Source organism: Miscanthus floridulus, chromosome 1 (genome assembly GCF_019320115.1).
Source record: "Miscanthus floridulus cultivar M001 chromosome 1, ASM1932011v1, whole genome shotgun sequence".
In the NCBI taxonomy this organism is placed as follows: domain Eukaryota; kingdom Viridiplantae; phylum Streptophyta; class Magnoliopsida; order Poales; family Poaceae; genus Miscanthus; species Miscanthus floridulus.
In genome coordinates, this window is record NC_089580.1 from 119,581,041 (window position 1) to 119,650,641 (window position 69,601).

Here is a 69,601-nt window from a genome sequence, read left to right on the forward strand (position 1 = left end):
ACAAAGCAATCTTTGAAACACCATTAGGAGTCAAATGTTGCAAAATTTCCAATCAAATCTTGTACAGGAAAATGAAGACCAACAGTAAAATAATCTTTGAACACAACACATTCATCATGCTCTGGTAGCGGAACTGTCTCATCTTTTGGAAACCTAGCAAGATCCTTCTCCAAGGTCCTCTTATTATCAATAAGTGACTGCAAAATCGCCTCAGTCACCAAAGTTTTACCAAATCTTAATGACTTGGTATCATCTTCAAGAAGCTCTGATTCAAAAGAGGGACCAACCAAACAAAAGCAAAATAAAACTTACTCTTAAAATAGACAAAGAGGCAAGAAGACTTTGCGAAAATCACTCCACTTAAAAAGGCTTCGCTTTAGTAAAAAAAAAACTAGTAGCACCTTCTGTCTTCAGCAAAGCGATAAAAATAGGGACAACAGGCATAGTATATATATATATATATATATATATATATATATATATATATATATATATATATATATATATATATATATATATATATATATATATGCAGTTTTGGTCAAACACGACCGTTCAGCTTCCGCCAGACAAATTAGACCCTTAAAATTCAAAAGACAATAAATGTTCACTTCCTAACGGTTATAAGGCCAACTCCGAAGTTCGGGGATAGCATTTTACCTTCGTTCTAAGTGAGAACTTCGCGGGATTTAGACCTTTGAAGTAGAACTTCGGCCACGATGTGCTACGGTTGGGGATTTATCCTCAGGTAAACACAGCCCCCCAAAACTTCAGAATTGATTAATAACGAAGCCAAACAGTCCATGTTGCCAAGGCAAAAAAAAAAAAAAAAAAAAAAAAAAAGAGGGCGAAGACATCTTACATACTTTGCCATCAAGGAAAAACGAGATGAAGTTGTCTTGTTCTGAAGGCACGAAGACAAACTATCGATGATAGACTTCAAGATCATTTCAGGATAGAAAGAGTATGAAGTCGAACATGTAATGACCAATTTGTCCCTGGTAATTATAGGTGTTGTATTCTTCATAGCATAGGTATTATAGTAAGTGTATAGGAACTATAAAGATTAGGACCTGTATAAATACACCATCTGACATACATTGTTCAATATGAAATGAATACTCAATTGAGTTGATTTATTCCTCTGGTGGTGTTTGGTTCAAATTTATCTTTGCCCAACAGTGGGATCAGGTTTCCCAAAATGGAACGTGCGGTCAGATGGTGGTGGTGGGTTTCCTGCATGCCATGCTATAGTAAAATTCTTCATATTTTTTTAGGTGTAACAGATAATTTGTATCTCAGCTTTTTGATAATGTATACATATACATCATTTATAGATTTCTCGCCAAAAAAACATCATTTGCAGATGCACGCTGTTCATTGACTTGCTGTCCGATTTTATGGGTCACTAGCAGGTGACCCCGCGCTTTGCGCGGGTAACAGTGGGGGAAAAAAGATCTGTATTGTGCCGATAAAAAAAAATTCATAAAAACCCGTTACTGTTCATAGTAGCCCGGTACTGTTCATAAAACCCGTCACTGTTCACAGAAACCCGTTACTGTTCATCACGAAAACGGGCGCGTGTTCGCTGTGCCGGTAACAGTGATCTGTGAGACGGACGGAAGGCCGGTAACAGTGATCTGTGAGACGGACGGAAGGCCGGCGGTTGCACGCTCTTTATATAGATGTATAGATGCCGTGCTGGGCTCCGTGGGCCGCGCGATTCGAGGTTTCCTATCGCACGGAGGACCGGACGGATATACGGATTCTTCTTCACTTCTCCCTCCTTTTTTTTTTTTTTGACGGAAAAAGGGAAAAGGAAACGAAACTGGCCAGGCGCTACGCCACAACGCGGCCGCGGCCGAGGCCACGCCTCGCCGCGCGCCGCCTCTCCGCCGCCGCGGCTCCATGCCCCCTCGAACCACCGCATCCTTCCGTGCCCCTGCCTCCTGCTCCACATGCGTCGTCGCCCTTCCACCCCCTCGCAACCCACCCGCACCCAGCCATCGCAGCGTTCCCGCACACCGGCTTCTCCCACCTCGCCAACCACCCGCTCCTCGCCCGCGCCGTCCACGCCCTCGCCATCCGCCGCGCTCTCCCGCTCAGTGCCTTCCACCGCAACACCCTTCTTGCCTTCTATTTCCGTCAAGGCTCCTCCCCTGCTGCGGCCCTCCACCTGTTCGATGAGATGCCGCACCGGACGTCTTCCTCCTGGTACACCGCTGTCTCCGGCTGCGTGCGCTGCGGCCTCGAATCCACGGCCTTCACCCTGCTGCGGGTCATGCGGGAGCGTGACGTCCCGCTCAGCGGCTTCGCGCTCGCCAGCCTCGTCACGGCCTGCGAGCACCGGGGCTGGCAGGAGGGCGCGGCGTGCGGCGCCGCCATCCACGCGCTCACTCACAAGGCGGGGCTCATGGGGAACGTCTACATCGGGACTGCGCTCCTACACCTCTATGGCTCCCGTGGGCTCGTCTCGAATGCCCAGAGACTGTTCTGGGAGATGCCTCAGCGGAACGTTGTTTCTTGGACAGCGCTCATGGTGGCATTGTCGTCAAACGGGTGCATGGAAGAGGCATTGGTAGCCTATCGTCGGATGAGGAAGGAAGGGGTTATGTGCAATGCGAATGCATTGGCTACGGTGGTCAGCTTGTGTGGGTCACTTGAGGATGAGGCGACTGGGCTTCAGGTCACAGCCCATGTCGTGGTCTCTGGCCTTCTGACCCATGTTTCAGTGGCAAATTCGCTTATCACCATGTTTGGGAACCTCAGGAGGGTGCAGGATGCGGAGAGGCTCTTTGATCGGACGGAGGAGCGTGACCGTATATCATGGAACGCGATGATATCCATGTACTCGCATGAAGAAGTCTACAGCAAATGCTTTATGGTACTTTCAGATATGCGTCATGGTGGAAGTGAGGCCTGATGTGACGACTCTGTGCAGCTTGGTATCTGTCTGTGCCTCATCGGATCTTGTTGCCCTGGGAAGTGGGATTCACTCCCTGTGTGTCACCAGTGGTCTGCATTCTTCTGTTCCACTTATTAATGCCCTGGTTAATATGTATTCTGCAGCTGGGAAATTGGATGAGGCAGAGTCTCTGTTCTGGAACATGAGCAGACGGGATGTAATATCATGGAACACTATGATTTCATCTTATGTGCAGAGTAATAGCTGTGTTGCAGCATTGGAAACATTGGATCAGTTACTCCAAACTGATGAAGGTCCACCAAACTACATGACATTTTCCAGTGCTCTAGGAGCATGTTCAAGTCCAGAAGCCTTGATGAATGGCAGAACAATTCATGCCATGATATTGCAGCGGAGTCTTCAGAACATCCTACTGATTGGTAATTCTCTTCTGACAATGTACAGTAAATGCAATTCTATGGAAGAAGCGGAGAGAGTATTTCAGTCAATGCCATGTTATGATGTTGTTAGTTGCAATGTGCTTACTGGGGGCTATGCAACACTGGAGGATGTTGCAAACGCAATGCGTGTGTTTTCTTGGATGAGGAGTACCAGGATAAAGCCAAATTATATCACAATGATAAATCTCCAGGGCACATTTAAATCTTCAGGTGATTTGCACAGTTATGGAATGCCACTGCATGCTTACATAACACAGACTGGATTATTATCAGATGAGTACATTACAAACTCATTGATCACAATGTATGCAACCTGTGGTGATTTAGAATCTAGTACTAATATATTCTGCAGAATCAACAATAAAAGTGCCATTTCCTGGAACGCCATCATAGCTGCCAATGTACGGCATGGCCGCGGAGAGGAAGCTCTAAAGCTCGTCATGGATTCACGGCATGCTGGAAATAAACTTGATCGTTTTTGTCTAGCTGAATGTTTGTCATCCAGTGCAAGCTTGGCATCATTAGAAGAAGGCATGCAGCTCCATGGCCTTAGTGTGAAAAGCGGGCTAGATTATGATAGTCACGTTGTTAATGCTGCAGTGGATATGTATGGGAAATGTGGAAAGATGGATTGTATGTTGAAAATGCTGCCTGATCCTGCCTGTCGGCCTACGCAATGCTGGAACACATTGATATCAGGTTATGCAAGATATGGCTGTTTCAAGGAAGCTGAGGATACAGTTCAAGCACATGGTCTCAATGGGGCAAAAGCCAGACTATGTGACATTTGTTGCTCTCCTCTCAGCTTGTAGTCATGCTGGTCTAATAGACAAGGGCATGCATTACTATAACTCTATGGTACCTACATTTGGTGTTTCTCCTGGAATTAAACATTGTGTTTGCATAGTGGATCTCCTTGGGCGTTTGGGACGATTTGCAGAGGCAGAAAAATTTATTGATGAAATGCCAGTCTTGCCAAATGACCTAATATGGAGGAGTTTGTTGTCATCAAGTAGAACCCACAAAAATCTGGATATTGGGAGGAAAGCTGGCGAAGAATCTCCTTGAATTGGACCCATTTGATGACTCAGCTTATGTTCTTTTGTCAAACTTATATGCTACAAATGCAAGATGGTTAGATGTTGACAAATTGAGAAGTCACATGAAGAGTATTAAGTTAAACAAAAGACCTGCCTGCAGCTGGCTTAAGTTGAAGAATGAGGTGAGCACCTTTGGTATAGGTGACCGGAGTCATATGTGCGCAGAACAGATCTATGCTAAGTTGGATGAAATCTTGCTAAAGCTCAGAGAAGTAGGTTATGTCGCTGATACCTCATCTGCACTACATGATACGGATGAAGAGCAAAAAGAGCAGAACCTTTGGAACCACAGCGAGAAGCTTGCATTGGCATATGGGCTTCTTGTTGTGCCAGAAGGATCTACAATAAGGATATTCAAGAATCTCAGGGTCTGTGCAGACTGCCATTTGGTATTTAAGCTGGTTAGCATGGTTTTTCACAGGGAAATTGTTCTGAGAGATCCTTACAGGTTCCACCAATTCAAACATGGGTCATGCTCATGTTCAGATTTTTGGTGAGATAGTCATACAACAATTACAAATCGATCCCTGCTTGTCAATTTCTCTACTAGTTCTTCTGGGTAACTATTTCTCCTCCTTCAATTTCTTTTAGCAATATATTGATTCCTGAATTAGGATTGTGATCGATCCATAATATTGTAGCAGTATCATGTGCAACTTCTTTTGGCTGTCGCCGGCCAACCAAGGTGACCTCTCGGACGTCGTCCAGGGCCTCACCACCATCAACTGCCAGCCACTCCTGCCCCAACCGTCTGCGCCCATGGGTCATGGACTCATGGACTCATGGTGCCCCCATCATCTGTCAGAGTAAGAGGAGCTGCTGATGTAAGGCCGATTGTACTTCGTTGACACGATCATGATGAAGCGCACTACAGTTGCAGCGGCAGCTGGTGCACGGCAATGGTGGCTGCGGCTCATGCTGGAAAGCAATAATGGCTGCGCTTGACACCGATAGTATCAGAATCCATGATGCATAGGTGCTTGAGATCATGCTGCCTTGTGTCCACAGAACATCCTGAGGCAAAGGGACTACCAATTCCTCAATGCTAAACCCATATCCGGTCCTCAGCCACAGCTGTGCGCTTCCAGCTTCGTCCAGAGGGAAGATGAGGTCCCATACTGGACGAGCAACCTGGACATGGCTATGGCTCCTCAGCCTCATTCCCCGGCAATAGTGCGAAGGTCTTTATCATTTTTTTTTGGAAAGAACCTGTATCATATTATTAGTACTTTGCATGATCATTTTTTAGTTTATTATACTTTGCATTAACATAATTGCACGTGCATGGTACGGTGTCATAAGAAGAGATCGCATGACATATAAGCTTGTCATATCCTATGGTGTCATAGGAAGAGCCAAATGCCGAAGGTGGTGTTCATCCCCGCGCTGATGGCCACACCGGTGGTGGGCGAGCGGCCGAGCAGGAGCGACGAGGTGGTGGTGCCCTCGGACAGGCGGAGGGCATGCTCGTCATCACATACACGACTACATGACTAGGGATGAAAGTGTGTGGATAGTTCTCCGCTCTGATCCTAATCCGAATATTAAAGATATGAAGAAAAACTTTTAATATCCATGCGAGATACCGATAATCCTAATCTAATTGTGTACTGATGCGAAGTAGGATATGGAATTGAAAAAATCTGGTGGATATGCAAATTCTGTGTAGCGATGTTTAAAATAGGATATCTGATAATTTCTATCACTAGTCTAATAACTAGATGAATTTAGGATTTAAAAAACGCTTGTTAATTGAGAACTCTTATTTTGTGATGGATTTGTTTTATGTTTTGAACTTTTGAATTGATAACTTGTTGTCTGTTATTACTTATCAGAAATGCTTAGGCTCGGACGTCAATTGCCTCCGTTGGTGGGCTGCGACGCCAACCTGAACCAACATAAACGGCCCAACACTCCACTGCGCTTGCTTAATTGAGAATTGTTCATTTCCTCAAAAAAAACTGAGAATCGTTCAGTCAATCCACTCCAGAAACAAAGACCAAACCATAGCATCCACTTGTCGAGTTCTAGCTGCCGTGGCATGGTCCACGGCAACCCCTCCGACGCGGCATTATTTGCTGTGATCGACCACCTGCCTACCTTCATCCTTCCTCTCCACCATACTTGAGCACCGCCGCATGGCTTCTTCCCTCTCCACCGTGCTCACCAACTGATGTGTGTGGTTTCCATTCTGCATCGCGCCCTCGCCTGCTTCCATCCCTCTCTGGCGGCAACTCACGCTAGGAGTGGTGACCAATCGGCCTTTCCCTCTCTCCGTCTCCATGGCGCCCGGTCCGCTGCCTCCCTCGATGACGGTCTCCAGCAGTGATGCGTACAAGATTGGGTAGGGGTGACTCCCCCAGTAGAGGCGAGTCCCCTAGCAGGGGTGACTCCCCTAGTATTGGCTACGATGACGGTGGTTAGGATGTAGATTTATGGAATCGGTCGTTCCCTCACTCTGTGTTGCGTCGTACGGAAGAAGGATGAAAACTGCATGTTGCAAGAGTATGTTTCGTGTTTCAGATGTTTCAGAGGTATGTTGTAAGTGTTGTATATCAATGTTGCAAAAATAGATCGGGATGTTGCACATGTTGTAATGGCTATACACGTATATTTTCAAGTGTATGTTCCAAATGTTTTATCTGTTCCAGACGTATGTTGCAAGTGTTTTATCTGGATGTTGCAAAAGTAGATCTGAATGTTGCATATACATGCATGTTGCAAGCATATGTTTCAAGTGTTTTAAGTGATTCATACGTATGTTTGCAAGTGTTTCATCTAGATGTTGCATATATTTGCAATGATTTTCAAATGTTTTTCAGGTGTTTTCGTAAATATTTCAGACACTTGTTTCAAGTGTTTCCATCTGTCTTCTTTTGTACTCCCTCTGTCTCGTTTTAATAGTCATTTTAGCTTTCAACCTGGTGCAACGAAGATTCTTTGGGCCTGGAGGACGTTGCGTGACAGTGAATGTAGACATTTTACTGCAGTGCTAGAACGACTATTAAAACGGGACTGAGGGAGTGTGTTGCTACTGTTGCATCTGGATGTTTCAAAAGTAAATTAGGTGTTGCACATGAGATTCGCGTGGGAAGCGGCTGGCGGTGTGGACGGCGTTTGGGGTGGCGCGAGCCCACTGCAGGTGCGCTCGCTCGTGAGCTCGACGCGCTAGGCGCTCGCGAGCTCCCTGTGCGGGCACCGTCCGGACGTTAGCAAGTCCGATTACTTATTGGTAATAAATTAACATGTGTGTCAATACATTGCTAATAAAGTGTCAATGACAAATTATTGTCTATCGCTTGCTGTTGGCTCTTTAAAATTAATTTTTGAGAAATATATAATTTTCTACATATGCACATATTACTCGACTATGATGCATGCGCCCGCCTCTATATAATTTTTGAGGAAAAAAAACATGCGCCCGCCTCTGATGCATGTGTCCAGCTACAAAAAAAGGCGCAGTTTTTTTTTCCTCTCAAATTTGCTTCGCCGTTTTTTTTCTAGGGGCAAAAACGTCTTTTTAACGACCAGTTAACACCGTTAGCTAACGGATTTGACGGCGGTGTCAAATTAGAAACGAAAGTTGAAGTGAGTGTCAAATAGGGAACGAAGAAAATTTCAGGGTCAAGAAAGGAACGACTCATTTTCCCAGTATCAAATAAGGAATTCTCTCCTATAAATACTATAGTTTCACGCTACCTTTTTTTCCCAAGTGCAAGCTGAGTCATACACAAAGTTGCACAATTATACATAGGGCAATAAAGAATTAGTCATACATATACACATAGCAACATACTTACATAAACAATTAGATCTTAAATATATAGCTCTCACATGAATAAATGCCATTGCATATTATAATTGACGAAGACACTCATTTCTTATATTAAAATCCTCCTCATCTGCTCCACGCCAAAGCACAGATCTAAGGCTAGCCTAGCTCACGGGGGCTACGGTGCCGCTGTGTATGGGTGGGATAAATGTTCGGAGGTTTTCTCGACCTGTATGAGAAGATCTTCTTCTTAAGCACAATGCCCAGAGCTGTCTTATCCCGTAGGTTGAGTTTTTTTTTTTTTAACCTATCACCAATCCGGGCTGCTGCTGAATCATGGTGTTGTCTTCTGAGCCTATCCTGGCCTCCTGGACATGTTTGCACCCTAACATCTCGCGTGCCTCCGACTTGCACCTACAAATCCTATCCTGATTTTTTTATTTACAGTTTCATTAGGGGGTGTTCGGTTACTATTGGAAAATTTTAGTCCCTGTCCCATCGGATGTTTGGACACATGTATGAAGTATTAAATATAGACGAAAAAAATAACTAATTGCACAGATTGTGGCTAATTTGCGAGACGAATTTTTTAAGCCTAATTAATCCATGATTTGACAATGTGGTGCTACAGTAAATATGTGCTAATGACAGATTAATTAGGCTTAATAAATTCGTCTCGTAAATTAGTCTCCATCTATGTAATTAGTTTTATAATTAACTCATATTTAGTTCTCCTAAATAACATCCGAACGTCCAATGTGACATGGACTAAAATTTAGTGCATGAAACCAAACACCCCCTTACTCTCTTGTGTATGCAGCATCTAGTACTGCCTATTTCACTCTACAGGTAGCCTTTATTTTGCCTTTTCATTTTTAAATTGAAGGATCCCTGACCTGTTAATGTAGTTACCAAGAGGGGAAAAGGCCGCCGTAGTCAGATTTCTTCTACTGTGGATGATTGTTAGATACGTGCTCAAAATCAAAACAACTGGAGCTGAAGAAACACTCTCAAAATTAACTTGTCTAGGATGACTAAACATATTAATTTGCAAATTCATAAACTCAATCTGTCACTTCCATCTCACAGAATGCATTAGTCCCTCTTTAGATAGTCTTCCGCACCAATTCCATATCCAGAAATAACATTCATATCCCACCAGAAGGCTCCGTACCAAAAGGATTGCAGTAACATCACTGCAAAACCAACACAACCATAGTAACAAACTTTACTGGGCACAGCTTCAGAAAAGTAGCAAATTATCCACTAAATTCCCACATCAAAACTACCAACAAAAAAATATAGCCACTGGATGTTCCAGAGCTTTTTATTTGCTGGCAGCTATTTACTCTGATGATGAGTTTCTCTCCGATTGTGTGCATAACAGAATGCAGTGCAAATTTATATCAGCTACATTTGCAGAAAACAAACGGCTTCTTATCAGTGTCTGAACAGATGAGATAATGAGAGCACAGCATCTGAATACAATGCATCATATGACAAAAGCAAGTATTTAGTCCATGGAGACTCCAGCGTTTACAATCGAGATGCAGCGGTTGGCAGTCAGTATCAGTTAACTAGTTTTCCATGCCAAACTCTGCTATGTCTTTCTTCATTTCCTACCCACAGAAGTTGAGCTTCTTTATAACTTTTGCATAGGCCAAATGCACCAAGGCTGGTTTCCGAAGTCTTCGTTTGGCCGCCTTAGACTGAAACACCACGATTCACAAATTAAAACGTTTAACCAACTTTATGATGTATAAATGCATTAGTGGTGAATGCAATTATGAGCAATGCCAACTATCTTTATAAGACAGAGTGTGAATGTGCTCTGACAGTTTTCACAATTGCAAAGAAGAATCAAAATAGACTGGAAATGAGTATGCTTCTACTTTACAGGTCTACAACAGAAAATGCAGCCTAAGTAGATTCAGTGTACTTTGTTAACAATTAGACAAGTTACTGCTTCAAGTTGCAGGGCAAGGAATAGATATTCTATGAAGTGCTCAACTTGATTTGTGCTGGAGATCAATTACACTATATCACATAATAGGAGAAACTAGTAGATATATATTCCATGATTCCATCAAATACAGGTATTTTCCAATTATGCTGTACTGAATACCTATTCGAAAGCATGTTTTGTTTAACTAAATAGTATAGTAAATGAAAATCATTCCTGCCAATACAATTATCAAGGCACTCAATATGCTAGATTTGAAAATCTGTGCCACTCACTCCAATGTTCTACTTTAGTGAACTGTACAGACAAGTCAATTTAGTTTCATGGTGCAAATAATAAGGATTGCTGAACGCAGTGTTCAGTTTGGTGTGGTTCACAGTGCATGGCAATCAATACCAGTCAATACGTCAAGCTAGTAGCATTGCTGTCATTGGTAAAGAAAAACATGGTCACTAAAATAGTCTGAAAATGTACCTTGAGGTGTGCATTGTGGCGCTTGCCGGCCCTCCACCTGCGGACCTGTCCGTCTTTCATGGTTCTGAATCTAAACTTCATGGACCTAGCAATAAAAGCATAAAATTAGCTGCCTGAGGTGCCCGCCGAGAAGGTAAGGAAGGCACAAGGGAAAAGAATGGGGCGATTACGAGGGGGCCTTGATCTTGTATTTCTTGACTTTGGATTTGGTGGGCGTGAGCGGCGCGCGCGATCTCTCCTTGGCGTAGTGCCGCACCTGCTGATGATGCGCCGACTACGCGACACCGTCCACGCAGGCAATCAGCATTATAAGGCGGTAGAAAATCAAACCAAATGAGATGAGCCGAGACGAAAGCTCACCGGAGGGCCGAAGGAAGAAGCGATGGCCGGGTGAAAGAACCCCTGGAGAGAGTGGTGCCTGCGACAGGACAAGGAGAAAGGGACGGTGAAGGAGGGAGATTTAGGTATCAGGAGTAGCGGCAGCGGACGGGCATGGGAGGCGACGGCGGAGGTGGACGACGAGACGACGCGGCGGCCGAAGCCGCCGGCGGCGCACCACCACCGCCGCATCGATCTGCACCTCTCTGTCTCAGGTTTCTGTGTGTGTGTTTGGCGGGCCTAGGGTTCCTCCATTTCGTTATGCCATGTTGATCCATTCTTTGCTTTGGAGCCCATCGAACTTTGAGCACAAGGGCCTGTTTCATTTGGTTTGGCCCGATTTTTCTCACCTCAGCCTAGACCCGCCACCGCAAAAGGGTGTTGTTATCTTTGCTTAACTGTTGAAACTGTTTTTTTTTTCTTTAATCCTTCGTTGATACATGTTGCAGTAGATTTTGCCTGTTTATTCTACATCGATTGTAGTAATTGTTTTACATTTTATCTTCTACTACAAGGCCACCTTTCGTTAACATAGTTGGATTTCATGTTATTTATGGTGAGTTGAAGCTAAGGAGACTACATCCTACTAGCCTTATAGACTTATCAGTACAATCTCAACCAACCGGATGACTATCAACTGAAAAACAAAATGCTTAGAAAAGTTGCTTTTCTCCCTTTGGCCATGATAACGATACTCCCTCAGTTCAAAATTATAAGTCATTCCAACTTTCTTGGAGAGTCAAAGCATCACGAGTTTGACCAAAACTTCACTAGTTTGACCAATACTTTTACTAGATTAGAGGGAGAGCAAACAAAAAAGCACTAACTACATTTAACAAAACTAATTAGAGAGCATAATGTGAGGACAAACTAGATGTTTGATAGGCAAATAATAAAATAAAAGAAACAAAGGAGGTGGAGAAAATAACAAAAGACCAATTTTTAATTATGTTAAATGCTATTAGAGAAAAAAATTAAGTACAAATATCATCATTAACTAGCTAATTGGAACGTTAAGTAGCAAACTAAGGAGTGTATTATGGGGGGCATAGAAATGTTGGGGTTGCCTAGCCCCCCTCGGCCCCCTTTCCCTCCACCACTGGTAGTGATAGTGAGGATAAGGAGCCCTTCAAAGGAGGAATTCATAGAGCTATTACAACAGACCCATTCCCTCATAAACAAGAAGAGGGAGGAGTTCAAGTAATTGTGCAAGAAGCACGAGGCCCTTGATCAATCCCTTGAGGAGCACTTGGCTACTCTTAAAACTCATGAAAAGTTGAAGGAGGCTCACTCTTTTCTTCTTGCACAAAAGAAGGAGCCTATTAAAATAGCAAGTGTAGGAGTAACTTGTGATATTTTTGATGAATCTATTTGTGCTCCTATTCTTGTTGTCGCTAACTCTTCTTGTAGCACTACCAAGAAGGGTTGATATTGTTTCTATAAATTTAATTAACCTTAAGAAGATTTGGCTTAGTTTAAATATAGAATTTACAATTTTTTAGGATAGAGGAAAATGTATTCTAAAATGCAAGATACCTTTACTAGTTTTATTTTATAAGTAAAAAACTAGGTTTTATCAAGTTTACCAAAGATACATTAACACATTTGATAAAAAAAAGATAAATTAACACCTAACAATAAATAAATATATAAAAAAAATTACAGTTACATTATTATATAGCAAAAAGAGTGAAATGCATGGTGCATACTATCTTTTTTCATATTCTTATTGAGATACATGTGATCATTTGCCACCTGTATTGTTTGTAGTTCATTTGAAGAGCAAACTTTGAATGAATCACTCGAAAAAGTTGAAGAACCTACCCCGATCGTTTAGACCCAAATAAAAGATATAGAAAATGTTTAAAACCCACGTGCATTTTTTACTCTAAGGCCTTGTTTAGTTCCTCCCCAAAACTTTACACCATATCACATCGAATATTTAAACACATGCATGGAGTATTAAATATAGACTAAAAATAACTAATTATACAGATTGCGACTACTTTGCGAGACGAATCATTTAAGCCTAATTAGTTCCTGATTTGACAACAACACATGTGCTAGTGATAGATTAATTAGGTTTAATAAATTCATCTCATGGTTTACTGATTGATTCTGTAATTTATTTTTTTTATTAGTATCCAAACACCTAACGCGACACCCCATGTAAAATATCCGATGTGATACCCCCACTTTACCTTGAACCTAAACACCACCTAAAAACACGTTTCATGGGAAGGAGTACGAATGCTTTGCCTGTGTCGCAGTTAGTATGGTTTGTGGTCTGAAGAGCTCCTTCGTCGTCGCATCATGCCAATGATGTCATGTCAGCAGTGATGGGGGGAGGCCGCGAATTGATGGTAGAGCAAGCTGTTGGGGGACACCGACGGGGGAAGACGACGACGGAATAAGAGATTGAGAGTCCAGCCGGCGGGTGCGATGTCCCTTTTTGTCAGCCTCTCAGCTGTCAACCCCCGCGTGCAGTGCATGTTCCTCCTCTGCCACAGGGGTGGGGGTGGGGGTGGGGCTGGGTGAGGTGGACGACTAATTCGTCCGATTCAGCCCCCGCGGGCAATCGGCTGGTCAGGCTCGGTGGAAGAACTAGAGTGCTGGAGGTCATGCTCGTGCTCGGCGAGGCCAATTAATCATGCTCGTGCTCGGCGAGGCCAATTATTATATTAATTATAGTTGGGGCTCCATACGTGCTTGGCCTCCTTCCCTTCTTCTGCCCTCTGACAAAATGCTTAGAAAAGTTGCTTTTCTCCCTTTGGCCATGATAATGATACTCTCTCAGTTCTAAATTATAAGTCATTCGAACTTTCTTGGAGAGTCAAAGCATCACGAGTTTGACCAAAACTTTACTAGTTTGACCAATACTTTTACTAGATTAGAGGGAGAGCAAACAAAAAAGCACTAACTACATTTAACAAAACTAATTAGAGAGCATACTGTGAGGGCAAACTAGATGTTTGATAGGCAAATAATAAAATAAAAGAAACAAAGGAGGTGGAGAAAATAACAAAAGACCAATTTTTAATTATGTTAAATGCTATTAGAGAAAATAATTTAAGTACAAATATCATCATTAACTAGCTAATTGGAACGTTAAGTAGTAAACTAAGGAGTGTATTATGGGGGGCATAGAAATGTTGGGGTTGCCTAGCCCCCTCAGCCCCCTTCCCTCCACCACTGGTAGTGATAGTGAGGATGAAGAGCCCTTCAAAGGAGGAATTCATAGAGCTATTACAACAGATCCATTCCCTCATGAACAAGAAGAGGGAGGAGTTCAAGTAACTGTGCAAGAGGCACAAGGCTCTTGATCAATCCCTTGAGGAGCACTTGGCTACTCTTAAAACTCATGAAAAGTTGAAGGAGGCTCACTCTTTTCTTCTTGCACAAAAGAAGGAGCCTATTAAAATAGCAAGTGTAGGAGTAACTTGTAATCTTTTTGATGAATCTATTTGTGCTCCTATTCTTGTTGCCGCTAACTCTTCTTGTAGCACTACCAAGAAGGGTTGATATTGTTTCTATAAATTTAATTAACCTTAAGAAAATTTGGCTTAGTTTAAATATAGAATTTATATGTTTTTAGGATAGAGGAAAATATATTCTAAAATGCAAGATACCTTTACTAGTTTTATTTTATAAGTAAAAAACTATGTTTTATCAAGTTTACCAAAGATACATTAACACCTTTGATAAAAAAAAGATACATTAACATCTACAAATAAATAAATGTATAAAAAATTTACAGTTACATTATTATATAGCAAAAAGAGTGAAATGCATGGTGCATACTATCTTTTTTTTTTCATATTCTTATTGAGATACATGTGATCATTTGCCACCTGTATTGTTTGTAGTTCATTTGAAGAGTAAACTTTGAACGAATCACTCTAAAAAGTTGAAGAACCTACCCCGATCGTTTAGACCCAAATAAAAGATATAGAAAATGTTTAAAAACCACGTGCATGTTTTGCTATTAGGCCTTGTTTAGTTTTTTCCCAAAACTTTACACCCTATTACATTGAATGTTTAGACAGAGTATTAAATATAAACTAAAAATAATTAATTGTACAGATTACGACTACTTTGCGAGACGAATCATTGAAGCCTGATTAGTCCATAATTTGATAATAAAATGCTACAGTACACATGTGTCAGCGACAGATTAATTATGCTTAATAAATTTATCTCATGGTTTTCTGATGAATTCTATAATTTATTTTTTTATTAGTATCAAACACCTCACCCAAGTAAATATCCAATGCGATTCCTCCACTCTACCCACTGAATCTAAGGGCCCGTTTAGATGGCGAAATTTTTTGCAAAATGACAATGTAGCGCTTTTCGTTGTTATTTGGCAATTAGTGTCCAATCATAGTCTAATTAGGCTTAAAAGATTAGTTTCGTGAATTTCGTCTAAACTGTGTAATTAGTTTTATTTTTTATTTATATTTAATGCTTTATGCATGCGTCCAAAGATTTGATGTGACGAGGAATCTTGAAAAATTTGGCATTTTGGAACCGAACTAAACTGGACCTAAACACACCTAAAAACGCGTTTCATGGGAAGGAGTACGAATGGTTTGCCAGTATCGCAGTTAGGTATGGTTTGTGGTCTGAAGAGCTCCTTCGTCGTCGCATCATGCCAATGATGTCATGTCAGCAGTGACGGGGGAGGCCGCGAATTGATGGTAGAGCAAGCTGTTGGGGGACACCGACGGGGGGAAGACGACGACGGTACGAGAGATTGAGTCCAGCCGGCGGGGGTGCGATGTCCCTTTTTGTCAGCCTCTCAGCCGTCAGCCCCCGTGTGCGGTGCCTGTTCCTCCTCTGCCACAGGGGTGGGGGTGGGGGTGGGTGAGGTGGACGACTAATAATTCGTCTTCCGATTCACCCCCCGCGGGCAATCGACTGGTCGGGTTCGGTGGAAGAACTAGGGCCATGTTTAGTGATGCCGGATTCGGCGCCGCCCGATTCGACGTTACTGTAGCTAACTGTTCAATCGTTCATTAATTAGGTTTAAAATATTCGTCTCGTAAAGTATAACTAAACTGAACAATTAGTTTTTGATTTCATCAATATTTAATATTCCATACATATACCACAAATTTGATGTGACGGAGAATCTTCTTTTTGTATAGTGTCAAATTCAGGAAATACGGGGAACTAGACATGGCCTAGAGTGCTGGAGGTCACCCTCATGCTCGGCGAGGCCAATTATTATATTAATTATAGTTGGGGCTCCATACGTGCTTGGGCCATTGTTTAGATTGAAGAAAATTTTAACCCGATAAATAGTAGTATTTTCGTCTTATTTGGTAAATATTGTCTAATCGTAGACCAACTAAGCTCAAAAGATTCATATCGTGATTTCCAACTAAACTGTGCAATTAGTTATTTTTTTTATCTATATTTAATGCTCCATGCAAACGTCTAAAAATTGATATAATGGAGAGAGAGTGAAAAAACAAAAACTTTGAAGGGAACTAAACAAGGCCCTGGCCTCCTTCCCTTCTTCTGCCCTTGCTTGGACCTACACCTGGAGTAGCAACCTCCCTTCTCCGTGGAAGAAGAGGAGGTAGCTCGCTCAGGCGCCACCGGCCGCCGCGATGGATGCGGAGACCGGAGATACCCGGTCTCCCCTGCTGCCGCACCACCTTCCCAGCCAGACGCAGGTAACTGAATCCCCCAATCCCCTCCGCCCTCCTCCTTGTTCGCGTCTCCCGGTTCGATTCATCCTTGCTACAGTTCTACTGCTGCTCTGCTTCTTCACTGGAGTACATGTATTTGTTCATCTACCACGGCTTAATTTGTAGTGTCCGAAACTCCGAATGAATTGGATCTTATGTTTAACCAAACCATGCTTGCTGATATTTACTCTTCTTAATATTGCTATGTATGGTTCATTGGTTCAGAAAGAAAGAAAGAAAGAAAAAACAAACACGACTTGTTGTTTTCTTTCACCAATACTCTCCATGCTTTGTTTCCTCGTTTCAGTCCCACAACATGGTGATTTCTTTTTCTCCCTGCAGGTTTCCTCAGCGAATCAGCACTATAACAAGCCCTTCAGCTGGAAGGCCCCAGCCATTATTTTGGGTATGTCTCATCTCATCTTAACACAACCATACGTTAAGCACTAAGCAGTGTACTCACATGCCTGTCATGTCCTTGCATTATGTTCAGTTCACTATCGTAAATGTTATCTACCAAGCTGTTTGTCTAACCACTCGTGCTACTTTGTGATCCCAGGCTTCGAATTCTTGGAGAGCGTTGCTTACTCTGGTATAGCACTCAACTTGGTCGTATATCTTGGAACCGTCCTCCATGGAACCACTGCCTCCAATGCTGCAACCGTTGATGCGTGGAATGGTGCCACGTTTCTTACACCGGTCCTTGGAGCCTTTCTAGCTGATACATACTGGGGAAAGTACAAGACCGCAGCTATCTCTATAATATTCTATGTCGTTGTAAGTGCAGGCACCATCTTCATACAGTACTAATCCTCTTCCGCTATGTGCCCCGTCTTATGTTCATAACAATTGTCTGCAAATAGGGCTTGCTCATAATTACTGCCTCTGCTCTCATACCATCCCTACGGCCTGCCTTATGTGAAGGCGGTTCTTGCCCTCCTGCAACAGGGTTTCAGTATTTTGTGCTCTTTGGTTCATTGTACCTCATTTCCATTGGTACGGGGGGCGTCAAGTCAGCTTTACTTCCCCTCGGAGCGGATCAATACAATGATGCAAACCCCGAAGAGAGTAAAAGCAAACAATTGTTCTTCAGTTGGTTCTTCATGGCTGTCAACCTCGGAGTGTTCATCTCTGGCACTGTTCTTGTCTGGATACAGCAGAATGTTGCCTGGTCTCTTGGATTTGGCATCTCCTCGATATGCCTTGTTATCGCCGCAGTTGCCTTTTTGGTTGGAACACCGTTTTACAGGGTTCAACTTCCAACTGGGAGCCCACTCAAGAGTATAGTAATGGTGTTTGTTGCCTCTTTTAAGAAGAGAAGAGTGGCGCTTCCTGCTGATAGCACGCTGTTGTTTGAAGGGGATGACGCTGAATCGAGCAGCATAGTGCCAAACAAATTAGAACACACTGATGAATTCAGGTATACCTATCACTTTGTCCCGATAATGGACTTCAGAGCTAGCATAGCAGGAAAAGTTGACTTAAATTTACACTTTAGTTTAATTGCTTCATTACCTATATACAAAGAGTAAAGAGGCATTTGAAAGATAGACAGGGTCTAATCTCGCTACTGCTCACCAGAACCTGCAATTATGCAGGACTGAAACTTTGTATGATGAAAGAAAGCATGTCTTGGCCAAAAATAAATACAAAATTATTGGAAGAAGTCAACAACTCTGAAATGCTCCTCTGAATTATGTGATTTGAGCAATAAAATGACTATTCTAGATGTGGACCCTAGACCTGAAAGTTTACACCATACCGCATATAGTTTTGAAATCCCATGAACAAAAGGTATCTTATGAACTGTTATGTTTGAAATACAGGTCTGGTGTTTTTTGGTGGGGTGGGGGGTACCCATGCTAGTCATCTTATTTTTCGAATCAACTCCTAAATGTACCTTGAGTTGAGAACAAAATATTTTTCTGGATCTCAAAAGTTTGCTTCACTGTACTGGAAATAGCTTCAAAATCATGTGAAGAAAGTAGCTGATAAAACTGTTATATGTTCTGAAAAGATGAACTCTAATATAGATGGGCCTGTTGGAGAAAGATAATACCCAGGCAACTCAATTGAAGATACAATGTAGCCCTGTTTGCATATGGGATTGAATTAATGTCTCTCTCCTAACTGTGGTGGACATTTCTTTGTCATATTAAATGCTCTCTCCTAACTGTGATTGACATATTTTTTGCCATCTTCTGTTAGATAAGGCCTATTCCTTTCTCATCCTAGAACTACATATTTTCTTGATCGGTTGAGGCATTTTCCTCTTGAAGATAAGATTTTGTTTAGCGCCATGTTATGGACTCTTTTTTGTAAATTGATTGATGTACTTTCTGTAATCCTTTGTTTGTAATTCTGCTAAGCATATCTGAACTCATCCATTCAGGTGCTTAGATAAGGCTGCTGTGGTTGTAGAGGACCAAGAGACGAAGGACAGACATCGCACATGGCTACTATGTACCGCAACCCAGGTGGAGGAAGTGAAGATTCTGATCCGGATGCTTCCAATATGGTTCACCTGTGTCTTCTATTCGGCTGCAATGAGCCAGACTGCTACTACTTTCGTTCAGCAGGGGAACGCGATGAACACTACGATTGGATCCTTCTCCGTGCCCGCTGCCTCTATGAACTCTGCCGAGGTGATCTTCATGCTTGTCTGGGTTGTGTTCCAGGACAGCATCGTCATCCCGATAGCCAGGAGGTACACCGGGAACCCGATGGGACTGACGCTGCTTCAGCGGATGGGCGTCGGGCGGTTGCTGGCGATCCCATCTCTGGCAGCAGCAGCACTGGTGGAGACTTGGAGACTGCGCAGTGTGAGGGCCGGGCATAACCTGAGCATCGGGTGGCAGCTCCCGCAGTTTGTGATCCTGGCCTGCTCCGACGTGTTCTGTGGCATCGCGCAGCTGGAGTTCTTCTATGCGGAGGCGCCTGCGTCGATGCGCAGCCTGTGCTCGGCGTTCCAGTTCCTGGCCATGTCGCTGGCGTACTACGTGAACACGCTGGTGGTCTCATTGGTGGCGGCCGTGACCACGGCCTGGGGCGGCCAGGGCTGGCTCCCCGCTGACCTCAACGACGGCCACCTGGACTACTACTTCTGGCTGTGGACAGGGATCAGTGTGGTGAACTATGTCGTATACACGGCATTTGCAAGGGGTTATACGGTCAAGAAGGTTGTCTGTCAGTAAGGTTCCAGACTCTCTGTACTGCATGTATCCTACTGTATTTTGCAGTGTACACTACTCCGGAACCAAGACTTTTGTTGTTTCATTTGAATGCATGGACCTCTGTACTAGCCTACTAGGATGATCCATCGTACTGTCTTGCCTTACGATTTGCATAAATATTTTTCATGGAAAAAGGAAGAGAATTGGTATGCATAATATGCTGATTTGGTTGTTGTGTTGGTACCAGGTGATTGGGTGTTTCTTTGCCTGATGTAACTTTGCAACTTCCTTTGCTCTGTTTAATCTGATGGAACTGGGCAGCTGAGATTGAGATCTCATGTCCCCTGACTGGTAGAAAAGGAGCGAGCATTACTTTATTTGTTGCTTTACTTGTGCAGCCCGTGGTGTTCATCTATCTTTTCATTAGTTCAATGAGCTGAACTTTTTTGGACAAGTGGATTTTTTTCATGCATTTGCTTCATCTTCTACGCAAGAGCTTAGGCATTGTTTTTGTGCACAGTTGCAGGCTTTCATCTGGTTGAGCCTTTGTTTTGCGCAAACACCATGCGCGCCCGAGGCAAGTTGGGCGATTGATTCCAGTTGACCTGAGGAGCTGCACACAGCTATGTGGTCAGCATTGACTTGGTGGCCGCCATGGCACAGTGGATGGCTAGTTGTAAGAGTGTTTGTAGATAAACTAACGGTGTGCAGTGTAGTGTATTCACGAGTTCAATGAAGTCACACGATGTGCCTGCCTGTCACCAGCATTTGCAGGCATTGATACCCCACACTCGGATTTGTTTAAGCAACTGAAGGCTCGGATCTTTCTTTAATCCCTTTCGAGAAGGGATCGAGTAGGAGTAGTAGGCCAGGCTGCAGTTGTTATCGCCGGAAGTGACAAGGTGGTTGCGCTAAGCAGCAGCAACTGGACATGTGACTGACAACGTGAGGTCGTTCGGTTCGGCCTGGGCTTTGCGAGCTGCCTGTCAGTGCCAGCCCAGCCGGTTTTTCAGATGATGGAGCGAGCCTACTGTATTTTGCTGCTGTCTGGTTTTATTTTGCGAGCTGCTGACGGGAGAGATGGCAGTCTTTATTCAGAGGAACTAAGGAAGCGCGGACTTTCTGCTGTCAGATGAGAGGGGCACGAGCTTCAACTGCCGTTGGTTGCGCTGTACCTAGCCACGTACTCTGCTTGCAAAGGAGGAGATGGACCGGTCGATAGATGGATGGTCACTTGTTCATATTCTTCTTTTTTGCCTTTCTTTCAGCTGATGAGCTAGCTATGCTGCCCCCGCTCCCCTTGAGTCACCTGTAAGGGATAGGATAGCCGAGGAGAGGGAAGCTGACCCTGACGTCGACGCGTCTCCAAGATTTCGTGTGCTGGGGTTGCTGGGCTCCCACAACTACCATTTCAGTCCCATGGGCGGCTGTAGCGGTGGCGGCAGGAGGAGCCGTGTGGGCGCGGGTGCGGCCGAGACCGGGGTCGGCGGCCCCCTGCTTCCGGAGACGCAGGTACTGACTGACTGACTACTCATGCCATTCTCCTCCTCCTCGCTGTTCTACTCTGGCTGGCAATTTGATGGCCACCCATCAATCCAGTTACTAGTTGCCTTGGTTGGTTAATTTGTTGCCTTGATTATTGCCACCAGTCCTTGCATGCACGCCTGGTTGGATCCATCTGCGCTCCTAGCTGGATGGTGGTTGGCAGATGAGATGAGACGAGAGTGAGCGATAAGAGAGATCCTAGCCAAATGTTGCAACCGCCGCCGCCGCCGCCGCTGGCTGTCAGGCTTCCAATTTCGACGTCCTTTTTTTCCGCCTGGTTTTCTCCTTCCTACCCTTCTCGTCTTGCGCGTACGTGCGCTGTCTCTCACTCTGCTCCGGGCCTCCGACCCTGATGAGAATGAGATGAGATCACGCAAGGCAATGCGAATAAGGAGGGGAGAGCGATCGAGACGGCGACGATGACGCACCGCATGCTATCCGATCCGTACTTTCCTTTGACTCCTCGGTGCTGAGCTGCCTACTATATATTTAAATGAAGATGAAGAATCGAGATCATCCATGATCCGTATTCCTCCTCATTCACTGCCGCTGTTCCGCAGCCAGCGATCTGGTCGTCATCAGTCCGTGCGTGTCGCGTCTGTGGCCAGCATTGCATCTCGTATTCTCGTTTACAAGTTTCTACTAGGAGCAGAGCCAGCCTGAGACAATCCTTCTCATTCTCGTTCCTGTCCCCGCAGAGCGGCATGTCTCCCCCTCCCCCTGGCGGCTCCAATGGCCGCCGCCACCAGCAGGCGGTTTCGTCCATGGAATCCGGCGGCGACGCGTCGGCGGCGGCGAGGAAGCGCTTCACCTGGAAGGGCCCGGTAATCGTCCTAGGTAAGGAATCTGATCCCGATCCATGGCCTTCGATTCCGGAGGGCAGCTGTTGGTGACTTTTTCCATCCAGTCTTCGAGCTGCTGGAGAGCATCGCCTTCTCTGGCGTGGCGCTCAACCTGGTGGTGTACCTGGCCACGGTGCTGCACGGGAGCACCGCCTTCAACGCCGCCCACGTCGACACCTGGAACGGCACCACCTTCATCGTCCCCGTCATCGGCGCCTTCCTCGCCGACAGCTACTGGGGCAAGTACAGGACCATCCTCGCCTCCATCGTCTTCTACCTCGTGGTGAGTGGGTACAAGTAATTTATTGTGCGATTCAGGAATGCCTGCCTGACACTCAGATCACTCACTGAAATACTGAATGTCTGAATGCAACCAATTGTTGCCGAATGGCAGGGCCTGGTGCTCCTCACCGTGTCCGCCGCGATCCCGTCGCTGCGGCCCGCCACGGCGTGCCAGATGGGGGCGTCGTGCGCGCCGGCGACCAAGACGCAGTTCTCCGTCTTCTTCGCCGCGCTCTACCTCACCTCCGTCGGCACGGGAGGGGTCAAGTCCGCGCTGCTCCCCTTCGGGGCCGAGCAGTACGACGACGACGCCGACCGGCCGGAGCGGAAGCAGGCCTTCTTCAGCTGGTTCTTCGCCGCCATCAACCTGGGCATCTTCGTCGCCGGCACGCTCGTGTCGTGGCTGGAGCAGAACGTGTCGTGGGCGCTCGGCTTCGGCATCGGCACGGCCTGCTTCTTCGTGGCCGCGCTCGCCTTCGTGGCGGGCACGCCCTGCTACAGGGTGCAGATGCCGACCGGCAGCCCGCTCAAGGACATCATCAGGGTGCTCGTCGCCGCCTTCAGGAAGCGCAACGTCAGGATGGAACAGGACGACGGCGCTGCGGAGCTGCTGCACGAAGACGACGCCAACGACGACGGCGAGCAGCAGCGGCTGGCGCGCACCAAGGGCCTGCGGTGCCTTGACAAGGCTGCCGCGATCGTCGGCAAGGCGCAGGAGGGCGAATGGTCTCTGTGCACGGTGAGCGAGGTGGAGGGCGTCAAGATCCTGGTGCGGATGCTGCCCATCTGGGTGACGTGCGTGCTGTACGCGGCGTCGCTGGGGCAGATGACCACCACCTTCATCCAGCAGGGGATGGCCATGGACACGCGGCTGGGCGGGCGGTTCAAGGTGCCCGTGGCGTCGCTGGTGTCCGTGGAGGTGGTGTTCATGCTCCTCTGGGTGGTGCTGCACGACGCCGCCATCATCCCGGCGGCGCGGCGGCTGACGGGGCGCCCCGGCGGGCTGACGCAGCTGCAGCGCATGGGCGTGGGGCGGTTCCTGGTGGTGCTGGCCCTGGGGACGGCCGCGCTCGTCGAGAGGCGTCGGCTCCGCGTCATCCACGGCGGGAGTGGGCCGATGACCATCGCGTGGCAGGTGCCGCAGTTCGTGCTGGTGGCGGGCTCCGACGTCTTCTGCGGGATCGCGCAGCTGGAGTTCTTCTACGGGGAGGCCCCCGCCGCGATGCGCAGCATCTGCTCGGCCTTCTCCTTCCTGGCGCTGTCGCTGGGGTTCTACGTCAACTCGCTGGTGGTGACGCTGGTGGCGGCCGTGACGAAGCGGCCCGGATGGCTGGCGCCGGACCTCAATGCCGGCCACCTGGACTACTACTTCTGGCTCTGGACCATCATCAGCGTCGCCAACCTGCTGCTCTACATGGTGCTCGCCGCCCGGTACACGCCCAAGCAGGTCGCCGCCGCCGTGGAGCCGATGCGTTCCAGCAGCAGCGACGAATGATTAATTGGGCACATCGATCGAGTGCAACTTGATCCGCTTACTATACAGTGAACGAGACAGCGAGTGAATGATATGGTCGAGTAGGATACACTACACTATACACCTACACTAGCAGAAACATGGATGCTCCCCAGTTAACATTTCTTTCAGATCGACCTGTTATTAGATTGCGTTTAGTTCAGCTTCTGTAAAGTGCTTTTGTCGCTAAAAATAGAACCCCAATCAAATGGATAAAATCAGAAGCTGCTTCTTCAGAAGCCGCTAATTTCACAGCATTTTAGATCTTTGATTTTGGCTTTATGCTTTCTTTTTTTTTTTCAAATTTGTAGAAATAGAAAGATGTTTCATACTCCCTCTGTTCCAAATTATAAGTTGTTTTGACTTTTTTTTTAAACATCAACTTTGTTATGCATTTAGATATAATATAATTCTAAATGCATAACAAAGTTGTTCCAAATTATACATCAACTTATAATTCTAAATGCATTTAGATATAATATAATTCTAAATGCATAACAATTTTTTTTTATACATCAACTTTGCTCCAAATTATATAGCAAAATAGATGAAAAAAAAGTCAAAGCGATTTATAACTTAAAACCGAGGGAGTAGTTGTTTCGAGATAAACAGAGAGGGTAGATTTCATAGTTATTTTAACCACGCTAGCAGTAATGTCGTCGTCATTTGTACAAGTGACATGACACTGCTTAGGCCAGCTGTGCTGACACGCTGTGTTTGTGATCTTATTAGCAACAGTAGTGCTACCGCGGCAGAAAAAATCAAGCAGGGCCGTTGTGGTTGCGTGCAACTGCAATTTACATCCACAAATAGGACCGCTTAGGTTAGCAGGAAAGCAAAAGCGTGCATGTGATCCGTGATCGGTCTAAGGTTGGTGAGGACGATGATCTGCCTAGGTTTGTTAGCGTGCAACTGCAATTTATAATTATAATATAAGCAAGTAAAATATACTAGTGGATCTTAAACTTGGGAGTGAGTGTCACCTAAATTCATCAACTCCTAAAATACTTATTGGAGTTTTTAAACTTACTAATTACCTCATGAGAGGTTCAAACCTCTATAACATGTGCTAAATTGCCGGTAAAATACATCGACGGACCTTAAACTTGATTGAAAGTGTCATCCAAGTATCTAAACTCTCAAAATGCACATCATGGTCCTTGAACAAGTATGAGTGTCATCCAGCTATAGGAACTAGGTCTGGAAGCTGTCACGTGTTCAAACGAGGCTCAGCTAGACCCGCTTGCGGACATGATGAGCACCTTGACGACGTAGCCAATGGACAAGGGTTCCGTGAGAGCCACAACGACCTTGCTATGGTTGCTCGTACATTGGAGCATCTTGTATAGGCTGTGTTTCTTGCACTCGTGGTGTGAGCAGTCGGAGATCAACTGCACCAACATCAGGACACATATTGAAAGGACCGGTTGATGACTAGAAGGGAGGAAGGGGGGGGGGGGGGGGGTTTGTTTAAATAGCCTATTAAAATTTTCTCAAGGCACAACACTAGCCAAATTAGTTAGACAAGATGGCCCTGACAAAAGCACTAAGCCTAACTAGCAAGCAAGCCAAAGCACTAGTGCTCCCATCCAAGTCTAGTAGCAAAGTTAGAAAGTAGCAGCTACTTGAACAAATCACAAGATGTGCAATATGTTTTAAATATTTAAGCCTATAATATTGATTTTGATTTATGTATTTGACTTTTTTTTACATTTAAGCACAATTCTTGGCATTATTTTTTAACACCGTTTGACTTTAAACAGTAGTTTTTTTTTTTACCGATGATTCATTTAAGAAATCATGTATATTAATTATTGTATAGAGTTATAGTATCATAATAGTATGAAATTTTATACAAAATCATATAGAACCTTATATAGAATCAGGATACTACAAAATATGGGATCCAGAATTCAATATTGTTTTGAATTAACAGGATCATAATATCGTAAGATTCTGGAGTTTGGATTGGCATACAGACAACTATGGAATGAACCAGGTAGAAAGTTAAGGACTTAGATGATCACTTTCAAAAAGCATGGATCCATATGACAACAAGGGAATAGTTCAGGAATATAGAGTGTATTCACTCATTTAATAAAAATCACCTCCCCCTACGCAAAAAAATATTTCATTTACAATTGCAATGTTCGTCCATCAATCATGCAGGACCAACCAACTTTCGGCGTGTTCGCTTGCTCGTAAACGATCGTAAATTTTCAGTCGGGAACATTGTTTTTCTCTCACACCAAACCAGCCAGCAGTAAATAATCCACGATACGATACGGCCTCCCGAACAGGCTGTTTAAAGTTGGCAAGAATTTGCGCGAAAGTTTGGCAAACACAGATTGGACGGCCGAGATCGATCGATCCGGCATCGCATCCAGTGGACGACGCCACTCTGGGGTCTGGGCAGGGGAGGCCAGTGCGAGTCCACCCTCTCCTGGCCTCCACGGCCGCACCGCACCCTACCTCTCGTCGTCTTGCCGCCGATCCTTCCTCCAAAACCTAGCCCGCCCGCCCTCCGACCTTCTAGAACCTTCCACCGAGGTGCCGCCCTCCCCGCCTCCGGCTGCGCCGCCTGTCTCGTCACCTCCCTCCCCGCCGCGGCCTCCCAGATCCGGTTGGATCGAGGGGCAAGGTCAGGAGATGGGGCAGGCCTTCCGAAAGCTCTTCGATGCCTTCTTCGGCAACAAGGAGATGCGGGTACGCTATCTCCTCCCCTCCTGTTTCCCCTCGCTCCCTTCCCATCTCGACAGGAGACTGCAATGATTCGGTCTCCTCGATACACCGATCCCTTCACAAGGGCGGCGGTGGTCTTGTCGCACTGTTATCTCCATGTCTCCTAGCATTGATTTCAGTTACCTACTGAATAGGTAGTGAATCATTTGTTCCGCCAACAATCTGCCAGCACTGTTTTGGCTACCAATCACTAACATCCAAGGGCAAGAAAAAAATGAGTCATGATGCTGGCCAGCCATACACAGCTATAGTGTCCTGTGCTAATCTTTCTTGTTCCTGACGGTTATAGATTTGATTTCTTGCACTCTATTAGTAGTGGATCATTTATACCGGCAATAAATCTCTGCGTCGAGCTGCCAGTCATCCTAGGAGAGTAGAATGATGTGTTGCCAGCCACAGCGTGCTGGATCTTTCATACGCCAGATCAAATTGTACCTGGGTCAAATGATATATTGATGGATTATTACTTCACTCGTTTTCCAGATTAGGTGTTTCCATAGTGTGTACAGCACCATGCCAATTCAAGTGCAGGGCATACTGTGTTTCAACCATGTATCATGTCTTCTTAACGACATGCCTCTAATATTTTGTATCATCGGAGATTAGTACCAATATCCTTTTTAAGCTGAACATGCCTCTAATAGAATGGCCTCTCGTGTTTTTTGTCCTCAGGTGGTGATGCTTGGGTTGGATGCAGCTGGGAAAACCACCATACTCTATAAGCTTCACATTGGTGAAGTTCTCTCCACTGTCCCTACCATAGGTACAATTGTACCAGCTGTCTGCTTGTGCATTTCATAACTTTTGGTTTCAACCATTGCTAATTACACCTGCCATGCTAATTGATTCGTTCATTCGTATGTTTAGTGATAGCATGCACTTTATCATGTTGTAGGTTTCAATGTTGAGAAGGTTCAGTACAAGAATGTAGTGTTCACTGTGTGGGATGTTGGTGGCCAGGAGAAGCTCAGGCCCTTGTGGAGGCACTACTTCAACAATACCGATGCTTTGGTCATTATTTACTCTCATTTCTGTTTCACAAGTGAAGCAGCATAAATTCTATTCAAAGTAGAAATTCTACATAGAAGTGTTTGTGCTGTAATGTTTCTTCCACTAAATCTGCCCATTTGGATTTAGTATTCGTAGCTCAGAGTGCAACTCCAGTAGACCAATACCACTCCCAAGCATATAGGTCCACTGATTTCTTTGTGGATGCTTGAGCCCATTTTTATTGGGCATCTTTTACTACTCTTTATAACTTAGCACATATAGATACCAGAAAACATAATATTATTATAGGAAATAGCTCATTCTTCGTAGCTGTTGATATACATATATATCCTAGTTCAAGATCTTCATTTATTATGCTAAAGCTCAACCTTGATTTATTTACATTTATTTGTAGTAAACATGGCTTTCTTGAAATGTAAGATGCTCCCCATTATTTGCTGAACTTGCAGATTTACGTGGTTGATTCACTGGATAGAGAGAGAATCGGGAGAGCCAGGGCAGAATTTCAGGTTTTTATTTCCTTTTTCTAATGGGTGCCTTTGTGCACTGAGATTCTATGTAATATCTACTGTAACTTGTTTTGATATCTTAAATCTATTTCAGGCTATAATCAATGACCCTTTTATGCTTAACAGTGTGCTATTGGTGTTTGCTAACAAGCAAGACATGGTATGTTCGGCTACGTTTACTCTGGAGCATTTATTTTATATTGTGATTCATTTTAGTAGGTGATTTGTGATTCCTGGACTTCTTGTTTTTTCAGTTCTGGCTTTTGATTCTGTCTGGTTGAGTCTGATTATTTTTTGTTCATATATAACGTTAACGAATATGTTTCGTTCATAAATATAAACTTGCAAATTATTGTTTCTTGCCTAAGTCTGTGGCCATCCCAATGCCTGTACGGGAAATAGCTGCTCCATCTTTTAGTTGTGTAAGCAGTTCTGTTCCATTGTTGACAGAATATGTCAATATGTTGGTTTACCATAAACGTAATACTGCAGGCGTTATGGGTTCTGTATTGTTGCCATATTGTGTGGTAGCATTAGATGTGTGTACTGCACTAACGAAGCTCAAATTTAGTTGTACTTTTGTGTCAGATAAATGGCCTGTCTTCTTTTTTTTTACCATATACTAATGTTCACTTTGGTAACACGCATGCTAATTCAGAGGGGAGCAATGACTCCGATGGAAGTGTGTGAGGGTCTTGGGCTGTATGACCTGACGAACCGCATCTGGCACATCCAGGGCACCTGCGCTCTGAAAGGTGATGGCCTGTATGAAGGGTTGGACTGGCTAGCGACCACTCTGGACGAAATGCGTGCTTCTGGACGGATAACCTCAGCATCATCATCGGCATCCTGAAAACCACGTGTAACAGGACGAACAGATGATTTGATCCTCCTGATTCGCCCATTGAAGGATCATCTTGCGATTCAGGCTTTGTACACTTTTGTTTTCTTCTTTTGTGTTTCCCCAATTGCTGTTGGCTATACCTGTGCTATGAACTGGGTGGTACATCTGGCAAGGCTCGGTAGGCAGAGTTACAGTCGCCGGTTTCCGTGGTGATGATGTAAGGGACGGTGGTGTTATCGTACTCGTCTGCTACTCGAAAGCAGGCATCGTCATCCATCGCGCCTGTGTGTGTGGAAGTGACTGTAAATACTACCACTGATGACATGGTTCTCTTGTGGTTTCGTCGTCTGAAACTGAAGAATGGAGTCCCATACGTACGCCGCCGCCTGCTAAGTCCTGACTCCTGAGCGGTGACATGACCATGCACTGATTGAAGTGCAAGAGAGCTACTCGTCTGGTGTCTGGTGTGATCTTTTTTTTTTTGATTCAAGGTCTGGTGTGATCTGATGAAACAGTTCACTGAAATCGCAGTCATTTGATTGGAGACGGAATGCAAAGTGCTAGTGTAATTTGTTGAGGGGTAGCGATTGTCCATGTAAGATCTCATGTAACCGTCAATCCTTGCATAGGGCCTGTTTGGTTCAGCGTCGACTTTTCAGCGGAGAACGCGAACAAATCCCGCCGAATGATCTGCATTCGACCCGCGTTGGACGACCACGTGCAACTGAAACGCGAAAAAATGAACCACACGCTCGAAAATCGCGAACGCATCGTCCGAGCCACATTCGCTTATCGCAGTCGCGCGACGGGCTGTCAAGGAACCAAACAGGCCCATAGTTGCATAGCAGACAGCCAGTTTCAACGCATCGTATTTGCCCATTGCCACCGCACAAAATAACATTCGCTCATTTCTTACTCTAATCAAAGTGGCAGTGTGTGTTTACAGTGTCAAACTGCCAAAAAATTTTTTTTGGGAGCATGTGACGACGGACCTCGCCACTTGAGAAACAGAGCAGTGCGGAGGACACAGGATAAGGCACCTGCCTGCCCCGTCCCTCCTCGCTTCTTGAGAGAGCGTTCACGCTGATTTTTACTGTTAATGTTGATTTTCTGACAGAGGAAAACACTGCTCCCGCTGAAAAAAAAAAAGCCAGCCAGCCATATATGGGCAGCCGAACACGCCGCCGCCAGCACCGGCGGGTTCCGTCTCGTGCTCCCCGCGGCGCACAGGCCTCCTCCTTGCGTTCCTAGCAGCAGTAGCCGAAGAGGAGTAAGAATACGAGCGGCGGAGGCAGCAGCGCCAGCAGGCGGCGGCGGCGCGCTGCTGGGACGTCCCCTGGAGGACGTGTACAAGGTGCGCGTGGAGCGCGGCGAGGTGGTGCGGGCGTGGGTGGAGGCGCTGCGGGTGATGGAGACGGGGTCGTCGTGGCGCACGGGCGCCCGGTGCCGGATGCCGTGGGACTGGCAGGTGGACAAGCTCGTGTACGTCGTGTCCGGGGAGGTGAAGGTCATCCCCGCCGGCGCCGTCCACGGCGACGACTACATGCACTTCGTGGCCCGGGATCTGGTCAGGTACCCGCGCTGGTTCGAGGCCGACCTCTACTTCGACGGCCCGTACGAGGAGCGCTACCGCTTCCTCGCCTACGGAGACGACAACTAGTCTAGAACAGGATAGGAGCTGCAAGTTACTACAGCATCTGCAATTTCAGGCAGCTTTGTCAGCGCTGCGCTTATTTGTTGCCTAGAGTATCCATCTATCGGCAAATGTATGCCGTTATAACTGATCCTCTGTAATGTATTGGTGTGGCGATTCAAGAACTGGTAATCAGGCACCGAAGTAAGACAATCATTCCAATGTTTGCGATTCTTATAATTTATTTCCTCCAATCTTCAGAATTGACTATGACATGCGTGCAAGAGAAATGAAGAGCGGGCCCAGTGCAAGCGGTAGGGTTCGAGTCGTGGTCTTCTCACATTGCACAAGTGAGGGTAAGGCTTGCCACTGACACCCTTCCCCAGAACCCGCACAGAGCGGGAGCTCTCTACACCAGGTATGCCCCCCTTTATGCGTGCAAGAGAAATCAACTGTTTCTTTGATTCCAAACATTGAACGACAAACAATTGAATACTCAGGCTTCTTTATGCAACTGCTCAGACAGTTTCAGCACTGCCGCCAGCAACAAATTTTTGCCTGCACCGCGTAGTTAAACAACTAAACAAGAGGGCCTTAGTTTTTCAGCTAGTCCAATGCCTTATTAACAGATATAGATGATGGTACTAAAAAGTGGTAAAATTAACCAAGCAAAGCATTTCAGGGTTAAAAGGAGAGAAGATGAAGAACATGTTTAACAAGGTGCGCATAGCCACGGAGAACAAAAGGATTAAGACAGAAACAAAGAAAAAAAAGGAAGATGACAGATTAAAAAGTTTGTTTATCTCATCAATGCTATTGCCAAGCATGTCCCAACATCACCATCAGATGTAGTGTGTCCTCTGTCTCCTGCGATCCTGCATCCCTCCTCTTCCACCACCTGAATTCGAGTTCCTGTTGCTTCTTCCTCTTCTCTCAGTCCAGCCACCGTTAGGCCGAAAGGCAGCGCCTGCACTAACATTAGAACTGCCGCCACCCGGCATCGGCAACGCCATCACCATTTCATCAGTGCTCAAAAAGTGATCTGCTGACAGCCTTGTGCGGTTACGACAACCACGCCGTCCCCTATTATTATTAGGTCTCGCGCCAGAGTAGCCAAACTCTTGATGATGATAACCACCAGTGGTAGTGCCAACGGTGTTGTCTCTAATACTGATCATATCAGCATGTGCCTGTGAAGAGCTGGGATTGCTGGCCTCAGTCCCAGCAGACCCAAACAACGGAACACCTCCAAAATGGTAGTCATATTCATAAACCTCATCATCCGGGTCACCATATCGATCCACCTCCATGTCAAATTCATTGACCCCTGGGTAGAATTCACCGTCGTCAAAATAGGTCATGGCATCAGAATTGTCCATCTCCGTGTCTTCAATGCTGGGAGACATGATGCTCAAGACAGCCTCTCTGAATGAGGTAGTTCTCATTCTCAAGTTCATAATGCTTGGGAAATCAAACAGCATGGGATGGGGGGAAGTCTGCTGCTGCTGCTGCCTGGAGCTCTCTACTCTGGCTCCAGTAGGGCCTTGGTGGCGCATGTCCACAGAGGCCGCGGAGCCACCACGCCCATAGATGGGTATGATAGCATCATCGGCTACCTGGCCCTTGCAGACAGGGCACTCACGGTGGTGAGAGTGGACATGGAGCCACTGATAGAGGCACTCCCAGCAGAAGAGATGGCCGCACTTGGTGACCACAGGGTCAGCGGCCATGTCAAAGCAGACGTTGCACTCGAAGTTGGCGGCATTGCGGATAGTCTTGTCGTCGGGCTCCCTGGTGCTTGGAGGAGCCGCGGTTCTAGAGGCGGAAGACTTGTCCGCGGTTGAGATGGGATGAGTTAGCCGCGCGTGGCGGCTGGAAGTGGAGGATGCCGCTTGCTGGTCAGATAGGGAGGCGGGCGGGGAGTCGCGATGAACGGCATCGACACGGCGGTAGCGATAGTGAGGCTGCTGGGGCGGCCTCCCCCTTGACCGACCTCCTATGAACCTGCCGCTACCTCCGCCGCCGCCGCCGCCGGTACCTCCATGGATCATGTCAATGGAATTATTAGCATAAAGGTGGTTCGTGTAGCCTCTTCCTCCTGATCCTCGACCGCCGCCGGTGCCGGTGCCGGTGGAATTGGTCCAGCCGGCCATGGAATCGAATCGATCGATCCGCTGAAATCGTTGAAGAAAGGCCTAGAGAGGAGGAAATCAAGATTCGTTAGAGCTGAGATAAGGTGAGGTGAACACCAAACGTTCAAGCATAAAAAGGAAATAACGCAGGCTGTGTAATCTGCGCGTATACCTATCCTCTATCCATCTGCCTGCTCTGTTCTACGGCGTGATCGAGGAGGAGGGATGCGGGGGGATTAGGGTTTGGAAATTGGGGATATTAGACTAGACTTTTTGAATCGAGAAGCATACAAGAAAAGGGGATCGAGGAACGTACCGGGGGACAGTCTACGATGGTCGGAGTCGGCGGCAATCCGTTGGTCGATGAAGACGGAGACGAGGAAGGAAAAGGATGGAGCAGCCGCTCGGCGGAAGAGGGAAGGCGTTAGGCGTCCGCCTCCGTCCTCGTTTGGTTCCCTTCCCCTTCCCACGGCCACACGGAGAGGACCGGAGTCCCGGAGGAGGCGGCGGCCGATCGAGACCCAGCAGGTAATAACAAGCCAAATTAGCTGGCAAAAATTGCCGGGCTTCGGCGGTGTTGGGCTGTTTCATTTCAGTTCAAGCCCATCCTAGCACACCCCAGCCTTTGCGTCTCAATATAACGATCAGGCCCAGCCTCCCTCAACGAGTGCGCAAGTCCGATTCTTAATAAAAAAAGTGGGCAAATCCGATTTACCCTCCTCCCCCCCCCCACACACACACACAATTAAAAAACAGAATGTTCCCCTAAAAAAATTTAAAAACAGAATGCTAGACTTCTCTAATTTTTAACATTATTCGATTTATTTTCGAAACCTATTTTAGCTGACATGACGCAGCGTCAGCCGTTCTATTTGGTGCCACATTAGTCATGAATTACGAGAAAGGTAAATCGAACTTTGGTGGTCGTCTGGAAAGATCAATTAAATTTTATCAAGAATTATAAAAACAGTTTTTCTAGAATAAACATGTATTTTAAAATACTAAAATATATTTTATTACTAAAAATCATAAAAAAGTTGTTTTAGCTCAGAAAAATATGTTTCATATCCAACCCACTGCTCAAATGCAAACAACATTTCCTCAACCGCAATGTCTTGCTTAACCATTGAGACATGTATGGAAAATTTCAAATAAAAAATAAAATTCAAGTTCTGATTGCACATTAAATAACATGCATCATGTTTTTTATAACTTTGTAGTAGCACTATCTTCTCCAATAGGACAGCGCATACGGTTTAAACTGACATTTTGATTTGGTTTATTTGGTTTTCAAATACTTCTGTTCTCAAGAATTAGTAACCAATCGGTTAATTTCATAACAGAGAACCAATATGTTCGGTTTTTGAATTTTTACATTGGTTTTTTTTGTTTAAACCGATAAAACTGAGCTGCCCTTTCATTGGAGAAGCGCGACACTCCTCGCGTCGTTCTTGGCTCGTGGTGCCGCCGCCAGCACCGCCACCAGGCATTGCTCGCAAGGACGCGATGTTGCTGGAACCACCACCATGCTGCCACCCGCCGTGAAGCTAGGGTTTGGATTTGGGGTGCGGGACTGACGACGGAGTGTAGGTACCGATCGGGAGTTGGAACTGGGAGACAATGATGGGGGTGGGGGAGGCCGGGAGGGGATGTCACTAGGGTAGTGGGCTTATGCCACGATCACGATTATTGGGCCGACTAGCTGAGATGGGTTGCTTGCCTGTTGTTTACGTTCACTCCTAGGTTGTCTTCGGTTGTTCGGCTGCTCGGTTCCATTTGAGTACAAAATGAAGCCATAGCCAAATACCGGCCTTCTAGAAAACAAAAATGGAAGCCGAAGCTAAAATTGGAGAAAAACAACATTTTAGTTTGGCTTGGTTCGGTTCTCGGTTTTTGGTGAAAAACTGTCCAGCCCTATGTCATGACCAAGATAAGGCCCATGAAGAAGACCAGGAGAAGCTCCAAGAGTGGCTAGGCTCTTCATTGTTATGTTGATAGCTTTGTAAGCTGTGCTTCGCCCGTGTAGGTGTAGAGGCTCGGCCCATGTAGTTGGTCGGTGGCTGCGATGGTATATGAGTCGCAGTAACAAACTCTGAAGGCTTATCGAATAATAGAACTCCATACTATTCCCCAACTACGTTTGATCTCCACCCCACCTCTCTGCTGTTCTTGCTACTCTTCCCTTGGTCTTGCTTCTCCAATCCCCAAATCTATCCGTTCCTGTATCTTGGTTACTCAGGATTGTTACAATTGGTATCTAGAGCCATGTATCCTCGGTGGACTTTTTTTCTATTCTTCCCATCGCATCCGGACTGGCGCCGAAGAAGAAACCTCCATCGTTGTAGGCGAAGATGGCGAGCAACGTTGAGAACATCACGGAGGAGATCAAGGGTTTCCAGCTAATGATGCAGCAGATGCTCGACAAGATGAATGGATTTGAGGAGTGGAGGACCACCACGGATGCATCGCTGGGGTCGCTGCTCACCAAGACGACGAGGCGGTGTCACACATCAACAGCCTAGAGAAGGCACCACCACCATCGCTGCCGCCCCTCCACCGGCGGGATGGATCCCAAGACGCGTCGACCTCAATGCGGCTCCATCCTCTTCTGCTTCCCCTGGGGAGCAGCCCGATGGGCACGGCGTGGGCAGAGGGATCCTCGGACCCATTCTGGGGTCAGGCCCTCCACCGGACAACCACCTGGGTATGAATCCTAACCCCCTCCCCAATCATTTAATGTTGCCCTCTGGTTACCATGCTCATACCTCTCGTGCTGGTTCTGTGCCTAAAATGAACATTCCAAAATTTGATGGAGTCAACCCGAGTGTTATGATCGGCATCCCCTATGCTAGGCGCAGGCCTAATGGTGGCTAGGGAGCAGGCTCTATTAAGGGGCTTAGAGGCCCAATTTATCGCTTATTTGGTATTTTCTTAGAGACAAATATAATTCCTTAATTATAGCATCTATAGGGAAAGATAAATACTTGTAATCTGGGATGATTGGAAGATAAGCAAGGCAAACATTATTTGCTCGGCCTCAAGGGCCAAGGGCTACATCAACGTGACTTCCTTGTCTCCCTGCCTCCTCTCATGCACAGCCCTAGGGCAACAGGAGCAAGCAACCATTGCCTCTTCCTCTTGTTGCCACGGCTCCATGTCGTCGCCGAGAGATCAGACCTCGCCCTACCCTCTTTCATCCCTATAACCTCTACAGCAACTCCGGTAGGACTCACGTCCTATCAACCTGATATCAGAGATGTCAGGCCCTAATCCCACCAACACCCTGCCGCCGCCACCGTTGATCACCTCCGCTGCCGCGGTGGTCACCACCTCGCTGCTGCCACCTGCCTCTGCGCCCGCTGCCCAGATGACGCCTGCTACACAGATGATGCCAGATCAGGTGGCTGTCGCCATCGGGGAGCTGACTCACTCGGTGGCTGCCATCTAGTTCTACCTGGCCGGTGTGCCACCACCGCCGCAATAAGCTACGACCACCCTGCTAGTGGTGCTATCGTATGGGATGCCCCACTCTAGCATGATAGGTGTTCCCATCCATCTCCTTCGGATGCCGCCTTCCCCTTCGCTGATTCTGTCATGGGCTTTAGCCTCGACGACCAGCCCGGTGTACACCATGGCGACCTCTCTGGCTGCGACTCTAGTAGTGCCACCGCCCACTACCGCCGCTGTGGTCTTCCATGGGGGACCCCAAGCTGATGGTTTTTTCTATGGGGGTTCTGATGGCCCCCTCTTCTATGGACCTAGGCACCTCGGTGTGAGTGCCTCCTTGTCCATAGGTAGTGTTCTAGAGCCCTTTGTCCATGGTGTGCATGGGGCCCCTCAGGGTGCTCACCCTCCGCATTTCTACAAGCTTATGTTTACGACCTACGATGGCTCCGTGGACCCCCTGAATTGGCTCAATCACTATGAGCAATTTTTCTGAGGGCAACATACCCTCGCCTTAGATTGCACCTGGCTCACGTCCTATCATCTGACTGGTGTGGCCCAGGCATGGTATTATGCCTTGGAGCAGGATGAGGGCATGCCCACCTAGGAGCGTTTCAAGGAACTGTGTAATCTGTAGTTCGAGCTAGCGGTTCGTAACACCCGTCTGTCCAAACTCGCTCGCCTTCCATTCACCTCCATAGTGTAGGACTACTCGGCTTGCTTCAACGCTGTGCTCTACCATGCCCACAATCTCTCAGCACTATAGAAGGCTAAGCTATTTGTGGGCGGCCTCTCGGAGCATATCAAAGTAGACGTGGAGCTTCGGGAGCCCTAGGACCTTCAGACGGCCATGCATTTGGCTAGGGTGTTTGAACACCGAGCTCATACCACTATGCCAGCCATAGGACAACGTGGCACCCGACCACCCCAGCGGCCAGGTCTTCCAACACCCCTCCAGTTGTTACCAGCGTGGCTGCTGTGCCAGCAATAGCAGGGTCGGCAGCCCCTGCTCGGCCTTTCCATCGTCTGTCTCTAGCCAAGCAATTGGAGCATCACCGCTAGGGTCTCTGCTATAACTACAACGAGCCGTATGTGTGCAATCATGTGTGTCCATGACTCTTTTATTTGGAGTCCACAGATTTCCTCGTCGACAAGGTTCCCATGGAGGTGGCTACGGTAGCAGCCTTTTAGGAGGATGCCGCACCTTAAGAGGTTGTTCCTGCTGTCGTCCAGGAGCTGGCAGCCTAGCCCACCATCTCCCTATATGCCATCGCTGGCATTCGGACTGAGAATGCCATGCTCCTCCTAGTCCATGTTCATGGCCATCGTCTCATGGCGCTCCTTGACTCGGGCTCAATGCACAACTTCATCAATGCCGACCTCATGAGTCGCCTATGCCTCTCCACCATGCCAAATCCTTCCATGTGGGTGCTGGTGGCTAACGGGGACCATGTGCCCTATGAAGGGGTCACCCGTGACGTCGCTCTCGCCATTGGTGGAGAGGAGTTTACCATTAGCTGCTTTGGCATCAACCTCGGGGTTTTGATCTCATCCTCGGCGTTGAGTACCTCCGCACCTTGGGTCCTATTCTCTAGGACTTCGAGGATCTGTGCATGCCATTCACCCGCGTTGGCTGGTGTATTCTATGGAAGGGCATTGGCTCTCCCCACGATGACATTCGAGAGCCAACCACGTGGGCGGTCGTGGCTACCCCATCACAACCCCTGCTGGACCACCTCCTCCACCAGTTCGGTCTAGTCTTCGATGAGCCACAGGGGCTGCCACCGGTGTGGCCTTATGATCATTGCATCCACCTGCTTTTGGGCACAGCACTAGTCGTGGTCCATCCCTATCGCTATCCACATCTATAGAAGGATGAGCTGGAACGACAGTGTGCAGCCATGCTCGCCCAAGGCATCATCAAACCGAGCACGTCCCTATTCTCCACCCCCGTGCTATTGGTGCGCATGGCGGATAACTCCTGGTGTTTCTACATCGACTATCGTGCTCTCAACGCCAAGACATCTAAAGACAAGTTCCCAATCTCGGTGGTTAATGAGCTCCTTAATGAACTGCATGGCGCCAAGTTTTTCACCAAGCTCAACTTGTGCTCGAGCTACCATCAGGTGCGGATGCATCCTGACGACATCGCGAAAATGGTGTTCCACACACATCATGGGCACTTTGAGTTTCTAGTGATGCCATTCGGCCTCTCCAACGCTCCGGCAATGTTCTAGGCCCTGATGAACGACGTGCTTCACCCCTTTCTCCACAAGTTTGTGCTAGTGTTCTTTGATGACATCCTCATTTTTAGCTCTTCATGGGCAGAGCACTTGTAGCACATCCGCATCATCCTCGACGTGTTACGGGCACACAGGCTCCACCTCAAGCGCTCCAAATGCTCATTTTGGGGCCTCCTCGGTGGCGTACCTCGGCCATGTGATTTTAGCAAGTGGTGTCACCATGGACACCGATAAGGTGGCCGCTGTGGCATCGTGGCTGACTCCATGGTCCGCCCATGGCCTGCGCGGCTTCCTAGGCCTCACCGGCTACTATCAGAAGTACATCCACGACTTTGGTGTCATCATAGCCCCGCTGACACGCCTCCTGCGCAAGGATGCATTCGCTTAGTCTAATGAGGCAGAGACGACGTTCTAGGCACTTAAGCGGGCTCTGTCTACAGGCCCCATACTCTAGATGCCCGACTTCGCAAAGCAGTTCACCGTGGACTGTGATGCGTTCGATGCTAGGTTCGGCGTGGTTCTCCACCAGAACGCTGGACCGCTCACCTTCTTCAGTCGGCCGTTCGCTGCACGCCATCTCAAGCTCGCGGCTTATGAATGTGAGTTGACCAGGCTCGTCCAGGCCGTCTGCCACTGGTGGCCATACCTATGGGGGGTCACTTTTTGGTCAACATGGATCATTATAGCCTCAAGTTCTTGCTGGACCAATGCCTCTCCACCGTGTCACAGCACCAATGGATCAGTAAGCTGTTTGGGTTTCACTTCGCCATGGAATATTGCCCCGGACGGCTTAATACTGTGGCGGATGCTTTGTCCCGCCGTGATGTCCGAGGATGGTGCTGCTTTAGGGGGCAGCTGTGCACTTCTATCCACGCCGACATTTGCCCTCATCGACGACATCCACGTGGCTACAGCTAGTAGCCAGGGGATGCTCAACTTCTCCTTCAGCGCCTCCTAGAAGGCACGCTGGCCAGCACCCTGGCGCATCAACGACTGGTCTCCTGCTCCACGGTGCTCGCATATTTGTGCCAGCTTATGATGACATGCACCACTAGGTGCTCCTCTTAGCTCACTTAGTGGGCCATGAGGGAGTCTAGAAGACTGCTCCATCGCCTACGCTCAGGACTTCTACATCCTGGGCGACCGCGCTCTTGTAAAGACTTCGTGCGGGCGTGCACCGTGTGTCAGTGGAATAAGACAGGAGTCCCTATAGCCCGCCGAATTATTGTAGCCCCTCGACGTTCCATCCCAGGTTTGGGCAGACATCTCGATGGATTTTATCGAGGGCCTACCCAAGGTCGGCGACAAATCCATCATTCTCATGGTGGTTGACAGATTCTCCAAGTGCGCGCACTTCATCACCCTCGACCATCCCTACTCTGCCGCCTCGGTTGCACATGCATTCTTCGACGATATTGTTCATTTGCATGGGTTCCCTTCTTCCATCATCTACGATAGGGACCCAGTTTTCACTGGTCATGTGTGGCGTGACCTCTATAAGATGGCCGACGTCATGCTCCGCATGAGCATGGCCTTCCACCCACAGACAGACGGTCAGTCTGAGGTGGTCAATAAGGTCATCGCAATGTATCTTCGGTATGTCATAGGTGACCGGCCGTGACCGTGGGTGGACTGGTTGCCCTAGGTAGAGTACTGCTACAATACCTCCTTCCACATAGCACTGTGCGCCACACCTTTTGAGGTGGTCTATGGCCGACCACCCCCAGCCATCTTGTCCTACACGGTCGGGTTGGCCAGAAAGGACACGGTGGACGACCTTCTTCGGGAGCGTGATGAGGTGCTCGTGGAGATTCGAAAAAGGCTTCTCCAAGCATAGCAGCTGTCTAAGAAATACTACAATGTGTCCCACCATGACCAAGAGTTTGCCATCGGGGATTAGGTATGGTTGTGCCTGCTCCATCGCGCTGCCTAGTCCCTCGAGCCCCGCACCAAAGGGAAGCTTAGCCCTCGCTATGCCAGTCTATTCCAAGTGCTAGAGTGCATCAGTCAGGTGGTGTACCACCTCCAGCTTCCGGAGGGCGCTCGTCTACATGATGTCTTCCATGTGGGGCTACTGTGTAACACCTCGGGTGTTTAAATGTTAAAATCTGACATGTCATCATATGCATTGCAAAGCATTTGGCATTTGGTGAAAACTTTGATGTGCATTTACTAAAACAAGTTTACATTTGTGTAATGAGTGTTGAATTGTATTGTTTGACTCAAGTTCAAAGTTTGCCTGGGTTTTGAATTTTTCGAGAAAACCCCGCGTTTCAACATGTAAACCCTACCCTGAAAATCCATTTCAAAATCTAAGCATATTTTGGGGTTGGGCCCAAAAGCAAAAGTGTAGAGCTTGGCAAGTTATACAAAGTTTGTTTTTGGAGTTTTTCAAGTTGTTTAGAAAATTTTTGAGTAAATCAAAAAGGCGTAATTCGGTAAATTTCCCTATTCAAATTCAAAAGTTCATTTCAAAATCTAGACCGAATTAGGAGATGGTTATAAAAGCAAAGTTGTAGAACTTTTGATTTTGAACAACTTTTATTTTTGGAGATTTTTGAGTTGTTATGAAAATTTGAGAGTAATTTGTGAAATTTGGCGAATGGCAAACTTGTAATTTCTGTGAACAGTACTCACCGCTCAGGCTACACCGGCGGCGATCTTCGGCTTGCTTCCAGTCGCGCGCGTGGCCGTCTGGGCGTCGCGTTGGCGCATTGAAGACTTCGTCATGGCTTCCTTGCGCTTCCTTGGCTTCCCTATAAAGCTCTGGAGCCGCCGTCGTTCTTCTCTCTTTGCTCTCTGTTTTTCCCGTCGCCGCTGCTCCATCTCCGGCGAGCCCGTGCCGTCGTTGTCGTGCTCCACCGTCGCTGTTAAGCTAGTCCCAGCTCCGCCTGAACCTTGCGCGTCCATCTGACCCACCAATTTGGCTTGTCTTCACCGGGAACTCGAGTTTCATCGCCTTCTTCCTCGCGGCCGGTAACCTCACCGTCGCATGCGCATCTTCGTGGCCAGAGTCCGTCGGTGAGCCGTTGCCTTTGATTGATGTCCCTTTAGCTTCGTCTTGATGCCGTAGTGCTCATTTCACTATTGTTTGGCCATTTTATCCACTGCAGTCGCTGGCACACCGTCACCGACGATCCTTGCTCCACCGTCGTTGCTGTTCACGTCGACCCGTGTCTACGTTGCTTCTCCGGCCTTAATTCTTGCTTGAACGTGTTCGTGGTGAGCTACTGGATCTTCCCATGCCCTCTGTTTCCCCGTTTTCGGCTTTGTTTCGCCGGCGTAATGTCGCCGAGCCACCGCATCCGCCATGGCCGACGCCAAGCTCGTAACTCGTAGTAATTCGTCTAGCTAGTGCCTTCAGTCGATGCGCCGGGATGATGTGGTCATTTTGGTACCTTGACCGTCGCCTTTGGACTCACCGTCGGTGAGTTTGCGCCGGTCAGCGCCGTCGTCGTCGTAGTCAACACGCGGGAGGTAGATGATGACAGGTGGGGTCCGATGTCAGTGACTCAACGTTCAAATGGATTTTTTCTATTTTCAGATTTGAATGAATAGTGTCTGTTTTTGTTATTTTTGTGTAGATTTATTTAGAGCTCCAAAAATTATGAAAATTTTTGTGTGACTTCTCTGAGATGTATAGTATTTAAGAAAAATATGAAATAGTGTTTTTCAGTAAGTTTTAAATGTGATAAAAATTGCTCAATTTATTCATAAATGGATTTCCAGGATTTTTCTAGGCTTATTTATTTATCCAAAAATTATGAAATTTGTTTTGCCACTTAGTTAACATGTAATGAACATGTACTAAATTTTTGGGCTCAATTAGAATAAGTTAATTTATTTCATAATTTTGAATTAAATAATTAATTCATAAAAGCAAATAGTAACCTTTAGTGATTTAGGTTTTGTTTGGAATTTTGGATTGAGTGATGACCTTGGGTCATTTGTTGTTAATGATCCTTGGCAGTTGATGTATGTGTTTACGAAAAAGAATTAGTTTGTTTGACTTGCAACTGTACCGCGAAGGAAAGTTGTATTCAAATTATTAATTTTTCATCCCTCATCGAGCATCAGGTTTCGAATTCCGCATCATGTTAAACATGGCATTGTTATTACGTGTAGTGAACGAAGGTGAAAACGTGGTAGTTAATCAAGCTGTTGAAGAGGTTATTCCGTCTGTTGAGGTCGGGTCGAATACTTGTGTAACGTCGCAGGAACCGGACTTTTCCGTCAACGAAGGCAAGCCCCGGATGCATACAACCCTACCTTATGTTTTATAAATTAATTTCGCTTTTGCTTTCCGTTACTGCATTAAGTGATTAGGAGTTAAGTAAAAGCCTAATTGTTGCATTACCACCCTGGTTATTCCATATTTACCATATTACCAGTTTTAAACTCGTATATGCCTAGTCTTGCTTAGCTATGCAGTAGAACGATGAAAGTCGGGTGACTACCTGCCACCCGCAAGTTACAAATGGAACACTGGTTAACTATGTTAACATGTGATATGGGAATGTGGAGTAATAAATCTAGACCGGGCAGGACTCGGTGAGTGTGAGCCACAAGACATGGAGGTCTTGTGAGCGGGTTCTTTCCGCCTGTGTCGATTAAGGCACGTCCGTTGTTGAATTGCATGAGGTGAGAATTTGTAGTACTAACCACATACTCCGGTAAGCCTGAACTTGGCAATTCTACTACGAGAATGGCTACTCGCGTACTGGGAGTGGAGAAGATGGAGGGAATAGCGTGTACCCACGTGGCCATGGGCTGGAATGGTGGAGTACTGTGTTCTCGGGTGGCGCGGACCCGTTCTTGTTTTAGAGGATCCGAGGGTAGGTTGGTATATGTAGGTCGGGGACCTGCATATGTCGTGTGGTCTAGAATTCCCAGCTGGGTGTTAATCGGTTCGAATCGTCGTTGCTCCTCGGTTATGGAGACTCAACTCACTGTTCATCATCGTAGAATTAATAACCAGAACTTAAATAAGGCTTGTGAAGATGTTGGATATGAAGTTTCATGATCTCAGTGCGGATCGTGTCAGCTTTGTATATAATTCTCGAGAAGTTTTCTATATAAAGAATGTTGTTAAAAGAGCTTTTACGCAAAAGAACTTTGATCATTGTTAAAGCTATACCTTGAATCCTTGAGCCTGCATTACTGAGTTTATCAGTTAAGATTTCGGATAAGTCTTGTTGAGTACCTTTGTACTCAGGGTTCGTTGACCCCTTGTTGCAGGTGAGCCTCATGAGCAGATCTGTTTTGGATCGTGCTGCATGACTATCGTTCGTTCTGACGATGAGAATTAAATGTGTGATCCTTAGGGCAGGATGTTTATTTTGTGTGTTAAGTATATGTTAGTTATGCCACTCTACTACTACTATGGTTTGTAATAATTATGGAACTTAGTTTGTAAGGTTTGAAACAACTGTTTGTAAACTATGTTATTGTAAGACTTCCGCTGTTTTTACTCTGGTTTTGATATTTGAATAAATGTTGTAATACTGCAATGACTCTGTAACGTGATCCTGCTCGGAAATCGTGGATGATTCGGGGTTCCCCGAGGACACCCGACAGTCTTTTTAAGTTATTGGAAACATATGCATAAATGTCAAAGGTCGTCGGAACAGTGACAGGTGCATGTGGGCCCTATAACTTAGGAGGTTCTGCCACAGAATGGTATTAGAGAGATCGTTACAAGGTTTTTGTTGTATTGTTTTACGAAAACTTCAAAATGAATTGGGATGACTAAATTTAACTTGATAATTTGGTCCAAATTGCTTCTGACTTATCTTAATTCTTTCTCACCATTCCCTATTTGATTAAAATGTTTTGTGTGGTGGAGTAGTAATTATACTATGCCCTATATAAAAATAAATGTTGTTTATATGCATTATAAACTTTGATGTTTTTGTTCGTAAGAACGATTCATGCATCATGAATAATTCACTCGTTACTTCCTTCACCTCTTAGTCTGGAGTTAAGTAGTGAGACTGGTTTGAGGAATGTAATCCATCTTAGCTACTCTTTGGATTTTGATCAAATGGTCTTACTTGGATTAAATTGGTTTCCTACAGTATGGCTCGTGCCAAGATGACGCCCCGTAAGTCCACCGGACCCAAAGGAGTTCCTCGTCACCAACTTGCCCCTAGAAATGATGGTGCTAGTAGTAGCAAGTACTAGGCCTGATCCTCAGGCAGAGATACAGAGGATTTCCAGCAGAGTTAGCACAATCTACTAGAGATAGGGCTTTGGATGTTATGCAAATAGGTGAATTACAGGGTCAATTGAGGCAGCTCACCACCGCGCATAGGAACTGCGAAAGTATGTTAGTTCGTACGGTGGAGGGAAGAAATGAAGCTTGGCATAGGGAAAATGTAGCTAGAGCTAGAACTCATGAGCTAGAATTCTATGTAGAAGATTTAGAAGAACATAATACATATCTACATGAGGAAGTTCATAGGCTTAGCAATCTACTGAATCCAAATCATGAGCCTCAAGCTGATGCCATGGACCCCGGTGTCATCCTTGCCGATGATGATGAATCGGGAGAGGAAGAAGAAGAAGATCCTGAAGAATTAGTAATGATCGATGAAAGTGATGATGAAGGCGGTAATAATTCCGGAATGGATACCGAGCCTGAAGTTTGAAGAAATTGAGGAAAGGAGGAGAGTTGTATAATAGTAGCTCTAGTTAAGTTATGTAGTTCTGTTTTCGTACCCGTAGGTTTGTTTGTACATTAGTAAGCTCCATGTAATGTGTCTAGAGTAAGCTTTGGTACAATTCAATAAAGACATGTGAATAAAGTTTGGTTTGTTATGAGCAGATGCGTCGTACACGGGGTTCGTTTATTCCGGGAACTTCACAAGATGAGGACGGTATTCCTGATCCGCCACCAATTCCAACCAATTTAGCTGATGCTATAACCGCACTTGTCAATGTGACGGCTGAAAATTCTCGTTTGCTTCATGAGATGGCTCAGAGTAATCAGAATCAGATGTACGGAAACCGTGGACGCCACCATAACCGACAGGAGGCTACATATGTTGATTTCACTAGACACAAGACCCCCAGTGTTTACCAAGGCAGATGAACCATTGGAGGCTGATGACTGGCTTCGAACCATGGAGCAGAAATTTGACCTTATCCCATGCACAGAGTATCAGAAACCTACGTTTGCCGCCCAACAACTTAGAGGAGCAGCAAGTGCTTGGTGGGCAAACTTAGTGGCTATGCAACCAACTGGCATTCCAATAACTTGGGCTGAGTTCCGTACAGCCTTCAGAGCCCATTATATCCCTGAAGGAGTAATGGCTATGAAGCTAGATGAATTCCTTGCTTTGAAACAAGGAGATCAAAGCGTGATGCAGTATGTGGGAAGATTTAATCATCTGTCCCAATATGCATCTGAACATGTCAATACCGATGTCAAGAAGAAGAGGTGGTTTATGAGAGGCCTGAATACCAAGTTGCAGACTATGATGACCACTTGCACCAATGTCACTTATCATGAGGCAGTAAATATTGCAATTGCTTCAGAATCAAAGTATCGGCAGCACAAGGAGCTCAAAAAGAAAAAGAGTGTGCCGTCTGGATCTTTTGGGGGAAATCCGAAGAGGCAAAGGGTGATTTATCATCCAGTACATCATAATCGTCCTCCTTATCGTCCGCCACAGTTCCAAGCCGGGCAACAGTCAAATGTCCGTCCTGCTATAACCTATCCGAGTTCACAGTCAACCAATGCTCCTGGTGGCAATGCTCCAACATCCCAGGGTCACAACTATCCGTGCTATAATTGTGGAAGGACTGGTCATTTCTCCAGGGAATGTCCATATCCTAGGCAGGCTAATCAAAATTATCAGAAGGCTCCTGCCAATCAACAACAGGGTCAGGCACCAAACAAGAATCCCAATCAGAATGCTCAGAAGGGCAAAGATGAGAGGAAGACAGGACGGGTGTTCTATATTCAAGCTGGAGAAATTCCGGAAGGGGAGCCAGTAATGATGGGTATGTTTCCTGTTGCCAATCACCCTGCAGTTATACTTTTTGATTCTGGCGCATCGCATTCATTCATCAATAGAACATTTGTCGTGAAGCATGAAATTTCGATTGGGGCAACAAAGGAAAGTTTCTTTATACAGTCGCCCGGGGGACGTCTGTGTACTAAGGAGATGGTATACCAGGTACCCGTAAACCTGGGTGGGCATATTTTTCCCACTACCATGATTATCCTTAAGGATCAGGATATAGATGTAATCTTGGGAATGAATTGGATGTATCAGCATAAGGCTGTTATAGATGCTTTGAATAGGACCTTAAGAGTGAGTTTGCCTGATAGTAATTCTCAACTTCTTATCCAACTTCCAACCCTAAGAAGATCAGTGAGTAAGATTTGTGCAACTGTTGTCAAAGAGATTAGAGATATTCCGGTAGTGTGTGGATTTCCGGATGTGTTTCCTGAAGATTTACCCGGTCTACCACCTGATAGGGATGTACAGTTCAATATAGAGTTACAACCTGGAACAGCTCCGATTTCTCAGAGAGCTTATAGGATGCCACCTAAGGAATTGGCCGAGTTGAAAACTCAGTTACAAGAATTGATTGAGAAAGGGTTTATCCAACCTAGTTCTTCACCTTGGGGATGTCCGGCAATTTTTGTGAAAAAGAAAGATGAGACCCTGAGGTTATGTGTTGACTATCGTCCATTGAATGAAGTGACCATCAAGAATAAGTATCCATTACCTCGGATAGATCTGCTTTTTGATCAACTGGCCGGAGCCAAAGTTTTCTCCAAGATAGATTTGAGATCAGGATATCACCAAATCAAGATAAAGCCTGAGGATATTCCCAAAACGGCATTTACCACAAGATATGGGTTATATGAATACTTGGTAATGTCTTTTGGTTTGACAAATGCTCCAGCTCATTTCATGTATCTTATGAACTCAGTATTCATGCCGGAGCTAGACAAGTTTGTAGTGGTGTTTATTGATGACATTTTAGTATATTCCAAGAATAAGAAAGAACATGCAGAACATCTCAGAATTGTTCTGACCCGCTTGAGAGAACATCAACTATATGCCAAGTTCAGCAAGTGTGATTTTTGGCTTAAGGAAGTGCAATTTCTTGGACATGTCTTGTCAGCCGAAGGAGTTGCAGTTGATCCCAGCAAAGTGAAGGATGTGCTTGATTGGAAACCGCCAACCACAGTTCATCAAGTTCGGAGTTTTCTGGGTTTGGCGGGATATTACCGTCGGTTTATTCTAGACTTCTCAAAGATATCAAAGTCCATAACTGAATTGTTGAAGAACCAAGTTAAGTTTGTCTGGTCATCAGATTGTGAAGAGGCTTTCCAGACTTTGAAGAGACTGTTGACTACTGCGCCAGTGTTAGCCCAACCTGACATCGAGAAGCCGTTTGATGTTTATTGTGATGCTTCAGGTATTGGTATTGGATGTGTGTTGATGCAAGAAGGCCGAGTCATTGCCTATGCATCTAGGCAACTTAAGCAACATGAAGAACATTATCCGACTCATGACTTGGAGTTAGCGGCTGTGGTTCATGCTCTAAAGATTTGGCGGCATTACCTGCTTGGTAATACGTGTCATATGTATACAGACCACAAAAGCTTAAAGTATATCTTTACTCAGTCAGAGTTGAACATGCGACAAAGAAGATGGTTAGAACTGATTAAGGATTATGATTTGGAAGTACATTATCACCCTGGTAAAGCAAATGTGGTTGCAGATGCTCTCAGTCGCAAAAGTTATTGCAATTGTTTGACAGTGAGAACAATGGGTTTGAATTTATGTCAAGAAATGGAAAAGTTGAATGTAGAAGTAATTCAACAAGGAAGTTTGACCAACATAATTATTGAAGTCACTATTCGAGATCAAGTTATTGTTGCTCAGAAGGAAAACAAGGGTATAGCCCATATTAAGGAAAGAGTCAAGAATGGAAAAGCGGAATGCTTTAGCATTGACAATGAAGATGTGTTGTGGTTCAAGGATCGCCTGGTGGTACCAAAAGTTCCTGAGTTGCGGCAGTCAATTCTAGATGAAGCACATGCTACTAGGTTATCCATTCATCCGGGAAGTAACAAGATGTACCATGATTTGAAGCAAAGATTTTGGTGGACTAAAATGAAAATAGAGATTGCTAGATACATAGCAAAGTGTGATATTGTCAAAAGGTGAAAGCTATACATTTGAGGTCTGCTGGTGAATTACAACCATTACCTATTCCATCTTGGAAGTGGGAGGACATAAGCATGGACTTTATTGTTGGTCTACCCAAGACATCAAAGGGATTTGACTCAGTATGGGTTATTGTAGATCGACTCACTAAGTCAGCGCATTTTCTTCCAGTCAAGACAATATATCCTACGATCCAATATGCCAAAATGTACTTAGCAAGAATCATGAGTCTCCATGGAATACCCAAAACTATTGTGTCAGATAGGGGTACACAGTTTGTCTCCAACTTTTGGAAACAATTGCATTCTTCGTTGGGTACTAAACTTCTGTACAGTACAGCTTATCATCCGCAGACTGATGGACAGACTGAAAGAGTCAATCAAGTACTTGAAGATATGTTAAGGTGTTGTGTCCTTAACTATTCCAAAAAGTGGGATGAATGCTTACCTTTAGCCGAGTTCTCATACAACAATAGTTATCAGGAAAGCATTAGAATGGCTCCATTTGAAGCACTCTATGGTCGTAGATGCAGAACATCATTGAGTTGGTCTGAGCCTGGAGAAAGAAGATTCTTTGGAGTTGATCTTGTGAAAGAAACAGAAGACAAGGTTAGGCAAATACAGAGTAATTTGAAGATAGCTCAGTCCCGCCAAAAGAGTTATGCGGATAGACGACGGAGACCATTGGTATTTAACAAAGGAGATTTTGTATATCTGAAAGTATCACCAATGAAGGGAGTTAACCGTTTTGGTGTTAAAGGAAAGTTGGCACCCCGATATATTGGACCCTATCAAATTTTAGAGAGGTATGGAAAAGTAGCATATCGTTTGAAATTACCTGAACATCTTGCAGCTGTGCATGATGTGTTCCATGTTTCTCAATTGAAGAAGTGTCTCCGAGTGCCTGAACAAAATGTTGAAGTTGAAGGAGTGGAACTAGAACCGGATTTAACTTATTCCGAATATCCTATCCGAGTGTTAGATCAGAAAGATCGTGTTACTCGAAGACGGACAATCAAGTTCTATAAAATACAATGGAATCAACATTCAGAAGAGGAAGCTACTTGGGAATCAGAAGATTACTTGTTAGAAAAGTTTCCCGAATTTTTAGCGTCAATATAGAATCGAGTAATGTTAGTTGAGCTCGGTAGTACATGTTGTGTTTTGTAAAAGTAACCTTAGCTGTTTTATGGACAGAGTTTGTATGTGTTCTTGCGACACATTTCCTTTTCCATTACATACCCTATGGCTTTGAATCTCGGGGCGAGATTTCTTTTAGGGGGAAGGATTGTAACACCTCGGGTGTTTAAATGTTAAAATCTGACATGTCATCATATGCATTGCAAAGCATTTGGCATTTGGTGAAAACTTTGATGTGCATTTACTAAAACAAGTTTACATTTGTGTAATGAGTGTTGAATTGTATTGTTTGACTCAAGTTCAAAGTTTGCCTGGGTTTTGAATTTTTCGAGAAAACCCCGCGTTTCAACATGTAAACCCTACCCTGAAAATCCATTTCAAAATCTAAGCATATTTTGGGGTTGGGCCCAAAAGCAAAAGTGTAGAGCTTGGCAAGTTATACAAAGTTTGTTTTTGGAGTTTTTCAAGTTGTTTAGAAAATTTTTGAGTAAATCAAAAAGGCGTAATTCGGTAAATTTCCCTATTCAAATTCAAAAGTTCATTTCAAAATCTAGACCGAATTAGGAGATGGTTATAAAAGCAAAGTTGTAGAACTTTTGATTTTGAACAACTTTTATTTTTGGAGATTTTTGAGTTGTTATGAAAATTTGAGAGTAATTTGTGAAATTTGGCGAATGGCAAACTTGTAATTTCTGTGAACAGTACTCACCGCTCAGGCTACACCGGCGGCGATCTTCGGCTTGCTTCCAGTCGCGCGCGTGGCCGTCTGGGCGTCGCGTTGGCGCGCTGAAGACTTCGTCGTGGCTTCCTTGCGCTTCCTTGGCTGCCCTATAAAGCTCTGGAGCCGCCGTCGTTCTTCTCTCTTCGCTCTCTGTTTTTCCCGTCGCCGCTGCTCCATCTCCGGCGAGCCCGTGCCGTCGTTGTCGTGCTCCACCGTCGCTGTTAAGCTAGTCCCAGCTCCGCCTGAACCTTGCGCGTCCATCTGACCCACCAATTTGGCTTGTCTTCACCGGGAACTCGAGTTTCATCGCCTTCTTCCTCGCGGCCGGTAACCTCACCGTCGCATGCGCATCTTCGTGGCCAGAGTCCGTCGGTGAGCCGTTGCCCTTGATTGATGTCCCTTTAGCTTCGTCTCGATGCCGTAGTGCTCATTTCACTATTGTTTGGCCGTTTTATCCACTGCAGTCGCCGGCACACCGTCACCGACGATCCTTGCTCCGCCGTCCGTTGCTGTTCACGTCGACCCGTGTCTACGTTGCTTCTCCGGCCTTAATTCTTGCTTGAACGTGTTCGTGGTGAGCTACTGGATCCTTCCCATGCCCTCTGTTTCCCCGTTTTCGGCTTCGTTTCGCCGGCGTAACGTCGCCGAGCCACCGCATCCGCCATGGCCGACGCCAAGCTCGTAACTCGTAGTAATTCGTCTAGCTAGTGCCTTCAGTCGATGCGCCGGGATGATGTGGTCATTTTGGTACCTTGACCGTCGCCTTTGGACTCACCGTCGGTGAGTTTGCGCCGGTCAGCGCCGTCGTCGTCGTAGTCAACACGCGGGAGGTAGATGATGACAGGTGGGGTCCGATGTCAGTGACTCAGCGTTCAAATGGATTTTTTCTATTTTCAGATTTGAATGAATAGTGTCTGTTTTTGTTATTTTTGTGTAGATTTATTTAGAGCTCCAAAAATTATGAAAATTTTTGTGTGACTTCTCTGAGATGTATAGTATTTAAGAAAAATATGAAATAGTGTTTTTCAGTAAGTTTTAAATGTGATAAAAATTGCTCAATTTATTCATAAATGGATTTCCAGGATTTTTCTAGGCTTATTTATTTATCCAAAAATTATGAAATTTGTTTTGCCACTTAGTTAACATGTAATGAACATGTACTAAAATTTTGGGCTCAATTAGAATAAGTTGATTTATTTCATAATTTTGAATTAAATAATTAATTCATAAAAGCAAATAGTAACCTTTAGTGATTTAGGTTTTGTTTGGAATTTTGGATTGAGTGATGACCTTGGGTCATTTGTTGTTAATGATCCTTGGCAGTTGATGTATGTGTTTACGAAAAAGAATTAGTTTGTTTGACTTGCAACTGTACCGCGAAGGAAAGTTGTATTCAAATTATTAATTTTTCATCCCTCATCGAGCATCATGTTTCGAATTCCGCATCATGTTAAACATGGCATTGTTATTACGTGTAGTGAACGAAGGTGAAAACGTGGTAGTTAATCAAGCTGTTGAAGAGGTTAATCCGTCTGTTGAGGTCGGGTCGAATACTTGTGTAACGTCGCAGGAACCGGACTTTTCCGTCAACGAAGGCAAGCCCCGGATGCATACAACCCTACCTTGTGTTTTATAAATTAATTTCGCTTTTGCTTTCCGTTACTGCATTAAGTGATTAGGAGTTAAGTAAAAGCCTAATTGTTGCATTACCACCCTTGTTATTCCATATTTACCATATTACCAGTTTTAAACTCGTATATGCCTAGTCTTGCTTAGCTATGCGTAGAACGATGAAAGTCGGGTGACTACCTGCCACCCGCAAGTTACAAATGGAACACTGGTTAACTATGTTAACATGTGATATGGGAATGTGGAGTAATAAATCTAGACCGGGCGGACTCGGTGAGTGTGAGCCACAAGACATGGAGGTCTTGTGAGCGGGTTCTTTCCGCCTGTGTCGATTAAGGCACGTCCGTTGTTGAATTGCATGAGGTGAGAATTTGTAGTACTAACCACATACTCCGGTAAGCCTGAACTTGGCAATTCTACTACGAGAATGGCTACTCGCGCACTGGGAGTGGAGAGATGGCGGGAATAGCGTGTACCCACGTGGCCATGGGCTGGAATGGTGGAGTACTGTGTTCTCGGGTGGCGCGGACCCGTTCTTGTTTTAGAGGATCCGAGGGTAGGTTGGTATATGTAGGTCGGGGACCTGCATATGTCGTGTGGTCTGGAATTCCCAGCTGGGTGTTAATCGGTTCGAATCGTCGTTGCTCCTCGGTTATGGAGACTCAACTCACTGTTCATCATCGTAGAATTAATAACCAGAACTTAAATAAGGCTTGTGAAGATGTTGGATATGAAGTTTCATGATCTCAGTGCGGATCGTGTCAGCTTTGTATATAATTCTCGAGAAGTTTTCTATATAAAGAATGTTGTTAAAAGAGCTTTTACGCAAAAGAACTTTGATCATTGTTAAAGCTATACCTTGAATCCTTGAGCCTGCATTACTGAGTTTATCAGTTAAGATTTCGGATAAGTCTTGTTGAGTACCTTTGTACTCAGGGTTCGTTGACCCCTTGTTGCAGGTGAGCCTCATGAGCAGATCTGTTTTGGATCGTGCTGCATGACTATCGTTCGTTCTGACGATGAGAATTAAATGTGTGATCCTTGGGCAGGATGTTTATTTTGTGTGTTAAGTATATGTTAGTTATGCCACTCTACTACTACTATGGTTTGTAATAATTATGGAACTTAGTTTGTAAGGTTTGAAACAACTGTTTGTAAACTATGTTATTGTAAGACTTCCGCTGTTTTTACTCTGGTTTTGATATTTGAATAAATGTTGTAATACTGCAATGACTCTGTAACGTGATCCTGCTCGGAAATCAGTGGATGATTCGGGGTTCCCCGAGGACACCCGACAGTCTTTTTAAGTTATTGGAAACATATGCATAAATGTCTAAAGGTCGTCGGACAGTGACAGGTGCATGTGGGCCCTATAACTTAGGAGGTTCTGCCACATACTGAAGCCCAGCAATGCCTGCTCCTCTACCGCCAACATCGGATGGCCGGCTGTTGCTAGCTCCGAAGCGTGCCCTGTGTGCACAACTTTAGTGAGATGTGTGGCATGTGCTTATCAAATGGTGTGGCCTGCTAGTGGAGGACGCAACATGGGAGCCTCTCTAGCATCTTCGCCATGTCTACCCTAACTTCTAGCTCAAGGACAAGCTGTTTGCGCAGGCAGGGAGAGATGTTATGACAAGCATCCCCTATGCTAGGCACAGGCCCAATAGTGGCTTGGGAGCCAGCTCTATTAAGGTGCTTAGAGGCCCAATTTATCGCTTATTTGGTATTTTCTTAGAGACAAATATAGTTCCTTAATTATAGCATCTATAGGGAAACATAAATACTTGTAATCTGGGATGATTGGAAGATAAGCATGGCAAACATTATTTGCTCAGCCTCAAGGGCCAAGGGCTGCATCAATGTGACTTCCTTGCCTCCCTGCCTCCTCTCACGCATAGCCCTAGGGCAACAGCAGCAAGCAACCATTGCCTCTTCCTCTTGTCGCCATGGCTCCACGCCATCACCGAGAGATTAGACCTCGCCCTCCCCTCTTCCATCCCTACAACCTCCATAGCAACTCTGATAGGACTTCATGTCCTATCACCGAGGCCGTGGAAGGAGTAGTGTGAAGTTTATTTTGATATCTATGGAGTCTCTAATGCTATGAAGACTCGTTTTGCTACACTAAATTTCATTGGCTCGATTGCGATCTAGCTTTAGATGGTTCAGTTGCGTGGTCGTTTTTAGTCTTGGGATGAGATGCACAAGGCTGTATTTGCACATTTTAACAAAGATTAGTACCCTCTGCATATGAAGCAACTTGAGAGTTTACGACAGATAGGCTCAGTAGCAGATTATCAGGCCAAGTTTGAGCAACTTGCTCATAGTATATTATTATATAATCCTTCATATCATGATGTGTACTTTGTGACATGGTTCTTAGGTGGGCTCAAAGAAGAAATAAGAGCACCTATTATCATGCATCGCCCACTGAATCTAGAAGCTGCGGGTACTTTGGCCTTGTTACAGGAAGCGGAGTTGGAAATGGCTAGGAGCAAGGTCTAGTCAAGGTCTAATCATAGGGATTCTGTCTAGTTTCAGTCCAAGATCAATAATGTGTCTGATAGAGCTAAGTTTAGGATGGAAGAAGTCAAGACAATTGAGAATGTTCAGACTAATGGCAACTCTGACAAGCTATCAGCACTCAAAGCTTATAGAAGAGCCAATAACTTGTGTTTCACCTATGGAGAAAAGTGGACAGGCAGAAATCACAAATGTCCTACACAAGTACCAACCCTTGTAATCCATGAGTTACTTGAAGTAGTGCAAGTTGAAACTGATTTGGATTATTCATCTGGGGAAGAGGATTCTAAACCGCATGGAGGACAAGTAATTATGGCCATCCAGTCACCTGCTGCTGGTTATTCTATAGTAAAGTCTGATAAGAAGAATAGAACTCTGCAATTGAGAGGTATCATTAACTCTTAGGATGTGCTCATTTTGTTGGATTCAGGAAGTGTTGGATCCTTTATCAGTCAGGAGCTGACAGCTCAAATTGCTCAGAAGCCAGTTCCTTTATGACCCTATATAGTTTACTTCTGTTGATGGTAGTTTGATGTTATCAGATTCTGTTATCCCTCAGATGTAGTGGCATGTGCAAGGTCATATTTTTGCTTATGATGTCTAAGTCCTGCCTTTGAAATGTTATGATATGGTTTTGGGAGCTGATTGGCTGGAACATCATAGTCCTATGCTGATTCATTAGAGGAAAAGGCATATCAGGTTCACTCACAATGATAGGAGGATATTGTTGAGGGGAGTTACTGATGAACCGAGGAAATGTTCTCAGGTGTCTGCTCATAAACTCAAAGGTCTGTTGAAGAAAAAGGCAGTCACTCATCTATTAGAGTTAAAAGCTAGCTGTCCTTTAGAGCAGCAATTCCCAAGGTCATTATCTATCATGAATATCTCCAACCAGTTGGTTGTCTTCAAATACTTTTGTGGAAGACAACAAAAACCATCCCAAAGTACAACAATTGCTTAAGAAGTATCAATATTTGTTTAGTGAACCAATAGAGTTACCACCAAAAAGGGATTATGATTATCATTGTCAGGGATTTAACTTCACCAAGAAAACTCAGCCCCTAGAACTTTGGAGTTGAAATTGTGATTTCTATAACAAAGTTTACTTGCAGGAAAAAGAAGTGAAGCGAAGGTGGAAATTTGACTTCGCTAGAAAGATTCCGTATTCGCTGGTGAAAAGAAGAAGGAAAAGTTAGGCGAAAACAAGAGTTTGACTTCGCCTAACATTCTAGAAGAAGAAGAAAACCAAGATAGAAATCGACTAAGTCTAGAAGATGAAGACATTGATAAAATTTTTGTACAAAAATTGAAGAACGAAGACTCAAAAGGGAAAAAGACCACTTTGCCCTTGTAGTTGAGAAGGGTTGTAACTATTTGAGTTGGGGGTAAAATAGTCATTTTATGTAAAGTACGAAGACTAGGACTCCTATAAATACCCCCTCTAACATGTATAGTACGATTATGAAATGAATACAACTTTAACTTGTGTTCAGATTTTGATGCTTGAGTAACTTCTTTACCCAACATCTAGCACCCACCGTTTGTGTGTGCTTGAAAACTCCCACTACCACACAACACTAATGGACATGCCTAACAAGAAAGTTACCACTAGGGTAACTGAAGATGACCCACCAATAGTTGAAGACCAAAGTCTCAAAAAAGATGCACCTCAAGACCTAAGCTCTTCAAAGGCAAGCGAAGCCGAAGAACAAAGACTCAGAGAACTAGAAGTGCAAGTCTTGAGAAAGCAAAAAGAACTCGAAGAATACTGCACAAGAGTAAGAGAAAAGTCTCTCAAACAAAGAATTGAAGAAGCCAAAGCTACACTTCAAGAACTAAATGAATAACTTTAAAGTGCAAGTCACGAAGTCATACATTTAGAAGACCCAAACTCAGCAACCAAAGTTTCTCAAGAGAAGAATTCCCAAAAGTCATTCATATCAATTGACACAAGCTCTCCTCTTTCGATAAATTTACAGCTAGCACAATGGCCCTTGGGGTACAAATTCAATATGATACCAACATTTGATGGCCAATCTGACCCAAGGCAATTTCTAATGAGTTTTGAAGCCATAGTAATTTCTAGGGGCGGCGATGAAACTATGTTAGCAAAATCTTTTGTCATGGCAGTTAAAGGACCAGCACAACAATGGTACTCTTCGCTAAAAGCAAAATCCATACATTCATGGGATCAACTCAAAGCAAATTTGCTTGTTGACTTCCAAGGATTTCAACCAGCTGGCCTCACAAACATAGACCTGTTCAATTGCAAGCAGCAAATCAAAGAGCCCCAAAGTCAATATTTTAAAAGATTCATCCAAATCAAGGCACAAATTCCAAATATCCTAGACGAAGTAGTGATAATATCCACAATTAAAGGGCTTCGAGTAGGCCAATGTGCTTCTCATCTCGCTCACGAAAAACCAAGTACAGTTGTTGTGCTTTACAAAGTCATTCAAAAATATTGCAAGCTAGATGATGACTATTGTTGGTAGTCCTTAACTCACACTTTTAACCACCAACACTTGCATAAAATCCCCTAAAATAAACAACAAACTTAGTGATAGGGTTTATAACTAACGAATTTCATGAGTTTTGGTGTTTATTCATTTGCAGGAGGGCATTTGTGGAAATACACATAAAAGGGCTAAAAATGTGCAAAAGAACAAAGCACAAATGCCATTCTACACATGCCTAAAGGAGTGAGGCCCATTACCAGGCAAAACAGGGCCCAAATGAGAGGAGCATAAGGCTAAATCCAAAACAAATCACGTAATCTTTGTCGGGCACACACGTGGACCCACTCAAGAGGTCCAAAGGAGATCACCCACCAAAGATGGGGCCCAAAGGCCCTAGTTGGGGTGTGGCCACACTGTCAATGGCCCCATTTGGGCCCAAACTTCACAGGCCCCCTCTTACCGCCTTCCCATGGTCGGTCTAGGTGGGGATGTCGGCATAATCAATGCGGGGAGGTGGTTTTGCTCTTTCCATGTAAGGGGATCTAGGGAATATTCCTAGAAATACACCCCTCCTCTCCACCTATGAAATGAGAACCTCTCCCCCCTCATAACAAGAACACACAAGAGCACAAGAGCATCATAAAGTAAGAGCAAGGGCAAGAGCAAGAGCAAGAGCATCTCCACTCCATGGGCTTAGGCCCTAGCTAGCTCTAGCAACTTAGTAGGGAGAGATGTGAGGGAGAGTTTGGGGAAGAAGGGCCAGGCTTGTCAATAACCTTTCCCCACTTGTACCTTGGTGAACACTGCTTTATACCTCAACAGGTATCTTAGTAAGTGTTCGTGGTTCTTTTGGTTATAAAGTCTTTGAGTAGTTATGCTATACTTTTACTTGTTTATGAGATCATCGTTCGGCCCCATGGTGGATGCTCTAGTTGAAGGGCCCTCATAAAAATGGATAACCCTTGTTAACACACTAGAGTAGTAGTCGATAGCATAGACATGGTGTTTAGGCTAGAGGGTACCTTCATTTGCCTTGTATCCCATGATTGAGGGGTAGGTGGTAGGTGGTGATAGCCCTATCCATCCCTCATAATCCCCCATGTTCGGATACGATGTAGAGCTACAAGCCGGTATCACCTGGCAGACCTGGTGCGCTCTAATGCCCGAAGTAAGCAAGTAGAAGTAGAGTTTATCTATCCTTAGACCCTAAGCCATAGGAATCCTTCTCTACCCTCATCCGCTATCCTTGTGTTGTCTTTGGACGAATTAGCTAGAAGATATACCTCCATTCCCTATGGAAATACGATACCTAAATACTTCCGGGTGAAAGCTACAACAGTAATTCCATATGCTTGCAGATTAATTTCTGTAATGTTAAGAAATACCAACAAGCTTTCTGGCGCTATTACTGAGGAACGGTTGCTATTTTCTTTGAACCTAGTTTGTCCTTGTATCTATATCCTTTATTCTTATAAAAACAAAAAATATTTTCTTGTTATCTCTTCCATCATGAACCCAACTCTTATCTAAAATCGTCCAGCTTCAAAGGGGGAGTTCCATGAGCCACCACTTTCTTTAAAACCAAATCGTTCATCTGGCTATGAACTCCACCCTGGCTTAATAACCATGGTTTGGGCATTACCCTTCTCAGGGCATGATAATGAAAAACCTTGCCAACACCTGCTAGAATTCAAGGAAATGTGTTTATGCCTGAGCATCTCGGGCATGGCACAAAAAACTCTAAGGTGGAAGTTGTTTCCCTTCTTTCTCATAGGAGAGGTGAAGTAATGGTACACACATGCCAAGGAAGTACGAAAGGGGACTAGGATGAACTTAAAAACAAGTTTTGTCTTGCATTTTCCCCATGTCCCGTATTGGCTCTCTACCATGGGCAATCCTTGACTTCGAGTAGAATGAGAAGGAGTCTATAGGTGTAGCCTGGCTAGATTTTCCATGTTCCCAGACCTATCATTACCTGATGGCATGATTTTGCATCTCTTTTTTTAGGTCTTGACAAAGATGCTGACCTATGCCTAGATGTGACTACCGGAGGACGGTTTACACACAAAACTATGACGAAACAAGTAGAATTTCTTAAGAACTTCATAGCCAAACACACTTCTTCCATAATAAGAACCAAACCTCTTAAGGCAAAAGTCATGTCGAGTGTGGAGGAGTCCTCGTTAGTCAAATCCAAACTCGTACCATCCCTAGGTTCGACTTATGAGCCCCCACCCGAACCACAGACACCAAAGGAATGATTAATTCATCCTTCAGAGTTCCCTATCAAATTCAAGGATTATGGCAATACCTTGAAGCATTTTTGGCATAATCCTCATGAGGAAGTTTCCCCCAGGGTAGAACCATCAAAGGAATGGTTGATGGAAGTGAAACGTTCTTTTGAAGCAATTTAGATTCTTTCACCTTCCATGGTCATGCCTTGTTCGTTAAGGGGAACAAACATAGAAGCCCTGCACAACCCCATAATCGGGACTAGCATCATGTTTGAATTCCTAGCAAAAAACCTTTTGGGTAACATACCGCTAGTCCTAACCAATAAGCTCTTCAAAAGTCCATCAGGACTCTTCTTTGAGTGTTGTGGGATTATTAGTGCCGTGCCAATTGAAATAAACAAAATCAAGGTTTTTATAGACTTCCATATCTATGCCATCCTTGAGTTTGATATTCTCATAGGCTACCCTTTGGAAAATCTTATCCAAGAAAAACCCTCCCATGGGAGCCTTGATGAGAAGTTTAGGAAAACTAGTTCTGCCACACCTATCTCTTGCCCAGAAAATCCAATGGCAAAGCAGCATTCCAATCATAACCAATTCGAGGAGGTGAAGTTTATATCCCCATTTGTTTCACCTAGGCTTTCTAGTGAAACTAAATGTCCATCATCACCCTCGCTCGATGATGGTCCCTCTGGCCATCCAAACACTATTCTCGATGATGGTCGAGATTCAATGTTGATCATACATGATGAATCTTTTGAAAAACAAAACTTTTGTGTGACGGACATGCCCAAAGCACCAACTTCGGAGACCAAGAAGAATTTCGCTAATGAGCATGAAAACTTCTCTTTTGAGATCCCTCATGTTTCATGTTCACTTTTGAAGTCTCCAAAGTTCATTTTGCTTAGTACCACTTATACCCACGAGAACCACAACATCCTTCTCATTCTTGTTCAAAAGCTTTTTAGAAAGATGGTTGTGGATGCCTACATTTGTCACAAGTATTGCAAATCTCATGGATGCACTATGGTACTAACCTTGCAGTGTGTTAAAAAATGCTAAATGCTTGGTGGTGAAGCAGTGAGCTAAACCGCCATTGTCAGCTGCAAGATGAGTTCCCACGGTGAAGCTTAAGACCATAAATTATGCACTACCAGGAGATACCCTAGATTATCATATATATATATGATTATCATGAAAAGAAATATATTTCTATATTCTAATAATAATAATAAAGACTTTTATTGTCAATAAAAGCAAGAGCATGTGTTTACACCAAAATTTGGGTAGAAAAACATGGGAACTCAAAGCTTCCAAGATTGTGTCATCAAGGAATCAATTGCATAAGGATCGATATCAGCTGGTTCAGATGCGGTACTGGGATCAGCTCTCCTTGGATGACATCAGTGGATAACGTCAATAAGCTACGGTTGGCGTCAGGAGAAACATGTCGGACTCTATAAAAATGGAAAGATTAGGGTCCAAGTTATCTTAAATTAGGAATGTTTTCTCTTATACTAAAGTTGTAATGAGTCGTATTTGAGTAGGATTCACGCTTAGGTTTTGGATATAAATATTGGACCCGGCTATTGTAAGAAGGACATTCAATCAATCAATACCAATTACTTTTTCGGCTTCACAACAAACCTTAGGAGTAGGAGTAGTGTAGATCTCGCTGAGTTCTTCAACAAGCTGGGCTACATCGGTCTGGCCGACCTCTAGCTTGTCTGTAAGTACCGTCATGGCTTATACCTCTATTTATAAGGCTGCATCGGTTTGGCTGACCTCTTATGAGCTCTAGTATAAGCTAGTTATCGATCCTTATCTAGTTCAAGTATGGCTGCATCGGTTAAGTTCAACCTCCACTGCTTGAATTAGACTAAGGTCAAGTTATCGGCTCTACTTAAGGATGACATCCTTTAGGTAGATTCATTAAGTTATTGATTTTGCTGATGCTCTTATTGTCATTAGTTTTAGCAACATCAACCTGCCCGATCAAGATCAATCGAGATCGGCCTCACACCCCTTTAGTCCATCGTTTATTCTGTCACATTGTGATGATCCTTACTTTAAACAACAGATTATGTTTTATCGGCTGTTCTACTTCGATCTTGATCATGCATAGTACATGGTTAAGTCATGCCTGATCTTGAGAAGGTTTATCGGCTAGTTGAATCTTGTCTATAGCTCGCTATTATGGATATAACGATCTGGTCGATCGCCACTGTTAGTACTTTAGATCAGAGTATGCTGGTTGGTAGATTTTCTTTCGACTAGGCATGACCCTGGCTGTTTGCTATGCCTACATTGGCTAAATAGCTGATCGACCGCACTTTAACGCTTATAGTATGTTTTCATGATCCTATTAAACATGAATAGATCTATTTATTTTAAAGACTTGATTTGTTGTCTTTATTATGGCTGGCATCGATCCGGTCGAACCCTACTGTTAAGGATAACAGGTTAAGTCTAATGAGTTTATAGATCTGTCCATGTTAAATAGTCAATTGTTCACATGCTGTAATCCCTTTTCTACCTGAATCAACTATTTCAGCCGATTCACCTATGCTTTCACACATGTAGCAAGTCTTTCAGAAACCTGTCAACGTATAGATGGTTTTATGTATTCTTTGGCTTTAGTTTTTTGTTATCATCATAGCTGCATCGATCTAGTCGAACCTCACTGTTGATGGTAGCATATTAGATTCAGAGTGTTTATAGATCTATTTGTACTAGACAGTCGATTTTATTCGCATGTTATATCCTTTCTCGTTAAACTTATCAGCTCAATGCTTTACACTAGTTATATTTATCTACCTGATGATGTTACTTATATCTAGGCATGTTGCTTTTGTTACTATAAAATCAATCATGACCCGTGCATGTTACAGTCCTTAAAAGTTGATTTCTTCTCGTATCGGCTATTTAGTTGATTTTCCCATCTGGCTGCTCCTGAAGCGGCACACTTGGAACTATTTGGGCAAAACCAGCATGTTCTACCTTAAATTACTAATAAACTTTATCTTCTTGTCAATTGCAGGTCAAATTGACTGACACACCCCTAGGAAATTCACAGGGTCGACTGGTCCTGCGTTGAAGCCAAGCAGATCTCTAGCCTTCCTCCATCAAGCAGATCCTTCCAACTTGCTGTGTGTTGACACTTTTTGTGAAGACACGCTTTCTAGCATGCTCGGTGGGACCCCACAATCGTCATGGCAACTCACAACAATAGGGACATCCTTATGGTGCCTTATGAAGACCTACCTAATGAGGATAAAGATGTCATCAGTAAGGCTATAGAAGAATTTTAGAACAAGTGTTTGTTGTCCTACACCAAAACACGCGATAATAAAGTTGTTCAGAAATATCCACTACCAAGAGTTTTGTTGCACGGGCAGTCAGATACAGATGAAGCTGATGACAGACGTTTCTTCATAGATGCTATAAACAAATATGTTCATGATGCCATGATGAACCATAAAATAATTTTCTTAAACACATTCCACAATACCATGAAAGAGGTGTTTCATGGATTTCCAATTGATCAGGTTGGGCTGGCTTATTATAATATTCCACATCCGTTGACTCAAGGAACTAATCAAGTCGGTACTAGCCATCAATAAGCAACACTAACTGGTAATGATGATGTCTAGGCAGTTCAGAGCTCTTCTGAGCAAGTTCAAGGCACCACAACTAATCAAATACAAAATAATCCTAGATCAGTAGTGCAGTATGTGCAATAGCCGATGGGGCAAGTTCAGAATCAAATGGTTAATTTTGTCACATTAGGCCAAATATCGTCATCGGCTTAAAAAATAGTGCCATTAGTCCAAAGGATTCATAGAGATACAGATCCCAACATCTACAACTAGAGACTTCAAGCAGCAAACCAGCAAAGGACCTAACAGATAGAGATTCCATAAGGATATCATTATGGCACAGATTACAATACCCTTCATATGATTCCAAATCTAGGGTATCAAGGTACCCAAAATTTTAATCCATAGATAGGTCAACAATTGCAGAGAAATCCATATTCAAATGCTGATGAGTTGTTGCTTAGAGTGACTGAGATAATGAAGAATCAGTTCGGTTTGAAACCAAAAGGGTAGACATTTTCGTACAAGCGTCCATATCTAGAGTGATATGATTTGGTCGCTCTTCCTATAAATTCTAGGCTCCTGGAGTTTGCTAAGTTCACTGGCCTAGATAGCACAAGCACAATAGAACATATTAGTCGGTATCTTACATAGTTGGGTGAAGCATCCATTAAAGAGGCTCATCAAGTTCGTTTCTTCTCCTTGTCCCTGTCAGGACCAACATTTACTTGGTTTTCATCATTGCTAGTTAATTCCATTGCCAATTGGGCTAACCTAGAAAAGAAGTTTCATACATATTTCTATACTAGGACAAGAGAAAAGAAAATCACAGATTTGATGACCATAAGGCAAAGAACTAATAAATCGGGTGCCGAGTTTCTTCAGAGGTTCCGAGAGACTAGAAATTTATGCTTCTCATCAAATATAACTGATGATCAGCTAGCTGCTTTAGTTGTTCAAGGAATGTTGCCAATATGGAGGGAGAAGCTATTTGGGCAAGAGTTTGACAATTTAGGTCAGTTAGCTCAATGAATGACAACACTCAATAGCTAATTCCAAAATATGCGCATAGATACCTGATTCTAGAAGAGTGTTGCAATTGTTGAGGCCTATAACCCATATTTGGTTGATGACGGTGATGAACACAATGAAGAAGAGATTGCTATGGCTGAATGGAATTGGGGGTAAGAAGACAGTAATGGTGCCAAATCCTTGAGAAAGAGGAGTTGAAGAGAGCTATGAGTTCGACGTCACAAAATCGGACAAGCTCTTCGACTTCTTGTTTGAGAAGGGACTGATCAAGTTGCCCACCAATCATGTTATATTACCTCCTGATCAGTTAAAGAATAAGAAGTTTTACAAATTTCATAATGCTACTTCTCATTCTACTAACGAATGCAGAATTTTTTGGCAACATATAGAGGGCTATTTAGCCAGGGAAGCTTCAATTTGATACAGCTTGGAAGATGAAAGGTGATGATAATCCTTTTCCAAGACATCAAAACATGATTGATGCTAAATTGCTCAAAGGGAAGACTAGAGTCCTAACAACAACTAGGGCCAAATAAACCAGAACAGTCAATCTAGAGATGCAAATATTGGCTGATGAATATAGAGAAATTAAGAGGCGTTGCGACCAATAGAAGAGCCATCATGAGTAGGAAGAGACGTCAAGGAACGAGGCAATAAGGCCACGTGTCACATCTTGGATTTTGTTGAATAAATGGCAACGACAGAAGGAAAAGGATTACCAGCATTGGTTAGAAGAGAAAGAATACCAGTATCAACAAGAGAAAGAGACGTATGAAAGAAAATGAGTGGAGTCACATTGGAATTGTCCTTTCTTCAGACATTGTTGGAATGAAGGTTTGAAATTGCCTACTAGAAATAATTGCCCAAAGTGCAGTGAGCAATATTGGGAGTTTAGGCAATCTCAAGCCAATCGCTGGTCTATCCATGCTCGAGATGAGTATCATCATAATAATATGGATCAACGCTTAAAAATAGAAGTGTTCATGATTGGCTTAGGAAGCGAGTTGTTGATCAAAGCTAGGCTGATTATGAAGAAAAAGATAACAAGGAAGAGTATATTTGGCAAAAAGGGCAATGGTGTCTAGGAGGTTTGACAAGAAGCCAGAAAAGAAGGATACAATGCCTAAGGAACAGAGAACTAGAATAGGCTCAGGCATCTAGTAGACCTCAAGTTTGGCATGCTAAACAAACAACCGATAAGGGTCAACCATCGGCTAATATTCAGATGGCTTTTATGTTGCCGTCAGAATTTAGAGCTCTAGCAGATCAAGAAGTCTATTTAGATTTTGATGAATTGGAGTATGAGGAGATAGTTGCCAAGTTGACAGTTGTACATCAAGCTATATTCGATAAGCCAATCAAGCATCGGCACTTAAAAGCTTTATATGTAAAAGGTTTCGTTGATGGGAAGCCGATGAGCAAAATGTTGGTGGATGCAGGTGTTTCTATCAATCTTATGTCTTATACTACTTTTTGTAAGCTTGGCAAGGGACTAGGAGATTTGATTGAGACTGACATGATGCTTAAGGATTTTAGGGGTATTGCATCTAGGACTAGGGGGCAATGAATGTCAAATTGATAATTGGAAGTAAAACTTTGCTCACCACATTCTTTGTCATTGATGGAAAAGGTTCATATAGTTTACTCCTTGGTTCTGATTTGATTCATGCAAATTGTTGTGTACCATCGGCTATGCATCAATGCTTGATTCAGTGGCATGGAGACGATGTTGAGCTAGTTTATGCTGATGTTTCTATAAGTATCACAGCAACTAATCCAATGTATTGGGAACTAGAAGACTTCAAGTGTTTTTCTGGCAAGCTATGGGAAGGAGGCTTCATTAAGATCAATGATGAAAGCCAATAGCCGATCCAAGCAATCAACTCTGAGAGTTTGTTTTAATAGATAGTCCAAATAGATGGTACACGTGGTAAGCTAGGGCATGGCTTCATGCCGACTGATGAATTAGAGGAGATAGACATTGGTCCTAGAGATAGGCCTAGACTGACGTATGTGAATGATAAGTTGGATCTTGAGTATAAGCAAGAGTTGATGGGTTTATTAAAGGAATTTAAAGATTGTTTTGCTTAGGAATACAATGAGATGCCTAGCTTAGATCGATCAATTGTTTGGTCTTTGGTCTAATGAGTTCTGGTGTAACTTATCAAGAAGCGATCAATGGAAAATGTCTGAAGGGATATTATCCTAGCGTTTGGATCAATACTTGATAGCTGATTTGTTCAGTCATTAGCTCTAATAGCCGGTACCAAAAGGGTATCGCCTTTAGCTCAAAAACTACCCCAAAAGGGGGAAAAGCCGATATGATATGTATCACCCATAGAGCAAAAACCAACACAGAAATGATTATGGTATACACAAGGTATTGCAGAGAATACACTAAGACATAATCATAGAAAAACAAAGATTTTATTCATTGATTAGTTTGCCCTAAATACAAACTAATCAAAGACATTGTTTATCACATCCTAAGTGGATGTGATGTCCACAATGGCCTCCGCTGCATCAATGAAGTCCTCGATCAACTCCTCATGCTCCTCGGGGCCATCACCATTTAAGAAACCGATCTCCATGGTATGGAGCTCGTACCCGGTCTAGACCTACACCGCGTCTAGCGCCACTGATGCGCGGACGCCATGAAGGGCAATCTCCTACACATGGGCCAGGATGTTGTGGAGGTCGGCATTGATGAGGGGCCCCTAGGCATTAATGGCCATCATAGCCATGTTCACCACCAGCCAGAGGAACTCCAACTGCACCGTCAGGGCTGGCGATCATAGAAACAAAGAAGATATCAAGGCAAAAGACATGGAAATCAAAATAAAAGGTGTTCTTGGAATTCATCTTACCTGCCACCATGGCATCAGACTCAGCCAGCCATGCCTGAGTAGCACTGGCCTCTTCCTCGGTGGCGTAAAGGGTGGCTTGAGAGGCCCCGAGGTGGATCTCAAGCAGACCATTTTCCTGAGTTGCCTCAGAATAACAGTCCTAGGCTACCCTCCACTCCCGAAGGAAGCCCTAGGCGTCATCACTGTTGTAGGAGTCAGAGCAGTCTGACGATGAATCCGATGCGGAGGCAGCATCAGATGCAGCATTAGATGGCTCGCCGGCCCTGGGAGGAAGTGGACATTCAAGATGAACCTATAAACTAGTTAGAAAAGTTCATTGCCATGAGCAAAAGATATTGATCTCACCTCATACGACGGAGGCAATGACTCATCGATAGGTTCTCCTCTGGAACCTCCTCCACTGCGCACTTGCCCTAGTTGTCCTCGCCGACCATAGAGTTTGGTTGGATCTATGGAAGGGATGAAGAAAACTGCTATAGGGTTTATGAAGGCGGAGAAGCGTAAGGAACAGGAGCGATTGCAAGCATAGATGTGTTCGAGGCCGAAGCCCTTGGCTGGTATTTATAACCACAAAGCGAGGTAGTAGATATCTCTAGACATGCAAAAGGCAACCATAATTAATATAAGGTGAAGCATCACCCCCACTAATGTCAGAGAGAATGCGGCATTGATAATTGAGGATGGAAGATTGATGAGTTTTCTTAATGGATGCCATGTTTTTAGACTTAATTGGATTAAGGTCAGGGGTCTAGAATCAGCTATTTTCAAATCGACTCTTTAGCCGAGACAAGAAAGATAATAGATCAACAAAAAATATGGTTATCATTGGTTCCACACAAAAATACATGTTGGTATATAGATTACAAGTTTAGAACATCCTGGATTGCTTTCAATGCTTTTAGCCAGATAGCATCGACTTCTGTGATTTATCGCTTGTCTTCTTCGCCTGATCTAGGAATATTCTCAAGGCCGCTATAGTTGGCCTTGCCTTCTCTGACCTTGGTCAGCAGTTCCTGTTTCTTCTACTTAATGGCATTGGGTATTCAGCCAGATTGGACTTATGGTGATCGATGGCAGCCTTCACGTTCTCCAGCTCCTTCTAAAGTTCTACACGCTTGGTTTCTAGTTAGTTCAGTTCTGACTCGATCCTGAGAGAGGAGTTCTTCAAATTATTGATCTGTTGTGTTAGTTTTTTGGCCTCTTGTCTGTTGGAGTTCTTCTTGGTCAATAAGGCTTCATGATCAGATAGATTCCTCTGAGCCTTTTTCACCTTTGGGACTTGATCTTCAATGATGGATAAAGGTGACAAGACTTTGATGATATTTGGGGGTAAATTATCCTTAATGGCTAAGAAAACTCTTTGCATTGAGTCTTCATCTTGGACCAAATTGGCTATATCCTTCTCAAGCATTGGCAATATGTCCCTTAGCCTATCTTTGGTCTCTTTTGATAAAACTTCTTTAGAAGAGGTGGCTGATGAGCTAATTTCATCTTCACCTATATACTCTTTAAGATTGAAAGAATAGCTTAGAGCTAGAGAATTAAGTATCTATATATAAGAAAATCTTGTTAGGAGGATTGAATCAATTTATAATAAGATAAACGGTGAAGTGGATATGGTACCTTTTCTGTAGTAGGTTCTATCTAAGGAGAAGGAAAAGCTGATGATGCACCAATGGTATCTGGTTGAATTGGCTCTAAACTTTCAACATTGGCAACTACAAACATCAAGGAAGAGTTTTTTAGTTCATGTTTGTTGCAGAAGGATAAAATAGATATATGATCTTCTTACCATCAGTTGTGTGCTGAACTAGGGAATCGACAGTCTAGGTGACAACAACAACAGGACCATTTTCAATGGGTAGACTATTAGACTCCTGCTCTTGCTTGGGTGTTTCCTCATGGAGTGTCTGGCGTAATAAATAGTTAGATGATGGGTGAAAATTGAATAAAAATTAAAGAGTTTGGAGGTGATACCTTGGCAACATCAGGAAGTGAAGTGGGAGGATTCTTGTCTTCTACTGTCTTAGAAGCATTAGTTGTTTCAACCAAAATCGGCTCCTTTTGAGGATCGACAGATGAAGGTTTGGTTGATGCTGATTTAAAAGCCTAGGATAGCAGTTTAGTGCCCAAAGCAGATTGGGATGCAATGAATGATAAGTGTAAGGAAAGAATCAGAATTAGAAATTGAATATCATTTTGAAGAGGATGAATTATTTTACCTGAGCAGTTGATGGTCTCGTTTTGTGAAGCCTTTTCCCAGTAATGGTTTTCTGGGTTATCCCCTAGGCAATGGGTTGAGCTCAAACATGACATGTTAAGTGTTTGCCACCAGTTAAGCAATGGGTTGAGCTCAAACATGACATGTTAAGTGGTGATGACGGTGTCAAGATCAATTCTACAAGAGCGGGCTCCAACTTAGACTTGGGCAACACACCTTTGCTTGCTTATTGGCCCTTTTCAGATATATACCTAAGTAATGTTGAAGGTGCTTCTTTCATGTGCCTCACATCAATTTCCACCCACATGGATGATTG

At 44.6% G+C, this 69,601-nt stretch overlaps 6 protein-coding genes and 1 pseudogene across 12 annotated transcripts; 5 read left to right on the forward strand and 2 right to left on the reverse strand.

The window, feature by feature from the left end:
* Nucleotides 1-1,812: 1,812 nt before the first annotated feature.
* On the forward strand, nt 1,813-6,224 carry LOC136491915 (pentatricopeptide repeat-containing protein At3g24000, mitochondrial-like; annotated as a pseudogene).
* A 3,395-nt stretch (nt 6,225-9,619) lies between these two features.
* On the reverse strand, nt 9,620-11,310 carry LOC136491925 (uncharacterized). Its single transcript, XM_066488125.1, has 4 exons — nt 11,036-11,310; nt 10,846-10,949; nt 10,676-10,760; nt 9,620-9,947 (listed from the first exon to the last, which is right to left on the reverse strand). Exons 1-4 carry the CDS (start codon nt 11,243-11,245, stop codon nt 9,858-9,860), a joined length of 489 nt encoding a protein of 162 aa, XP_066344222.1. The 5' UTR covers nt 11,246-11,310; the 3' UTR covers nt 9,620-9,857.
* A 5,263-nt stretch (nt 11,311-16,573) lies between these two features.
* LOC136539622 (protein NRT1/ PTR FAMILY 8.3-like) lies at nt 16,574-20,156 on the forward strand. Its single transcript, XM_066531584.1, has 5 exons — nt 16,574-16,737; nt 17,095-17,158; nt 17,312-17,529; nt 17,616-18,172; nt 19,145-20,156. The coding sequence occupies exons 1-5, from the start codon at nt 16,672-16,674 to the stop codon at nt 19,944-19,946; spliced, it is 1,707 nt and encodes a 568-aa protein (XP_066387681.1). The 5' UTR covers nt 16,574-16,671; the 3' UTR covers nt 19,947-20,156.
* A 130-nt stretch (nt 20,157-20,286) lies between these two features.
* LOC136539584 (protein NRT1/ PTR FAMILY 8.3-like) lies at nt 20,287-24,364 on the forward strand. Of its 5 annotated transcripts, none has more exons than XM_066531551.1 (4): nt 20,287-21,437; nt 22,169-22,307; nt 22,378-22,595; nt 22,707-24,364. In XM_066531551.1, exons 1-4 carry the CDS (start codon nt 21,345-21,347, stop codon nt 24,087-24,089), a joined length of 1,833 nt encoding a protein of 610 aa, XP_066387648.1. In that variant the 5' UTR covers nt 20,287-21,344; the 3' UTR covers nt 24,090-24,364. The 5 variants fall into 5 exon arrangements, with proteins under 5 accessions (XP_066387648.1, XP_066387663.1, XP_066387654.1 ...); XM_066531566.1 differs by lacking the exon at nt 20,287-21,437 and adding an exon at nt 21,459-21,915; XM_066531557.1 differs by lacking the exon at nt 20,287-21,437 and adding an exon at nt 21,921-22,055.
* A 2,129-nt stretch (nt 24,365-26,493) lies between these two features.
* Nucleotides 26,494-29,776, forward strand: LOC136539645 (ADP-ribosylation factor-like). 2 transcript variants are annotated; one of them, XM_066531614.1, is made up of 6 exons: nt 26,494-26,813; nt 27,522-27,612; nt 27,745-27,860; nt 28,310-28,369; nt 28,464-28,529; nt 29,106-29,776. In XM_066531614.1, exons 1-6 carry the CDS (start codon nt 26,757-26,759, stop codon nt 29,220-29,222), a joined length of 507 nt encoding a protein of 168 aa, XP_066387711.1. In that variant the 5' UTR covers nt 26,494-26,756; the 3' UTR covers nt 29,223-29,776. The 2 variants fall into 2 exon arrangements, with proteins under 2 accessions (XP_066387711.1, XP_066387704.1); XM_066531607.1 differs by having other exon boundaries at nt 26,498-26,813; nt 29,028-29,769.
* On the forward strand, nt 29,764-31,353 carry LOC136462252 (uncharacterized). Its single transcript, XM_066461378.1, has 2 exons — nt 29,764-29,778; nt 30,331-31,353. Exons 1-2 carry the CDS (start codon nt 29,764-29,766, stop codon nt 30,871-30,873), a joined length of 558 nt encoding a protein of 185 aa, XP_066317475.1. The 3' UTR covers nt 30,874-31,353.
* A 153-nt stretch (nt 31,354-31,506) lies between these two features.
* LOC136539631 (uncharacterized) lies at nt 31,507-33,485 on the reverse strand. 2 transcript variants are annotated; one of them, XM_066531597.1, is made up of 3 exons: nt 33,295-33,485; nt 33,151-33,174; nt 31,507-33,041 (listed from the first exon to the last, which is right to left on the reverse strand). In XM_066531597.1, the coding sequence occupies exon 3, from the start codon at nt 32,997-32,999 to the stop codon at nt 31,689-31,691; it is 1,311 nt and encodes a 436-aa protein (XP_066387694.1). In that variant the 5' UTR covers nt 33,000-33,041; nt 33,151-33,174; nt 33,295-33,485; the 3' UTR covers nt 31,507-31,688. The 2 variants fall into 2 exon arrangements, with proteins under 2 accessions (XP_066387694.1, XP_066387688.1); XM_066531591.1 differs by lacking the exon at nt 33,151-33,174.
* Nucleotides 33,486-69,601: the final 36,116 nt, after the last annotated feature.

What these genes read in the sequence shown, in the direction of transcription:
- LOC136491925 (XM_066488125.1), bottom strand. Translation starts at nt 11,245, where the DNA reads ATGCGGCGGTGGTGGTGCGCCGCCGGCGGCTTCGGCCGCCGCGTCGTC. An exon ending in TACAAGATCAAGGCCCCCTC is followed by an intron (nt 10,761 to 10,845) that starts GTAATCGCCCCA and finishes TTTTATTGCTAG; the next exon opens with GTCCATGAAGTTTAGATTCA. An exon ending in GCCACAATGCACACCTCAAG is followed by an intron (nt 9,948 to 10,675) that starts GTACATTTTCAG and finishes GTGGTGTTTCAG; the next exon opens with TCTAAGGCGGCCAAACGAAG.
- LOC136539622 (XM_066531584.1), top strand. Translation starts at nt 16,672, where the DNA reads ATGGATGCGGAGACCGGAGATACCCGGTCTCCCCTGCTGCCGCACCAC. An exon ending in ACCTTCCCAGCCAGACGCAG is followed by an intron (nt 16,738 to 17,094) that starts GTAACTGAATCC and finishes TTCTCCCTGCAG; the next exon opens with GTTTCCTCAGCGAATCAGCA. An exon ending in CTATAATATTCTATGTCGTT is followed by an intron (nt 17,530 to 17,615) that starts GTAAGTGCAGGC and finishes GTCTGCAAATAG; the next exon opens with GGCTTGCTCATAATTACTGC.
- LOC136539584 (XM_066531551.1), top strand. Translation starts at nt 21,345, where the DNA reads ATGGGCGGCTGTAGCGGTGGCGGCAGGAGGAGCCGTGTGGGCGCGGGT. An exon ending in CCCTGCTTCCGGAGACGCAG is followed by an intron (nt 21,438 to 22,168) that starts GTACTGACTGAC and finishes CTGTCCCCGCAG; the next exon opens with AGCGGCATGTCTCCCCCTCC. An exon ending in CCATCGTCTTCTACCTCGTG is followed by an intron (nt 22,596 to 22,706) that starts GTGAGTGGGTAC and finishes GCCGAATGGCAG; the next exon opens with GGCCTGGTGCTCCTCACCGT.
- LOC136539645 (XM_066531607.1), top strand. Translation starts at nt 26,757, where the DNA reads ATGGGGCAGGCCTTCCGAAAGCTCTTCGATGCCTTCTTCGGCAACAAG. An exon ending in GAGCCAGGGCAGAATTTCAG is followed by an intron (nt 28,370 to 28,463) that starts GTTTTTATTTCC and finishes AATCTATTTCAG; the next exon opens with GCTATAATCAATGACCCTTT. An exon ending in TTGCTAACAAGCAAGACATG is followed by an intron (nt 28,530 to 29,027) that starts GTATGTTCGGCT and finishes ATGCTAATTCAG; the next exon opens with AGGGGAGCAATGACTCCGAT.
- LOC136539631 (XM_066531591.1), bottom strand. Translation starts at nt 32,999, where the DNA reads ATGGCCGGCTGGACCAATTCCACCGGCACCGGCACCGGCGGCGGTCGA.